Here is a 72089-nt window from a genome sequence, read left to right as displayed (position 1 = left end):
TGGTGCAAATCTTTTTCCAGCGTAAATCAATTCCAGATTAATCCATCAGCACATCTACTAAGTCCCTCTGCCATACAATAATTACAGTCCATACTCTACCTCCGTCAGTAACTGCACTTTAATTGTAACCACCCGATTTTACGAAAGGATACACTCAGGTCTCTGTGTGCGATCCCTAAAATTTGACAAGTTAATTTAGAACCACTACGCAAAGCAGTCAGTAATTGTTACGAGTTGTTACATATGCTGACGATTTGTTACTTTTAATGCACCCCGACAGCCGAGATATGCCCGAAAATTAATGTGCAAACTACTTGGAATGTTGCATGAGTGGTGCTCGTAGGTGTGCTTCAAGATGGTTGCAGAGTAGTCGACATATATTTTACTGAAAGGGATACCTTTCAGAGACCCTTCGATTAAAATAAATCTGGAGATAACTGAAAGACGTACCGTCAACCGATATTTGAGTGTACCCATGGATAAACACTGGACACCATGCCTACATAGAAATTGCATGGGGGCTAATTAAAATTAAATATGAATGCAAATATTTTTAGTAGCTGTATGTCCGATTACGCAAGTCTCGTAAACGGCTGGCCCTGACAACTAATTGTTACGCTATCTGACTGCATAGAATGACAACAAAGAACGTAAGAAAATTTCTGTTAACACAATTAACTAATTAAGTCCCCAGCAACTATAAAATCTACGAATCCAACAAAGCACAAGTGTAGCTGTTCTGTATGTGGTAGTATGACTCAACGCACATCTGGCACGGTTCTTCTTCAACAAGACAAGAATTTTTAAATATCATTTATACTGACGTGATAAAAGAAAATTAGAAATACTATAATTGTGCAAGAAACCCAGAATTACACTCTAATACAAGAACACAAGCCAGATGCTTTGTTGACTGAACCTGTAATGACACATTATTCAGGACACACAAATAAATAGACAACATAATATTTATTACCTTCATATATATTGACGAAAAGCACTCTGACCATTACAATATCTCCAGTGGAATAACATCTGCTATCTCTCCCATCACATAGCTGCATAAAACATCGAACAAACACTCACTACTACCCCATCTCATTCCAACTTCAGCTACAAGCAGTGTCCACCACAACTTCTCGGCAAGAACTGCCTGTCGCTGCGTCTCAATAATCACTGCCAGTGGAGGCGGCGGAACAATACTCTCTGGCACGATTTTTGGCGCTGTGGCTCAGTGTAGCCACCTTTCATATGCCCTTCCTCCACGGGCTAGAATTTGATGGTATTTTTGCCAGCATTGGTGGTGAAAATACCACCAAATTCGTCAAAAAAAATACAGACAAAAATAAAAGATAATATTAATACGTAAATATCATATAACTAGATAAAATTTTGGCTTTGCACTGACCTTTCAATAGCCTAATATACAAAATACACGAAGCAATACAAATTCTTTCATACATGTGACTTTACATAATAGTTTACACAAGTATTATGTGGTTAAACAGTTCAATCAATAGCGTCAGCAATGAAGAATATGTACAGGTAAGAGTCTCATAACTTTTCACAAACAGTAATACACAAAAAATCAGCTTATACAAATATTCACATAAAATGTTTACACAACAAGTGGTTGACAGTTCCAGCAGTAGCACCCAGCAATGTTGAGTAGGTGCAGACTCCAACAGGTGACATCATTTCAGTAGAAGCAGTCCATCAGTGGCACCCAGCAATGTTGAAGAGGTACAGACAGCAAGAAGTAACATCATTTCAGTAGAAGCAGTTCCATTTGTGGTACCCAGCAATGTTGAAGAGGTACACACAGCAACAAGTCACATTTCTCAGTAGAAGCAGTCCATCAGTGGCACCCAGCAATGTTGAACAGGTGCAGACACCAACAAGTGACATTATTTCAATAGATGCAGTCCATCAGTGGCACCCAGCAATGTTGAACAGGTGCAGACACCAACAAGTGACATCATCTCAGTAGAAACAGTCCATCAGTGGCACCCAACAATGTTGAACAGGTGCTACAGCAACAAGTGACATTATTTCAATAGATGCAGTCATCAGTGGCACCCAGCAATGTTGAGCAGGTGCAGACATCAGTCCATAATATTCACTATCACTAATCACACTGTTGATCAGAGTTTATCAGCAGAAATGAAACATGTCCTAGTGGCACCAATCACGTAGAAAAAGTGCAAATAACAGTAAATAATATTCACTATCAATAATTAGACAGTTCATCAGCAGTAATTAAACATTTCCAGGTAGCACCCATTATGTTGAACAAGTGCAGGTAACAGTCCATAATATTCACTATCACTAATCAGACAGTTCATCAGCAGAAATTAAACATTTCTAAGTGTCACACATCAATTTGAACAGGTGCAGGTGTCAACAACAGTTTGAATGTACACACAATTGCTTTTACAAAATTATTATCAATGCTCTTACACTAAACATACAAATCATAACAAACACACAAATGATGTCAGATAATTGTCATATTAACTACACTCCTGGAAATTGAGATAAGAACACCGTGAATTCATTGTCCCAGGAAGGGGAAACTTTATTGACACATTCCTGGGGTCAACATCACATGATCACACTGACAGAACCACAGGCACATAGACACAGGCAACAGAGCATGCACAATGTCGGCACTAGTACAGTGTATATCCACCTTTCGCAGCAATGCAGGCTGCTATTCTCCCATGGAGACGATCGTAGAGATGCTGGATGTAGTCCTGTGGAACGGCTTGCCATGCCATTTCCACCTGGCGCCTCAGTTGGACCAGCGTTCGTGCTGGACGTGCAGACCGTGTGAGACGACGCTTCATCCAGTCCCAAACATGCTCAATGGGGGACAGATCCGGAGATCCTGCTGGCCAGGGTAGTTGACTTACACCTTCTAGAGCACGTTGGGTGGCACGGAATACACGCGGACGTGCATTGTCCTGTTGGAACAGCAAGTACCCTTGCCGGTCTAGGAATGGTAGAACGATGGGTTCGATGACGGTTTGGATGTACCGTGCACTATTCAGTGTCCCCTCGACGATCACCAGTGGTGTACGGCCAGTGTAGGAGATCGCTCCCCACACCATGATGCCGGGTGTTGGCCCTGTGTGCCTCGGTCGTATGCAGTCCTGATTGTGGCGCTCACCTGCACGGCGCCGAACACGCATACGACCATCATTGGCACCAAGGCAGAAGCGACTCTCATCGCTGAAGACGACACGTCTCCATTCGTCCCTCCATTCACGCCTGTCGCGACACCACTGGAGGCGGGCTGCACGATGTTGGGGCGTGAGCGGAAGACGGCCTAACGGTGTGCGGGACCGTAGCCCAGCTTCATGGAGACGGTTGCGAATGGTCCTCGCCGATACCCCAGGAGCAACATTGTCCCTAATTTGCTGGGAAGTGGCGGTGCGGTCCCCTACGGCACTGCGTAGGATCCTACGGTCTTGGCGTGTATCCGTGCGTCGCTGCGGTCCGGTCCCAGGTCGACGGGCACGTGCACCTTCCGCCGACCAGTGGCGACAACATCGATGTACTGTGGAGACCTCACGCCCCACGTGTTGAGCAATTCGGCGGTACGTCCACCCGGCCTCCCGCATGCCCACTATACGCCCTCGCTCAAAGTCCGTCAACTGCACATACGGTACACGTCCACGCTGTCGCGGCATGGTACCAGTGTTGAAGACTGCGATGGAGCTCCGTATGCCACGGCAAACTGGCTGACACTGACGGCGGCGGTGCACAAATGCTGCGCAGCTAGTGCCATTCGACGGCCAACACCGCGGTTACTGGTGTGTCCGCTGTGCCGTGCGTGTGATCATTGCTTGTACAGCCCTCTCACAGTGTCCGGAGCAAGTATGGTGGGTCTGACACACCGGTGTCAATATGTTCTTTTTTCCATTTCCAGGAGTGTATTACAAGTACACAAACATCAGTAACCTATAATATTTATGGGTGTCAGTGCAAGCCACTACAAACAAATAAAATAATATTTAGGAGATAGGTGGGTAGGATTAGGAAAGGAAAACACACAAAACACACTCACTCATCTTTCATCCACATTAAGTACTACTGTGTAATTGAACAGTGTTAACTGTGTACATGCACTTCTGTCAAAATTTCATGTTCATCATGTGTATCAAGTAATAGTGGCAGCAATGTATAACAGTCAATAATAGTTAAGTCAACGTCATAGTCATCATGTCAAGACCAATGTTTGCCGAGCCAGATCAAAATGTACGGTTGCTGAACAACTGTCAGTGTGCCAAGATATGCAACTTCCTCTCTCCAAAAAAAAGGTACATACTGCTTATTGATTTAACGAAGTGTGTGTAGACAATCTTCCTTCCATTTTAGTGTTCTAGTCTGCTATCTTCATCCTCCTTGTTCCATATAGACCAACCAAAAAAAAAAAAAATATGCACCTCACTTACTTTACCTCTTATACATCAAAACTCCAATCAACTTCATATAATCTCAATACCTCAATAATACCTCTTCAATACGTCGATACATATAAACCTTATTGCCAGTATCATTTTACTTCCATAACAACTCTTTCCTCTAGTCAGTCTCCTCGAATAAGTACAGATAAAATCCTAATGCAAACCTCCTTATCCCATACAATCCGAAGACACACTGTCAACACACAACCTCTGTGTAATCCATCTGACCAAAATCTTCTACTCATTATGAATTATAAACAAAGAATGCATACATGACCTCTAACAGACTTAGTTCGAATAACTCTCAGTAATTAAGTACGATTACGGAGTGTGAATGATCCTAATTTTTCACAGTGTGGACACCACTTCAAGAATTATGGCAAACAGAAGCAAACATGTGGAGTATTTCTTGTGTCAAGTGTCACTTCCTATTTCAATTGCTCACGAAAAATGCAGTGTAATAACTGTGTTGGTATGTCATGTCGTTAGCTTCCTTCCTATTGGCATACATTTATACAGCTTTCATAAAACCTCCAGCTCATGTGACTTCTATGATGTTTCTTGTACTAAAGTCGCTCGTCGAATTACTGCAGTTCATTTTCTTATGTTAAAATATAAAGCACTGAGCGTAAGCAAAACAAGCAACAGCGAGTAAATATACCAGTAGTGAACAGAATGTCAACAAGTGGATGCAGCACAATTTCTATAACGAGGCTTCGCCAAGCGAACAATCCGTAACCCATACCACATCGTAACCCACACTCCATGTCCGTACACTGTACATCAGCATTGCTATATACCAAATTAAAGTATAGTTATGACAACAAGCAGAAATGTGTAAATGTGCAATCCATACGCATAGCAGTAAACATATATCTTACGTACTAAACAGGTCATTAGCATCGTATCTTAATAAGTAAACATGAAGGCGCAAGCAGATAAATCACGAAGTATAACTTACATACCTAACCACATCAGCACAATTAATCAGGTGACAATTATAATTTAAATAAATAGGCACAGCAGGCACATAATTAAAAATATGACATCAGTGAAAAAGCAGTGCAGCCAAGCGATGCATAATATACACAAGTAACAATCCAGTTCATTAATAATCATTGTCAAAATCAGTTAACGTACGCAAGCACGTCGCTTCACAAGTAATTTCATTGAACATGTAATTAGCACAAAGTATGAATCACGTAATCGCGAGCAGTAAATTACGTCTAAAGTACGTACCTAAGTGGAAATATGTTACCTGAAAAATAAACTCAATTAATAGTTACCTTTTTTTAGTTTATTAGTTTCTTCTTGGAAATTACATTCTTCCTGAAAATTTCTCGATAGCAAGTCGTCTTAACGTCGGAGACACACAGAATTTACCTGAAGTTCTTTAATATCTTTTAGAACCGTATCCTGAAAAATACTGAACGTTAGTAACATAATTTATCAAGTCATTATAGCTTTATACTGAATTTAGTCGGAGAAATTAGACTGTGTATTTATTTACGGCTGTCAGTGCATTCGCACTGAGCGCTCGATCAGCTGTAGGCGCGTGACGTAGGAAGTGATTGTTTGCGGTCAACGACTGCCCTGTGCGGCGCGCAGACTTGACTGTTGCTTTGAGTATATGCCGCCGCTAAAACACAGCGCGGTATCCTTGTACTCTCCGTGTGTTTACATACAACTGTTAGTTTCTCAAAAGTATGTCATTCTACAAAAATTTTTCAAAAGTATATCATTCCACAAAAATTTTAACGTTAGATGTATGATGTATTCCCTTAGAGCGTCGTGATTTAAGAGTTTCTACTTCGACAGTGTTATCATAAATAATTTTGCGAATTCTATATGGACCGTTATAAAGCAGAAAAAATTTCCGACACAAGCCTTTTCCTTTGTGAGACAAAAGATGAGCCTTAATTAACACCTTCTGACCAACTGACAAGATTTTTAAACGACCAGGACGCTTAGCTGATTTCTCTCTTCTAGCAGCCGCAGATGCAATATTTTGTAGAGCCAGATTGACAACTTCAGAATGCCGCAGTTTCCGTGTAGGCGGAAAAGGAACGATTTCAGAAATGCGATTTGTCGGTGCTTTGTTTTTTAATATCAGTATAGGTGGTAAAGAAGTTGAGTCGTTAGGAAGTTCATTCAGAATGTTTCGAAAAATATGAAGATACTGATCCCAAGTTCTGTGATTCTGATGACAATAAAGACGACACAATTTATTGATTTCCTTCATCCATCTCTCTGAAGCGTTAGATTGAGGGTGAAAAAGTGAAATGAAAATTGGTTTAATTTTACGACGCCGTAGAGTACGAAGCCAAATTTTAGAACGAAACTGTGATCCATTATCTGATATAACCTTATCAACATGACCCACTTCTTTAAGAAAATGTTTGATGAAAGCGTTAGATACTGAACGAGCTGTTGCTTTGCGTAACGGTGTAAAACACACATATTTTGATGTCAACTCCACTGCTACGAAAATGTACGCAAAACCATTAGTAGATCGAATCACTGGACCGAACAAATCAACTGCAACCATGTCCTTTAATTTTGCTGGAATGATAGGAAACAACGGTGCTCTGTGAGAAACTGTCGGCGGCTTAGCCTTTTGACATAATTTGCATTTGGCAAGAACAAATCGAATACGTTTTTCCATATTATTGAAGTAGCAATTTTCTCGTAATTTATGAAAGCATTTTCTGGGACCAAAGTGTGCATAACTGAAATGCGTATACCAAATCAGCTTATTAACCCACTCATCAGGAATACAAACTAACCAAACAGAGTTGTCGACCGATTTTCGTTTAAAAAGAATGTCATTGCGAACTAAATAATGCTGTCTAATCGCTACGCTTTCCTTTCTCCTCCACTTCTCCTTAATGTCCTTCCAGATTGGATCCTTATTTTGCTCCTTAGCGATGTCCTGGAGCGAAGACGAAATAAAGTTCTCAAATGCAACACCTTGAATATACATCAAGCTATAATTGTTTTCCTTGCAGTCCTCTTCAGAACTCCCATAGGTGCACGTGATAAAGCATCAGCAACAATATTTGAAGAACCCTGTATGTAAACAATACTAAAGTCAAATTCCTGTAGGTACAACGCCCATCGTGACAATCTGCCATGAGTTAATTTTGTCGACATAAGAAATTCCAGAGCTCGATGATCAGTGTAAACCTTAGTATGTCTGCCAAACAAAAATGTGTGAAATTTTGTAAAAGCCCAAACAACAGCCAATGCTTCAAGTTCCGTAATCGAATAATTCTTTTCTGATTTAGAGAGAACACGACTTCCAAATGCAATAGTCTTTTGTACTACAACGCCGTTTTCTTCTACCTCTTGAAATAAATGTGCACCTAGTCCTTTGTATGATGAGTCCGTCGCCAAACAAAAATCTTTAGATAAATGCGGGTGTGAAAGAAGTGGAGCACCAACTAAAGCATCACGGAGTTGTTCAAATTCTGACTGAGCTTCCTCATCCCAACACCAATTAGATTTCTTTCCAGATAGTTCACATAAACGAGGTGTGGCCAAATCGTCCAATCTAACAAAGCGTCTAAGAAAATTACAGACACCAAGAAAACTACGAACATCACGTTTTGTGGTAGGAACAGCATAGTTACGAATAGCGTCTAACTTCTCTGGATCAGGAAGAATACCTTCTGTAGAAATAATGTGACCGAGAAATTTCACCTGTGAACGACCAAATTCAGATTTCTCCAAGTTCACAGTAATGCCAACTCTTGCAAAGATACGTAACAATGAATCCAAAATTTTGTTGTGCTCACTCCAAGAATGTTTAGCAATAAGAATGTCGTCAACATATGAAGTAATATTGTCACGAAGATAAACAGGTAAAATTTCGTTTAAACTACGAATGAATGCTGCTGAAGATACCGTAAGTCCAAACGGTAATTTCCGAAACTGGTAACAGTTACCAAAGGCTAAAAAGGCAGTATATTTTCTACAGTCAGGGTGGAGTTCTATTTGCCAAAAACTTGCGCGCATATCAATCGTGGATAAGACTTTAATTCCATGGAAATGTTGAAGAAGTTCATCTAAATTTTGTGGACGGTCAGTTTCAGGAATGATGATATTATTTATCTGTCTGGAATCCAGAACCAAACGAATTGATCCATCCTTTTTAAGAACAACGTGTAATGGGCTAGTATAAGGACTGACTGCAGGCTCAATAATGCCCTGATCTAACATGTACTGAAGTTCATTCTTAACCTTGTCTCTGTAAGCCAAAGGAATAGCGTACGTTTTCCCGCGAAATGGTGTGTGTTCTTTTACTTTAAATAAATATTGTAAGCCTTGTATAGTTCCTGTGTGATGACTAAATACTGTAGCATGTGAAGTCAAAATGTGGTGCAGCTCTTCTCTTGCAACGTCATCTGGCACTTCAGCTTTCTTAACCTTTTCATTAATTAATTCTTCGCTATTAATTATATCATCCATCGCGTCTCTGTATCTATTGTCATTGTCATGAATAAACACATTGTCGTCATAATGCTCAACGAAAACATCAGAAGTAAGAAACCTTAAACATTTTGTATCTGACTCAGATCTTGTTAAACACTCGAAAAATTTCAAACTTTTCGGCATTCCGGCAATAGTCAAATTCACACTTCCTTCTTTAAAGTTCAAAATTGCCTTATGTGCGTTAAGAAACTCCATACCTAATATAATTTGTGTACTGAGTAATGGAACAATAATAAAATTAGCAGAAAATTCGTATCCTTGACAATTGAAATTTAGGTTGGTCTGTTGTTTAACTTCTACACCTTTTCCAGAAATCGCTCCTCGAATTGTAGTTTTAGAAATAGGTAACACAGGACAGGCAATAGTCCTTTCACATATACGAAAAACTGATTCACTAATGACGTTCAATGGGCTCCCAGAATCTAAAACTGCAGTGAACTTATTCTTACCCACACATACTTCAATAACAGGATGTAAAAATGCGTCTACATTATTTTCCTTTTCGTCTAACAAAATGTCTCTCATGTCTTCCAGGCGTACGTAGTGTAAAGCCGTAGTGTCATTACTTTCTGAACCGTCTATATTGCTGCCAGAAGCCGAAGCTGCTAGTCATTGTCGATTGTTTGCGTCACGTCTTTGATTATTCGCGTCATTTCGCGGATCCATTTCTACGATTTGCACTTGTCTCTCTGAAGTTCTGTCACGTGGAGGATGCCAATTAGGTCCCTCCTGTCTGTTAGATACAAATTCTTGGTTGTGTCTGTTACTAAAATTTCTGTTTTCCTGTCTGTCTGCATAACTACTTCTTGTGTAATTTCGACTGTCACTTCTGAAATTATTGTGGTATCTACTACCCTGATTATTTCTGTAGTAAGAATTTCTATTACTGTTTGAACAATTTCTGTCTTGATAATACCGATTACTGTTTCCGTATGATTGATCATTCCGGTACGAATTACCGTTATTATAATTGTCTGTGTAATTTCTGTTAGAACGTCTGTTATTGTCATAAGGCTGGTATCTATTGTCCTGTCTGTTACGTCTGTCATTGTCAAAATTACCCATATAACACCCGTTCCGATCACTATCCCTTTTCTCTGAAAATCTATTGTAATTACTGTTACTGAAAAAGTTACAAGAAGTCCCGTCGTCGTTGTCATACTCAAGTTCTAGCAACAAAGTCTTAAAAGTCTCGATGTCGTCTTTACATCTTCCAGCTAAAGCAATTTGTCTTATGGATTGTGGCAGCTTAGTTAAACAAATGCGAATTAATTCAGTCGGGCTATAAGGGTTGGAAAGGAACTGATTCTTTCGAATCATGTCTTCAAAATATTCTGCTGGCGTGCGGAACTCAGACTGTTTGAAATTACGCTGCATAATAAGACTGTGTTTGACTCTGTCTTGCGTGTTTTCGGACCAATATGCCGATAGAAATGCATGATAAAAATCATTTAGGCTATTACAATCTCTAATGAGTGCGCGCATCCGCGTCGCCGGTTCGTTTTCTAAATATCCACACATAAATTCCAGTTTGTGACTTAGTGGCCAATTTGGTGGGAGTGCGTACATAAATTGATCTAACCATGAACATGGATGTATGTCTTTCTTAGAATTGCGGAAGATCTTAAATTTCCGAACAGTCAAAAAGTGTTTATAGTCAAAGTTTTCGCCTCGTGGCGACAAAGACCTACCGCGTCCGTTCCAGTCCGAATGTCGATTATTGTCTAGTTCGCGCGCCTGGCGCTCTTGTTGCATCCCGTAAATGAAATAAATTACTTTCTTCAAAGCCCTCTGCTCCCTGTGATTCTAAATTTCTTCTGCTATATTTTCCTACGATTTCGCCTTCAATTTGCTTGACTTGCTTTCGTAATGCCTCAACTTCCCTTTTAACGCGTTCATTAAATTTTCCCTGATTTTCAACATGCTTATTTATGTTCTGGTACTCTTCGGTTTCTGAAAATGGCAATGGAGCTGTGTCATCTGAATCTCTGTCCCCATTTAAACTAAGATTTGTCAATTTATCTGAAATCTCCTCCACTCTTTCCGATAAGTCACCAATTTGTTCTTTCTGTTTATTTACGTCTTCCGTAAGTGTCGCGACTCGCGTTTCAGTATTAACGCATTTAGTAGTTAACTGTTCATACTGTTGTGTTAGGTTATTTAGTCTGTCATTTGGTACGGATTCCTCGATTCTCTCAAATATTTCTTCCTTATCTTTTGCACGTTGTAAATTTAACTCTGAAAATTTCTGTACTATCACGCGATCTCTTTCTTCCTGTTCTCTATCCTTTTCCCTTTGTCTAATCTCTACTGCAACTAATCTATTATTGCGAGCATTCAAAATCGGTTGTACTTCTTCTCGAATTTCTTTCTTTAATTCATCTTTCATGTTTTTGAAACATGTCCCTATTCGTGAGTCTAACCGTGTTTCCAGTTCCAATCTCTGTTTTAAATTCAGATCCTAACTGTGATCCCAATGAGTCTAACCGTGTTTCCATTGTTTCCCTATCTGTTTTTAATTCAGATCGTAACTGTGATCCCATTGTTCCCATTCCAGTTTTAATTGTTACTATTTGTGAGTCTAACCGTGTTGCCACTGTTTTTAATTCAGATCCCAAATTTAATATTGCACTCATCAACTGCTCCGTGTTAAGTTGTTCGAAATTCTTTTCGTCCCTAACATTTCCCACAAAACTAACTTCCTTCTGCATAGCCATAAAGCTATCTGTATTCGATACTATTCCAGAATCTTCTGTCGTTAATCTCGGGTTCTGTGAATTTTCTGATTGAGAAAAATTTTGAAATGGTTCTGGACTATTTTCCCGACTTATTACATTGTTTTCCACTTCATTATCCATCATACTGTTTTCCTCTGTTGGCGAGTTCGCCATGTTAACAATTTCGTCATTCTCACTATTCATCATTTTTGCCTTTTTCATCGATCGCGTAATCATTTACAAAACATACAAAACTCGTCACTATATGAAAATTACACACAATGACACTTTATCACCAACAATATCAATCACACGAAATGCTTCCTTCAAACACGATTAACGAACAATAGAAGAATGACAATTACCAATCTACACATGCAAAATAGACTACAATTACTAAACTACAAATTACTACTACAATACTACTGTCTACTATTTTTACAATCAGAAGATTCCAAGGGACGATCCGAAGCAGCGGTCGCCACGTGCATGGGGGCTAAATTAAAATTAAATATGAATGCAAATATTTTTAGTAGCTGTATGTCCGATTACGCAAGTCTCGTAAACGGCTGGCCCTGACAACTAATTGTTACGCTATCTGACTGCATAGAATGACAACAAAGAATGTAAGAAAATTTCTGTTAACACAATTAACTAATTAAGTCCCCAGCAACTATAAAATCTACGAATCCAACAAAGCACAAGTGTAGCTGTTCTGTATGTGGTAGTATGACTCAACGCACATCTGGCACGGTTCTTCTTCAACAAGACAAGAATTTTTAAATATCATTTATACTGACGTGATAAAAGAAAATTAGAAATACTATAATTGTGCAAGAAACCCAGAATTACACTCTAATACAAGAACACAAGCCAGATGCTTTGTTGACTGAACCTGTAATGACACATTATTCAGGACACACAAATAAATAGACAACATAATATTTATTACCTTCATATATATTGACGAAAAGCACTCTGACCATTACAATATCTCCAGTGGAATAACATCTGCTATCTCTCCCATCACATAGCTGCATAAAACATCGAACAAACACTCACTACTACCCCATCTCATTCCAACTTCAGCTACAAGCAGTGTCCACCACAACTTCTCGGCAAGAACTGCCTGTCGCTGCGTCTCAATAATCACTGCCAGTGGAGGCGGCGGAACAATACTCTCTGGCGCGATTTTTGGCGCTGTGGCTCAGTGTAGCCACCTTTCAAAATTACAGCAAGGAAACGGGAATTCTAAAATAAAAAAATTATTAATAGAGGACAAAGGAAGTTCCGTTTGCCCCTGAGTGTTAATAGACTGTATCATGAGTCTATATCAGCTGCAATTGTGGACTATGCTGCCAGTGTTTGGGAGTACAATGTACGACTAGTCAAACTTGTCGTCGCAGTGAGAAAAGTGGAGCGAGAAATTATGCTTTGATGCTGTGGAGCATTCAGCAGCATGTCTACAGAAGTCCTAACTACATCAATAGGGTTATATCCCCTGACGCACAATGCAAAAATAAGAAAAAAGGCTGTCCTCTAATGGCTTAAGAATAAACAATATGAAAAAATCCATGGAATTCTCGGAGAACCAGCAACAAACCCAATAGTAATAAAGAATTTAATGTTCGCAGAATGACAGCAGAGATGGAGCCTCATCAGACTCAGGAAGGAGGATGTCTCACTTTCTTCCTGGCCTAGTTGAATGGCTTCAGATGACAGATTTTGAACCAAATATGGGCTAGTCCACTACCTTACTGGACGTGGTCCGTATCCCTCATAGCTGAATAGAACTGGTAGAAGGGCAACGACATGCAGTGACTGTATCGAAATCGCCGCACCAGATCATTTTCTATGGGAAGGTTCCCTAGCTGAAGACATACCAAGGACAGCTAGGCATCCTTTAAGAGGTAAAACGGTTTATGACATAATTAGAGTAAAAGAAGGCTTTGATACCTAAAATGTTGTAGATGATGCTGTCGCAGGCAAAGCAGGGCATAACAGAAGCCAACAGACACCACAGCTGTGACGAATAAGGACTGTATGCGATCCGAGGGAATGCAGACGAAGTCAGATTTCTCTGTCCTCACTTGGCCTTGACGTTTCCATCGACACGACTTCACATGAAAGACTCGATGAGTAGTATTAGTCAGTGATGAATCCAGCTAAACATTGCAAAATACAAATTATAAATATCTGCCTAAACATCAGAGGAAATGCGCTAGACACTTGTAGGAGAGACTCTTGGTATACAGATACAGTGTGTAAACTTTTAGATGGCAGACCTCTCCGTAGTCCTGAATCGGTAGAAGTCGGTAATCGTCGGGAGGCTTCGGTAGGCACGCAGTTTCGACTGCTGCCAACGTTACGTAGCTGACTGTGTTGTACAAGGTAGCCATTGTCGTCTGCTTCGTTATTGTTTTGCGCTGTACTGTTCTGCGTGTTTTTATTGTGAAGTTGTGCTAAACATTATTAAAATGAGTGAAGAGGCAGTTGCTGGCCCATCTCGGGAGTTTTTTTAGGAATACGCCCGTGGTTTTATATACTTCTTTTAACACGTTTGCGAAACGTGTTGCGAATAGTGTTAGTAGTGAAGAAATAATAGAACAAAACGTCATGCCTGACACGGCACTTTTTCACGCATCTCGATGTTTACCACGTCATAACTCCTGAATTATATGTCGTAAAGAGACATAAATTTGCAGGCGCGTTTACTGATGTATGTGGATACTGTATGCGAAATTTGTTGCGATTAGAGTTAATAGTAACGAAATAATACATTAAAACGCCATGCCTACTGTGGCAGATTTACGGTATGTACTGAGAAAATGTAGTAAGCGACAACCTTTTTTCCTTTCATTATTTTGTGGGGGGTGTCAGCGAGAAAAATTTTCGTAAAGGTTTGAAATTGTATGTAACGTTTGTTGCTAGCTGCTAAGTGCTCTCAATCTCAAATAGTGGATGCATAAATCTGGGCATTTTCCCGCGGTGGCATCTCATTGTTTATGGCGTCATATCTCCTCAAGAATGTGTCTTATTTCTTTTTTCTCGGCTAGGAACCTTCGTGGGCGTACAAAAATTTCATCGCAGTCGGATGAATGGTTTGGGAACGCACAGAGGGCAGACATACATACATTCATTTTTATATATAGAGATTGATAGTTACTTTATACTATATGACCTGTTCAAGTATATTTAAATTTTGTAATTAATAGTTTAACATTGCGGGGAATGAAATAAAATCAAAAAGTAATTGCGAACAGTGGTAATCGAACCTGGGTCCTCTGCTTGACAAGCCTTTACCTAAGCAATTGCGCTACGCATGCTACAGTGACGTAATTGGAACATTGTCCATTACACTTTTAGGGGGTTCGGAGAACAACTCACCAACGTTTCATTGCAATCGGATGATTGGTTTGAGAGCGCATAGTATACAAACATACATACATTTATATATATATATATATATATATATATATATATATATATATATATATATATATATATATACACTCCTGGAAATTGAAATAAGAACACCGTGAATTCAGTGTCCCAGGAAGGGGAAACTTTATTGACACATTCCTGGGGTCAGATACATCACATGATCACACTGACAGAACCACAGGCACATAGACACAGGCAACAGAGCATGCACAATGTCGGCACTAGTACAGTGTATATCCACCTTTCGCAGCAATGCAGGCTGCTATTCTCCCATGGAGACAATCGTAGAGATGCTGGATGTAGTCCTGTGGAACGGCTTGCCATGCCATTTCCACCTGGCGCCTCAGTTGGACCAGCGTTCGTGCTGGACGTGCAGACCGTGTGAGACGACGCTTCATCCAGTCCCAAACATGCTCAATGGGGGACAGATCCGGAGATCTTGCTGGCCAGGGTAGTTGACTTACACCTTCTAGAGCACGTTGGGTGGCACGGGATACATGCGGACGTGCATTGTCCTGTTGGAACAGCAAGTTCCCTTGCCGGTCTAGGAATGGTAGAACGATGGGTTCGATGACGGTTTGGATGTACCGTGCACTATTCAGTGTCCCCTCGACGATCACCAGTGGTGTACGGCCAGTGTAGGAGATCGCTCCCCACACCATGATGCCGGGTGTTGGCCCTGTGTGCCTCGGTCGTATGCAGTCCTAATTGTGGCGCTCACCTGCACGGCGCCAAACACGCATACGACCATCATTGGCACCAAGGCAGAAGCGACTCTCATCGCTGAAGACGACACGTCTCCATTCGTCCCTCCATTCACGCCTGTCGCGACACCACTGGAGGCGGGCTGCACGATGTTGGGGCGTGAGCGGAAGACGGCCTAACGGTGTGCGGGACCGTAGCCCAGCTACATGGAGACGGTTGTGAATGGTCATCGCCGATACCCCAGGAGCAACAGTGTCCCTAATTTGCTGGGAAGTGGCGGTGCGGTCCCCTACGGTACTGCGTAGGATCCTACGGTCTTGGCGTGCATCCGTGCGTCGCTGCGGTCCGGTCCCAGGTCGACGGGCACGTGCACCTTCCGCCGACCACTGGCGACAACATCGATGTACTGTGGAGACCTCACGCCCCACGTGTTGAGCAATTCGGCGGTACGTCCACCCGGCCTCCCGCATGCCCACTATACGCCCTCGCTCAAAGTCCGTCAACTGCACATACGGTTCACGTCCACGCTGTCGCGGCATGCTACCAGTGTTAAAGACTGCGATGGAGCTCCGTATGCCACGGCAAACTGGCTGACACTGACGGCGGCGGTGCACAAATGCTGCGCAGCTAGCGCCATTCGACGGCCAACACCGCGGTTCCTGGTGTGTCCGCTGTGCCGTGCGTGTGATCATTGCTTGTACAGCCCTCTCGCAGTGTCCGGAGCAAGTATGGTGGGTCTGACACACCGGTGTCAATGTGTTCTTTTTTCCATTTCCAGGAATATATATATATATATATATATATATATATAGAGAGAGAGAGAGAGAGAGAGAGAGAGAGATGTTAATGTACATGACGATTTCAGTTTCGTTTATGAACAACATTTAAAGCGAGTTTTACTTCCAAGCCTTTCGTCTGCTTTCGTGGAAGCATGACGCGCAATTTGTAGTGCCAGCACTGCAACTGGTAGGCATGCCTCACCCCCCCCCCCCTCACATCGGCTCCTCACCCTTCGCCAGCCAATGCTTGCTTCCTCCTCTCCCCGCACTCCCCTCACAACTCTGCCGTCTTACAGTTAACACACTGTATAAACCGGTTTGTTGTAATTGTGTAATCAAATGCGGGTACTCACATAGGCCGAGTGGGGGCTGTAACTGTAGTGTGGCACTGAAATTGGTAGATATTCCAAAGCATTAATGAAGGACTATGTCCTCGTGTGATTCAGGTTCTCGATTTTCGTTTCCTTTGTGGAAATTACTCTTAAATTGCTAACATTTAATCAAAGTCCAAATCGCCTTTTATTCACAGCAAGAAAACAGGTTTTTTAGAGAATGATTTCTATTAGCTAAACCTGAAACGAGAGCGTTGCTTGACTACTCTTTTTGCTTGTACCCTTTTTAAAATGTGTTCTGAAGCAAAAGCGGTGTCTTAATCGAAACAGAACAGAAAGCTCGATTCCAACAAATAGTTCCACATAAAAGACGATTTTTTATTAAATTCAATTAATGAAAATACCAATAAGTATAGATTCATAATATTGAAAATACATTTTCTTGACAATATAAGATCCCATATCTCTACTCCTCAAATCAAATGTTATCATGTGATATACATAATACAAAATGCTAATCCATTTTTATTTTGGTATTTTATAGTGATTTTTGTTTCCATATGTTTCAGAACTTCTGTTGTATCTATGTACGTATAAAGCAGAGTAGCCGGCCAGTGTGGCTGTGCGGTTCTTGGCGCTTCAGTCTGGAACTGCGTGACCGCTACGGTCGCAGGTTCGAATCCTGCCTCGAGCATGGATGTGTGTGATGTCCTTAGGTTAGTTAGGTTTAAGTTGTTCTAAGTTCTAGGGGACTGATGACTACAGATGTTAAATCCCATAGTGCTCAGAGCCATTATAAACAGAGTACATGTGAACATATGTATATCTGCAGGATCTCCTCCCAAACTCCTGGACTGATTTGAACCAAATTTGGCACAGAAACAGCAGGGCTCACGAATATCAGCACTGTGGGATTTGTACACTCCTACTTCCAATAGGAGCGGGGGTATGGATAAATTTCTGTTTTCTCCAGTGCCTGGAATATAGGCATATACGCTGCCCCACACGACTGCCGTATTATGTGGGGATAGTATCAGCCCACTTATCCACCCTGCTCTGCGGTACAGACTACACATCAGGAACAGTCCTCAATGTGTAGGTTGCCCTGCATGACACCTGTGTTTGAGAGTATCATCAGCCTACTTTGTCGACATCTTTTGCAGAGGCCACCTGTGCAGATGGACACGTCTGACCAGGGATTGGAGAGAAGATGGATGGTCAAAGAGGGGATGGATGAGGTGCTTGGAGAAAAGGGGAAGGAAAGATGAACAGAGAGGAGAGGGAGGGGGTTGTGGTGCCAGAAAAGGGGGGGAGGATTAAATGGAGAGGAAAGAGATAGAAAGAAGGAAGGAGATGTTTTGTGCTGATAGCAGGAGCTTCACCTGTGGACAGACACGGCTGCATACAGAGAGAGAATAGGGAAGAAATGGACAGTGAGAGAGTAGATGTATGTGCTGGACATAGAAATGGGATAGCAGGAGATGGAAGGGGTGGATGAAAGAGATGGACAGAGAGTTGGGTGAGGACAGAATCGACAGTGGGAGTGGGAGGAGGAGATATACGATGAGAGTGGAGATATTCTTGAGGCAGGTGGAAGATAAAATGGGGCAGTGCAGAGATGGGAAAGGAAGGGAGCGGGGGGATATGGACAGAGGAAGGGGAAGAGGATGTGGAAAGAGGGAGAGGGAAGAAGATGTAGCAAGAGAAAGGGGCAGGGGAGATGGACAGAGAGAAAGCGAGGTGTAGAAGGAGAGAGAGAATGGGAAGGAGGGAAGGACAAATGGAGTTGGGAGGATGAGGTGGGCAGAGATATGGGAGAGAGAAAGAGGTGAACACAGAGATGGGGCAGGAAAAGATGCCTGCAATATAAAGGGTGAAGAAAAAATGCTGTAGACAGAGGTCAGCATGCAACTCCTCATCCAGATATAAGATAAAAGTTTATGTAACAAAATCAGATCAGGTGCATTTTGAAACCGCATTTGTGAAAACGAGGAGCTGTCAACAGGGTCACATAGGGCAGTGCTTCAGAATGTATAGAAGAATGTATATCACCCCACACTACTGTACCAGCTGTCATAGCTCTCTGGCTAGACTGCTGGGACCTCAAACTCACATCCACCGTGGAGATATGGTTCGAATCTTCTTCAGGTTCCATTTTTATTTTTTAGATCCCTATTTCCTACTTCTCGTCGTTTATAAGCAGGACATAATTTTTTCAAACGGTAATAGCCTATCACATGCCAGTGGGGTCCTTTAAACTGCATGTATGTTTGTACTTACATCACTGTGCACAACCATGACTGGTCGTGTCAAGTTCATACATGGCGACTTCCCAATGCAATACACAGATGATGTATAAAATGATACGTTTTGGTTCTGGGTGTATCTAACAACCAAGTTGCCACTGCTGCTCACGTGTATTCTGCACAGTACCCTCAAGGACGCCATCCTGATAAGAATGTTTTCGTTGCCCAGAACAATGCCTTCACGAAACTTGTAACTTTCGTCTAAAAGGAATTGACAGAAGTGGTCGAAGGACTAAATGTACTCCGCAGACAGAGAACGCGATTCTTGAGACAGTTCACAATTCACCTCAGAAAAGTACCCATGATATTGCAAGATAGTTCAGATATCTGAAAGACCGGTTTCTGAAGTGTTGCACGATGAAGAACGGCATCCATATCACTAAATGTTAACTCTGTACCAACGGCTAGAAGACAATAGTCGATAAGCACAGTTTTGTGAATGGCTTTTGCACCAAGTGGGAGATAACGAACATTTTGTAATAATGTGATATGGACTGACGAATCTAGCATCACTAGTGGAGGTATTTTTAAACTTCACAACTGCCATTATTGGTCATAACTATACCCACACGTCGCCCATGAACATAGTTTTCAAGCACGCTATGGCATAAATTGTGGGCTGGAATCGTGCGAGGAAAAGTTGAATGCTCTCCTGTATCGTACATTTATTTACATTACTTCGCCTGATGCATGTGAAAACGGTCTACTTGGTGTTCAGCGACAGTTGTAGTTTCAGCATGATGGTGCACCGTCACACTTTGGAATGAATGTATGTAATTATTTAAATGAAGCGTTTCCAGGAAAATGGATTGATTGCAGAGGTCAAATTTTCTGGCCTCCACTTTCCCCGGACCTTAATCTATTAGATTTTTATTTGTGGGGACACTTACAGGAATAAGTTTGTATCAGTCTGCCCACGGAAGGACACGACCAAACAGTATGGGTTCATGCCGCTTTGGCAGTGGTAGATGCAAGTGTAGAATGAAGGCTTTCACGACCGGTTGACAAGGCTGTTGATATACTTTCCGGGATGTGAGGTCGTGGTCCAAGAACTTTTCTGCTCCTTACGTTTCGTCCACGACTGCGCTGGACTTGCCGACTCAGCGGAGCAGCGCCTCTGAGGAAGTCCAGCGCAGTCGTGGACGAAACGTAAGGATCAGAAAAGTTCTTGGACCATACCTCACATCCCGGAAAGTATATCAACAGCCAGATGCAAGTGTGTTGCGTAGGGCCGAGCAAAGTATGATCCAGCAAGAGGTGAAGTGTTTGCAAGTACACGATGGTCACTTTGAATATCTTCCCTAAAGTGACTGCTGCTCTTACGTGTATGTAATAGTTGTGTGGAGGTAAGCTTGGACGTCAGACATACAGCACGGACTCATTGTGCGTAATATAAAGCGCAATCTAGTGTGGCCTACCTATTGTGTTTCCTGTACCTCACTGAATACAGACGATATTACTGTATCCACTGTTATTTTCTGTTGGCTTTATGTGTTGGCCTTATTTGTGTCTTACATCTGTAAGAAGTTCATGTTATGTCTTAAATGAAGATGACAATAACAGAAAGATATACACAGGATATCGTATTTGCAGGTGTAAATTCGAAAATTCGATGAAGTTCAAGCTACCCATTCGTGCCCACGTTGCACGCTGTTAGAGCGTTGCGATCCTCATTTTTTAAATCGCATTTCTATTAAACTTATTGGCAGAGATAGACTTTGCTACATACACTTCTATCTCGAACTGAGGTGAGGAGTCGCAGGCCAGCTGCAAAGTGCGGCATTTCTTCCTCACCCTGAAAAAGTTGAAACATTTGTAATATTTCTGGCTTATTCAGCCATCGTATTAGGCTCCAGGAAGCTATTCCCAGGGCAGTGGAGATGCAAGAAGCATAGAGATGACGCAATGTGGGATGGGGTACCGATGACAGATGTTATATTCGGTACCATTCCCGTGAGAAAGACCGCCTGCATGATGCTACTGCTCTGTGATTGGCTGCTGTGTTCGGCGGTAGGGCTCCAAAACGTTAAACTTTAGTTGCTATTACTAATTAAACCTGTCATCCAAATTACTTCATTTTTTAAATAAACATCTCACAACAGCCAGCTATCAAACAGTTATTTCAAAATTATTACTAAAACAAAAGACTGACGATATTACTGCCGATGCACTTCGGTGGCGTGGCGCGCGAAGTGTCTCGGGCAGTCCGGCTGTCCAGTTCTGACCGTTCCAGTAGACAGACATGTTGTCTGTATTTGTTTCATGCAATTTTATTTACTACCGTTCCGACCGTAACTAGGTACAGACATGTTGTCTGTAATAGTAGTATCTGATTCACGTAATTTTATTCTCCAGTTCTGACGGTTCCAGTAGACAGACATGTTGTCTGTGGCAGGATGTATTTCATGTTATTTTAGCCAGATATAATGACTGTAGAAAGATATGTTCAATACGTTGTGATCAAGAATAGTTTCTCGTGTCTATATCAATAGAAACGCGAGTGGCATCCCAAATGAGTTATAGTTTATTCGTAGCAGCAGTTCCTTGCGAAGTTAATTTCAGCCTCAAGAAAAAGAATCCACGACCTGACTGCTGTTTTCTGCGCTGGGGACACCATCATCATGCAGACAGCAGATTAGTGAAGTGTACAAGAACTTATGTATTCCACACAGGGCAGTGGAAACAACTAGGTACCTTACGTGTACTGCATGCACAGTACAAACGTGCTCAGTGACACGTCATCTGCAGTAATGCAGAAGAGGTAAAGAAGGATAAAAGTATTAACACTATCTCACTTTTATTCCTTTTTCTTGCCGTACATTGTTGGCAAAAATGTAGAAAAGTGTTTCACTGATTGTTAGAGTATCGTGTAAAAACCTGAAGACAAACATTTGTACAGTCCACCCTGTACAAGCTCTAAGGATTCATCAGTGAGAGGATACAAAACGAAAAAGGTCCAGAAATGCATGGTCTCCATGCTAATTTATTCAATCATACATTGTTACAGATACTGCCGTCTAATACGTGCTGTACCATGCAGGCACAGTTACGGTGTGTGTTGGAAATGATTTCCTTGTGCCTCAAGTCCGCAGCTCGTGGTCGTGCTGTAGCGTTCTCGCTTCCTACGCCCGGGTTCCCGGGTTCGATTCCCGGCGGGGTTAGGGATTTTCTCTGCCTCGTGATGACTGGGTGTTGTGTGATGTCCTTAGGTTAGTTAGGTTTAAGTAATTCTAAGTTATAGGGGACTGATGGTCATAGATGTTAAGTCCCATAGTGCTCAGAGCCATTTGAACCATTTTTGGACCTTGTGCCTCAACCCTTAGTTGTACGCGCCGTAGCATGTTCTGTCTCACTCGTTTACATCGGCCAGGCTGCATCCGAACACTGTCAAAGGCAACATGAATACGCTGCTCCAGTGTCTACACATCTGTAAGGGGCTCTGCATACACGGAACTTTTGAGACGGCCCCATAACCAGAAATCGCACGAGATCCGGTGAACGGGCAGGCCATACGACTGCACCCCTCGTCCGATTCATCGACCAGGGAAGACACGACTGAGATGCGTCAGGACGTTAACGACGAAATGGGCGAGAGCACCGTCATGTAGCAGCCACATAATGCTTCGAGTCATCGATGGCACATTTTCCAGCAGGGGAGACAAAGTCACCCAGAAGAAAAGCCGTTAGTTCCTGCCCGTTAAGCGACCTGAGAGGAAGATTGGCTTCGAAATACGGTCGCCATTTATCCAGGCCTACACATTCCGGATGCACCCATACTGAAGATTCTCTGTCACCGTACCATGAGGGTTCTGCATAGTGTCCCACATACGACTGTTATCAAAGTTGAAGATATGACTCCGCGTAAAAGTGGCCTCACCTATGAATTGAACGGATGACACAAACCCCGGAAACGTTGTTGCCTGTGAAGAAATCAGAGACAAAACTGCTTCCGATTTGGAAAGTCTGCCGCAGTACTTGATAAGGATAGCAACAATTGCCATGGGAAATGTTCCGATCGCTCGTCTAGTGTACCCTATACTGCAGGGCCAACTGCCTCGTACTGACATGGCTGTCGTCTTCCACAGTGTTATTCACATTTTCTACTAAGTCTGGGTGTCCAAACGTTTCAGGTACGTCCTCCATGATTTCCTGCTTTTTGAAACGACCCGCTCTCAGACAAACGGCCAAACCCTGTTGCAAACACTGAATGCTGTGGATGCTGTCGCCGGGGATAGGTCTCATGACACAACCTTGCTGCCCGCCACCCGTTGCAAAAAATGGTTCAAATGGCTCTGAGCACTATGGGACTTAACTGCTGAGGTCATCAGTCCCCCAGGACTTAGAACTACTTAAATCTAACTAATCTAAGGACATCACACACATCCATGCCCGAGGCAGGATTCGAACCTGCGACCGTAGCGGTCGCGCGGTGCCAAACTGTAGCGCCTAGAACCGCTCGGCCACTCCGGCCGGCCCGCCCGTTGCAATTCGCCTTTCCGTGAGTAATACCGTGTCGGCAAGCCCTCTATTCGAATACGGAACCGCTATGTACAACGCCTTATCACATCGACTAAAAGGTGAATCAGCAACAGAAGTGAATCGGACACAACATTACCAAATACTACGGCAGTAGAGGGCGCCAGGACGTGAGGTACGAGGCACAATACCACTCTGTACGACGAAAACATGCATACTGTAACTGTTGCTGCATGGTACAGCGCGCATTAGACCTCGGACCCTGTGACAAAATACACTGCTGGCCATTAAAATTGCTACACCAAGAAGAAATGCAGATGATAAACGGGTATTCATTGGACAAATATATTATACTAGAACTGACATGTGATTACATTTTCACGCAATTTGGGTGCATAGTTCCTGAGAAATCAGTACCCAGAACAACGACCACTGGCCGTAATAACGGCCTTAATAGGCCTGGGCATTGAGTCAAACGGAGCTTGGATGGCGCGTACAGGAACAGCTGCCCATGCAGCTTCAACACTATACCACAGTTCATCAAGAGTAGTGACTGGCGTTTTGTGACGAGCCAGTTGCTCGGCCACCATTGACAAGACATTTTCAGTTGTGAGACATCTGGAGAATATGCTGCCCAGGGCAGCAATCGAACATTTTCTGTATCCAGAAAGGCCCGTACAGGACCTCCAACATGCGGTCGTGCATTATCCTGCTGAAATGTAGGATTTCGCAGGGATCGAATGAAGGGTAGACCCACGGGTCGTAACACATCTGAAATGTAACGTCCACTGTTCAAAGCGCCGTCAATTCGAACAACAGGTGACCGAAACGTGTAACCAATGGCACCACGTACCATCACGCCGGGTGATACGCCAGTATGGCGATGACGAATACACGCTTCCAATGTGCGTTCACCGCGATGTCGCCAAGCACGGATGCGACCATCACGATGCTGTAAACAGAACCTGGATTCCTCCGAAAAAATGACGTTTTGCCAATCGTGCAACCAGGTTCGTCGTTGAGTACACCACAGCAGGCGCTCCTGTCTGTGATGCAGCGTCAAGGGTAACCGCAGCCATGGTCTCCGAGCTGATAGTCCATGCTGCTGCAGACGTCGTCGAACTTTTCGTAAACATGGTTGTTGTCTTGCAAACGTCCCCATCTGTTGACTCAGGGATCGAGACGTGGCTGCATGATCCGTCAGAGCCATGCGGATAAGATGCCTGTTATCTCGACTGCTAGTGATACGAGGGCGTTGGGATCCAGCACGCCGTTCTGTATTACCCTCCTGAACCCACCGATTACATATTCTGCTAACAGTCATTGGATCTCGACCAACGCGAGCAGCAAAGTCGCGATACGATAAACCGCAATCGCGATAGGCTACAATCCGACCTTTATCAAAGTCGGAAACGTGATGGTACTCATTTCTCCTCCTTACACGAGGCATCACAACAACGTTTCACCAGGCAACGCCGGTCAACTGCTGTTTGTGTATGAGAAATCGGTTGCAAACTTTCCTCATGTCAGCACGTTGCAGGTGTCTCCACGGGCGCCAACCTTGCGTGAATGCTCTGAAAAGCTAATCATTAGCATATAACAGCATCTTCTTCCTGTCGGTTAAATTTCGCGTCTGTAGCACGTTATCTTCGTGGTGTAGCAAATTTAATGGCCAGCAGTGTAGATGGGATACTAGTTGATTAAAAAAGTGGTCTCTTGCACGGAAAACAAGTATTTCCTGACATAAATTCATTAGACCTTTATCCTTTAATCGATGAGTCCCTAGAGTTTGTACATGGTGTAAAAAAATTACCCTGTATGTTTCAGGGAAACATCGTTAGCAAAAATCTTGAAATTTTCTTGACCGATTTGCTTCAGGTATAGACATGAGGTTGTAATACATGTTTGGACGGGTTCAAACTATATATATATATATATATATATATATATATATATATATATATATATATATATATATATATATTCCAATCCCGGGAGCGTAAAAACTTACCTTAGGGGGAAAAAAGGACAGGTATACACTCGCACGAGCGCACACACACACACACACACACACACACACACACACACACACACATCCATCCGCACATACACAGACACAAGCAGACATTTTGTGTCCACCAGGAAGGAGGTCCATGGCTCGTGTTGTCTTTAGTCCAACCATGACTAGACGGTCAACACCGCGTTTCGATCGCGTCCGCATTGTTACTTTCTGCCAGGAAGGGCTCTCAGCAAGGGAAGTGTCCAGGAGCCTTGGAGTGAACCAAAGCGATGTTGTTCGTACATGGAAGAGAAACAGAGAGACAGGAACTGTCGATGACATGCCTTACTCAGGCCGCCCAAGGGCTACTACTGCAGTGGATAAACGATACTTACGGATTACGCCTCGGAGGATCCCTGACAGCAACGCCACCATGTTGAATAACGCTTATCGTGCAGCCACAGGACGTCGTGTTAAGATTAAAACAGTGCGCAACAGGCTGCATGATGCGCAACTTCGCTCCCGACGTCCATGGCGAGGTTCGTCTTTGCAACCACGACACCAGGCAGCGCCGTACAGATGGGCCCATCAACATGACGAATGGACCGCTCAGGATTGGCATCAAGTTCTCTTCATCGATGAGTGTCGCATATGCCTTCAACCAGACAATGGTCGGAGACGTGTTTGGAGGCAACCCGGTCAGGCTGAACGCCTTAGACACACTGTCCAGCGAGTGCAGCCAGCTGGAGGTTTCTTACTGTTTTGGGATGGCATTATGTGGGGCCGACGTACGCAGCTGGTGGTCTTGGAAGGCGCCGTAACAGTTGTACGACACGTAAAAGCCATCCTACGACCGATAGTGCAATCATATCGGCAGCATGTTGGCGAGGCATTCGTCTTCATGGACGACAATACGCGCCCCCATCGTGCATATCTTGTTAACGACTTCATTCAGGAAAACGACATCGCTTGACTACAGTGGCCAGCTTGTTCTTCAGACTCGAAGCCTATCGAAGATGCCTGGGATAGATTGAAAAGGTCTGTTTATGGACGACTTGACTTACCAACCGCTCTGAGGGATCTACGCGGAATCGACGTGAGGAGTGGGATAATCTGGACCAATAGTGCCTTTATGAACTTTCGGATAGTATGCCACGGCGAATACAGGTATGCATCAATGAAAGAGGAAGTTCTACTGGTTATCAGAGGTACCGGTGTGTACAGAAATCTAGACCACCACCTGTGAAGGTCTCGGAGTATGATGGTAGGTTCCGGAACTCTCGGAACCGAGGTGATGCAAAACTTTTTTATGTGTGTATAATATGCACTAATAGTCATATCGCAAATACGACGAATGGGTTGGTTAATTCCGTAGCAGTGACATCACAATACATTCATAGGAAGTTACTGCAGTATCTGGCAGCTAATGTCGAATTGTAAGCAGGTTGACATGTGCTGTTTGTCACCGTCGAGCAGGGACAGTATTTGCGCGTCTCATGTTATTTGGATTGTCAATGAAAAAAAATCATTGCGTAACGTTCTTCTTTTCATTCGATATTAAAATTAAAACAACCATAGACATAATGAGAAGACGTTCAAAGGGAACTCATTAATTTGATAAAAGTAAACATTAAGCAGATCTCAGCGGTGAGGAGATAAGGAAGAAATAATTTGTTCTTTGAATCATAATTCTGTTGATTGAAGGGTTAGTCTTCACACGTACATTACAAGATTAGGAAATCAATTTACCTGAAATGTCCCAAGGGGCTGCTTCTTTGTCTTACGCAGTCAAAGTTATCCATAAACTGATATACACTATATTGATGTTAAAGCGTTTGTCTTACGACCACTCGACACGCAAATTACAAATTTATGAAATTAATTTACCTGAAAACTCCCAAGTGCCCGCTTGTTATTAGATAAACAAACTCCTCCACAAAGTGACGTACGTCAGCCGGCATACCTGTTTTCCAACGGTTCTGCCGCAAGTGACATCACAAGGCAGTTGTTTTCCGTAGGGAGCAAACGTATAAAAGCGTTACCAGATACGTATCTGCCAGAATCGATTTAACTATCAGGCAATTGAGAAAACGTGCCCGTGCGTTGTGTTACGGAAGTCGTATCCGTCATGTGCTGAGTGTTACTATTCAAATTCCTTCAATTAGCCGAGCTCTTTCGGACTGTTATGGTTAATACATCTTTGAAGAGGAAGCGTTCGAAAGTGCACTCTTAGTTTCCCGGGAGGATCAAACACAAGGCAGTACAGCCTCAGTCTATACTCGTCCATAGAGAGCTATGGCGCCACTCCTGCAGACCGGAAAACGTGCAGGTGTAGTTAAGAGCCTGCAGCCGCTACTTTTACTGACTGCGCTCTCTGGAGTACCTCTGTGTCGAGCACGTGGCGTGTTTCTAGCTTCCTGCTCCCGTGTCTACAGTATCACTGTGTTAACAATAGTGTTGTACTTAGGTTACAACGGGATACAAGAAGCATATTTTTTACTGGACGAGGGGATTTGGCACAAATGGGCCATACCAGGGTTAGTTATCTGCACATTAAGCACCACTATGTCAGCTTCTTCTATACTGCTCTTCTCGTGTAACCGCAAAAAAACGTTCTTGGAATTTACCGAGGACATCCACTTCACTGACATCCTTGTTGGATTCACTGCAGTGCAAAGAGACGACAGATTAACATTACCTCTGGTTTGTGTGTCATCTTTCATTCTCTCAGGTTCTGTTGCCACCATCTCTTATTACGTCGTAACACGACAACACTTTCTTGCAGCTGTCGTTGTTAACAATTTTGTGACATTTCTGATCGTAATCCAGTTTGCATCAGTTTCTTCATTCCTCTGTCTAAGATTCAGGACACTCAATGCTGCACTCAAGGAATGCTTTCAGTGCGAATTCCACGACTGTCATTCACGTGATACGTCATCTGTGTTTAAGAGAACCGCAGTCTGCTGTGTTCCCTATGTGCACCAGTTGTACGTTACTCAGAGGCGCCTGCCACAAGCGAGAAAGCGCGTATTGGAGATTCAGGTTTGCCATATGAAACTAAGGAAACTGGTTTCCTCTGTGACTGACACATACGCTGCGGTCATCGCTATACATCTAGTACAGAATCTAATGACAAGCATCCAGTATGTATTCTTCGCCATTGCATGTTTATTATATTGGCCTACAGAGAGACCGGCAGAGATCGTAATCTCCACATGTTATAGTGTTATATTGTTTCTACAAATAGCAACGTTAGTTGTTATCTGCCAAACGACATCTGCGGAAGCGAACAGCACAATCACAATCTCAGAAGAATTACTGACGTTGACTATCGCAGGTTTGTACTCGTACGATTTACTTTTCTGGCTTAGATAAGACTCATTGTTTTGTCGAGGTGTAGTGGGAGTGGTTTTGGTCGTGGGAGGGGGGGGGGGGGGGAGGCGGGATGGTTGACGGCGAGACGGGTTGTGGGAGATGGAGCAAGAATTCAAATATTTTCAGTCATAATCTGTTCTCTAGATGGGGTGAAATAAAATTGTTGAATACAAAATGTTTCGGAGGTACTATTCCATTGTCGAAGAATACAGCGGACGTTTCTGGGTGTTATATCCGCCTCAGTTTATTTCAGAACAGTAAAAGCACGACAGAGTTGATAGTTCTATGAGGGAAGAGTCTCAGACAAGACCAAGAAACAAACAAAATATTTTTTGTGATTTCTTTCATTTCATTTCTTTGTTTCTTGGTCTTGTCTGAGACTCTTCCCTCATAGAACTATCAAACAAAATATTTTTTGTGCTTTCTTTCATTTCACAATAAAATACCATATTTAATCACTTCACTTCACTTCACCTCTTTCTATAACTTATTTAGTATGCTAACATCGCTTGATTCATATTCTAATGTTGCACTACATACTTCTCAAAGAAAGTAGCAAACTAATGCGAGTAACTTAAATCACTTAGTATATAAATATGTCAAACCTCGTGTTATGCAAGAAAGAACATAAAAAAATTAAGTATCACACCTACAAAAATCATTTTATAACGACATCGTCCGTTGATTTCTCAGAATGTGTCCTCTCAACCGATCCCTTCTTTTAGTCAAATTGCACCACAAATTTCTTTTCTCTCCATTTGTGTTCAATATCTCCACAGCAGTTACATTATCTACCCATCTAATCTTCATCGTTCTTCTATAGCACCACATTTCAAAAGTTTCTGTCACCTTTTTCTACATCTACATCCATACTCCGCAAGCCACCTGACGGTGTGTGGCGGAGGGTACGTGAGTACCTCTATCGGTTCTCCCTTCTATTCCAGTCTCGTATTGTTCGTAGAAATAAAGATACTCGGTTTGCCTCTGTGTGGGCTCTAATCTCTGATTTTGTCCTCAGGATCTCTTCGCGAGATATACGTAGGAGGGAGCAATATACTGCTTGACTCCTCGGTGAAGGTATGTTCTCGAAACTTCAACAAAAGCCCGTACCGAGCTACTGAGCGTCTCTCTTGCAGAGTCTCCCACTGGAGTTTATCCATCATCTCCGTAACGCTTTCGCGATTACTAAATGATCCTGTAACGAAGCGCGCTGCTCTTGGATCTTCTCTATCTCTTCTATCAACCCCATCTGGTATGGATCCCACACCGATGAGCAATATTCAAGCAGTGGGCGAACAAGTGTACTGTAACTTACTTCCTTTGTTTTCGGACTGTATTTCCTTAGGATTCTTCCGATGAATCTCAGTCTAACATCTGCTTTACCGACTATTAATTTTATATAGTCATTCCACTTTAAATCACTCCTAATGCCTACTCCCAGATAATTTATGGAATTAACTGCTTCCAATTGCTGACCTGCTATACTGTAGCCAAATGATAAAAGATCTTCCTTTCTATGTATTCGCAGCACATTACACTTGTCTACATTCAGATTCAATTGCCATTCCCTGCACCAAGTGTCAGTTCGTTGCAGATCCTCCTCCATTTCAGTACAATTTTCCATTGTTACAACTTCTCGATATACTACAGCATCATCCGCAAAAAGCCTCAGTGAACTTCTAATGTTATCCACAAGGTCATTTATATATATATCGTGAACAGCAACGGTCCTACGACACTCACCTGCGGCACACCTGAAATCACTCTTACTTCGGAAGATTTCTCTCCACTGAGAATGACATGCTGCGTTCAAACTGTTTGTCGTCCACGTTTCGCTTGCATACAAGGCTCCAGACCAATGCTTCTACATCTACATCTACATAGATACTTCTCAGGCCACCGTGAGGTGCGTGGTGCAGGGTACCCTGTACCACTAATTGTCGTTTCCTCTCCTGTTTACTCTCAAATAGAGCGACGGAAGAAGACAGTTTGGATGCCTCCATATACGCCCTAATTTCTCGTATCTTGTCTTGCTGGTCCTGACGTGTGATGTATGTTGGCGGCAGCAGAATCGTGACGGTCAGCTACAGATGTCTGTTCTCTAAATTTTCTCAATAGTGTTCCTTGGAAAGAACGTCGCGTTCCCTCCAGAAATTCTCAGTTGAGTTCCCGAATCTTCTCCATAACACTTACGTGTTGTTCGAATCTACCGGTAATAAATCTAGCTGCCCGCCTCTGGATTGCCTCGATGTCTTCCTTCAGTCCGACCTGTTACAGATCACAAACACTGGAGCAGTGCTCAAGACTAGGTCGCACTAACGTCCTACATGCGGTCTCCTTTACAGATGAACAACTTTTCCCTAACATTCTCCCAATAAACAGAAGTCGACTATTTGCCTTATTTGCCACAATTCTCACATGCCATTTCATATCGCTTTGCAACGTTACGCCCAGATATTTAAAAGACACTAGTAATACTGTATCCGAACATTACAGTTTATTGAATGAGATTTTCACTCTGCAGCTGAGCGTGTGCTGAAATGAAACTTCCTGGCAGATCAAGACCGTGTGCCGGACCGAGACTCGAACTCGGGACCTTTACCTTCGCAGGCAAGTGTTCTACCATCTGAGCTACCCTAGCACGACTCACGCCCCGTCCTCACAGCTGTACTTCCGCCAGTACCTAGTCTCCTGCCTTCCAAACTTCACAGAAGCTCTCCTGCGTGTGGCTAAGCCATATCTCCGCAATATCCTTTCTTCCAGGTGTGCTAGTTCTACAAGGTTCGCAGGAGAGCTTCTGTGAAGTTTGGAAGGTAGGAGACGAGGTACCGGCAGAAGTAAAGCTGTGAGGACGGGGCGTGAGTCGTGCTTGGGTAGCTCATATGAGAGCACTCACGCGCGAAAGGCAGAGGTCCCGAGTTCGAGACTCGGTCCGGTACGCGGTTTGGATCTGCCAGGAAGTTTCATTACAAGTTTATTCTTCCTACTCAACCGCATTAACTTACATTTTCCCACAATTAGGGCTAGCTGCCATTCATCATACCAACTAGAAATTTTGTCCAAGTCGTCTTGTATCTTCCTACAGTCACTCAACTTCGACACCTTACTCAGGCAAGCATCATGACCAAACAGCCGAAGATTGGTACCCACTCTATCCTCCAAACCATTAACGTATATAGAGAACAATAGCGGTTCCCTGGGGCCCTCCTGACAATACCCTTGTCTCTGATGAACACTCGCCGTCGAATTATTTAACAAGTCTTCGAGCCACTCACGTATCTGTGAACTTATTCCATATGCTGGTACCTTCGTTAATACTCAACAACGGGGCACAATGACAAACGCTGTCCGTAAAACTAGAAATATGGAATCTGCCTGTTGTCCTTCATCTATGGTTCTCTGTGTACCATGTGAGAAATGGACAAGCTGAGTTTCGCATGAGCGGTGCTTTCTAAAAACCATGCTGATTCGTGGACATAAGATTCTAAGCATCAATAAAGTTTATTGTACTCGAACTGACAATATCTTCAAGGATTCTACAGCAAACATAAGTTGGGGATATTTGTCTGTAATTTTGCGGGTCCGTTCTTTTACATTTCTTATATGCTGGAGTCAACTGAGTTTTTTTCCAGTCGCTTGGGACTTTGTGCTGGGCGAGAAATTCAAGATAAATGCAAGCCTGGTAAGGGGCTAATCCCGTACAGCACGCTTCGTAAAAACCAATTTGGATTCCATCCAGAAGTGGTGATTTATTTGCTTTCAAATCTTTCAGTTGTTTCTCTACGCCAGGGATGCTTATTATTACGTCGTCCATACAGGAGTCTGTCCAATGGTCAAATGATGGCATATTCGTACAGTTCTCCTGTGTGAACGATTTCTTGAACATGAAATTTTAAATTTCAACTTTCGTTTTGCTATCCTCAGCTGCTTCAGCAGACTGGTCAACAAGGGGCTGAATGGATGCCTTAGACCCGCTTAGCGCATTTACGTACGACGAGACTTTCTCGGATTCTCTGCCAAATTTTTTTGCTACGGTGTGACGGTGGTAGTTGTTGTACTCATCGCGCATAGATGTTTTCACAGATGCACGAATCTTTATTAACCTACGCTTGACGTCATTTGTGTGTCCCCTTTTAAACCTAGAATGCAACAGCCTCTGCTTCCTCAGCATCTTACGAATTTAGTTATTAAACCATAGTGGGTCTTTTCTATCCTTTATCCACTTACTAGGCACATAACTCTCCAGACCACGATTTACAATCTGCTTAAACTTTGCCCATCATTCCTCTACATCTATCTTAGTGGAACTAAGCGATGCTAAATTTAGAAATTTTTGGTAAGATCTTATGGGACCAAACCGCTGAGGTCATCGGCCCCTAAGCTTACACACTACTTAATGTAACTTGAACTAACTTATGCTAGGGACACCACACATACCCAAGTCCGAGGGAAGACTCGAACCTCCAACGGGGGGGCAGCTGCGTGAACCGTGACAACACGCCCTAGACCACGCAGCTACCGAGCGTGGCTAAGTGATGCAAATCACTGTCTAAGTGAGATATTAATAGCTGCTTATCTGCTCTATCTACCAGAAATACTCTCCTAGTCTTCTTGACTGATTTGTTAACTTTTGTAATCATAGTTGTTAAATGATGTCATGATCGCTAATCCCCGTTTCTATACTGAGATTTTCGATACGGTAGCTACAAGGTCTTGCAGATGCTTCAATATGTATTCGATGTTAACAAATTTATCTTCTTCAGAGACGCTTTTCTTGTCATTGTCAGTCTATATTTTATACCTTCTCTACTTCGGCTGTCATAATTTATTTTACTGCAAAAATAGCAAAACTCATATAGACTTTTAGTGTTTCCTCTAATTTCCTCAGCATCATCTAATTCGACTACATTCCATTACATTTATTCTGCTTTTGTCCGCGTTATCTTATGTCGTCCTTTCAGGACACTGTTCATTCCGTTCCATTGCTCTTCCAAGGTCTTTGCTGTCTCTGGCAGAATTACAATGTCACTGACAAACTTCAAACTTTTTATTTGTTCTAACTGAACTTTGATTACATCTCGTAACATTGCTTTGGCTTCCTTTACTGTTTGCTCAATGTGCAGGTTAACTAACATAGCTTACAATGCTGCCGCACTCCCTTTCCAAACACGACGTCCCTTTCAGGACTATCGACTCTTGTAACTGCCTATGGTTTCTGTGCAAATTGTAAATAGTCTTTCGCTCCCTGTATTTTACCCCTGTACCATCGGAATTTCAGAGTCCAAGTCTACAAATGCAATAAACGTATGTTTGTCTTTCCCTAATACATCTTCTAAGAGAAATCGTAGGGTCAATATTACCTCTCCTGTCTCTACATATCTCCAGAATCCGAACTGATATTCTCTGCTGAGGTCAGGTTCTGTCAGTTTTTCCATTCATCTGCAAAGGATTAGCGTTAGTGTTTCTCAATCATGATTTATTAAAACTGATAGATCGGTAATATTCACTCTTGTGAGCACCTCCTTTCTTTGGAATTGAAATTATTACATTCATCTTGAGGTGTGAGGTATTTTACCCGTCTGATATATCTAGCGCACCAGATGAAATAGTTTTGTCATGATTGGCTCTCCCAACGCTGTCAGTAGTGCTGACTGTTTGTCGTCTACTCTAGGCGCCTTGTTTCAAGTCTTTCTGTAGTCTGTCAAATTCTACTCGCAGTGTCATATTTTCCATCTCATCTTCATCCACGTCCTCTTCTCTTTCTATAATATTGCATTCAAGTTCATTTCCCCTGTGCAGGCCCTCTATATACTCTTTCCACCTATCAGCTTCCCTTCTCTACTTGGTACTGGTGTTCCATCTAAGCTCTTTACATTCGTACAGCTGCTCGTCCATTATCCAAAGGCCTCTTTAATTTTCATGCAGGCTGAGTCTCTCTTTCCCGTAGTTATATAGGTTTCTGCATATTCTTACATTTGTCATCTAGTGTTTCCTGCTACGTTTTTTTCTTTTCTTTTACTTCCCGTCACATTCATTATTAAGGCTTTTTTATTCCTTTTCGCCTCCTTCATTTCCTGGCTGCATTTTTACATCCAAAGATTTCTATTAGGCCTTGTCTTTTTACCTATTTGGCCCCCTGCTGTCTTTACTATTCCATCTCTCAAATCTACCAACATTCGTCTTCCATGTAAACCTTTCCCTGGTGTAATCAATCGTTGCTTAATGCTCACTCTGAAACTTTCAACAACTTTGATTCTTTTAAATTACCTAGGTCCCATGTCCATAATTTCTTAGTTTTTTTGCAGTTTCTGCAGTTTTAATCGACAGTTAATACCCAACATATTACGGTAAGAGGCCAAAAGTGTCCCTGGCAACGACTTACAGTTTAAAATACGTTTCCAAAATCTCTCTTACAATTATATAATCAGTCTGAAACCCACTGGCGTCTCGAGGTCCCTCTCAAGTATACGACCTACTTTCATGGTTCTTAAATCATAACTATATGAGTAATTTCTTGACTCATTACATATTTCTTCTGTCCCCTCACCATCTGCGCAGCTAGTTGGCACATAAAGTTATACTATTGTGGCGGATGTGGACTTTGTGTCTATCTTGGTTACGATAATGCGTTCACTACGTTGTTCATGGTAGCGTACCCGCATTCCCATTTTCTTATTCATTATTAAACCTACTCCTGCATTACCACTATGTGCTTTCGTATTTATAACTATGAACTCACCAGACCAAAAGTCCAGTTCCTCCAACAACCGAACTTCGCTATTTCCCACTGTATCTTACTTTAAACTGCCCACTTCCCTTTTTAAATTTTCTAACCTACCTCCCCATTTAAGGGATATAACATTCCATGCTGCGTCAAGTACAATGCCAGTTTTATTTCTACCGATGGCGACCTTCTCCTGAGTAGTCTTCGCTCGGAGATCAGAAAGGGGGAACTACATTACCTTCGGACTATTTTACCCAAGAGGATGGCTCTGAGCATTATAGGATTTAACTGCTGAGGTCATAAGTCCCCTAGAACTTAGAACTACTTAAACCTAACCAACCTAAGGACACTAAAATGTAGACTTTCACGGCCGGAAATATCATGTCCATTATAATTATCCGGGCTGTTATGCCGTGGTCGGTTGATGAATTCTGTGTCGATGCCCAACGTTTCGTCTCCGACTGCGGGAAACATCTTCAAGGGGGTCCCTAGCTCGATGGAAGGTCCAACACACCCACTGGCTCGCTACTGACTAGCTGACTAGCTACGGACCCCCTTGAAGATGTCACCCGCAGTCGGAGACGAAACGTTGGTCATCGACACAGAATTCATCAACCGACCACGGCATAACAGCCCGGATAATTATAATGGACACAACCTAAGGACATCACACACATCCATGCCCCTGGCAGAATTCGAACCTGCGACCGTAGCTGTCTCGCGGTTTCAGACTGTAGCGCCTAGAACCACTCGGCCACACCAGCCGGCCCCAAGAGGATGACACCATCATTTAACCGGCAGTAGAGTTGCATGTCCTCGGGAAGAAGCAGATAATAATTCCTATAACCGTCAATGTAGGTCTTGAAAACAAAGCTGTAGCCGTGAAACACATTGAATTTAAACAAAAAGAGAAAAGTGTTGTTACTGAAGGCGGTATGTTGCTAGTTAAAGTAGTCCTAATTTATAACCTACAGAAATTAAAAGCCTATGGCAGTATGTTGTTCATAAGTAATGATTTCACTTATTTTGCAAAAATGCGTAGCTGTAATTGTAGCAATAAATAAATCACTTTTTTTTGCTCACAAACGAACATTCACTTTATGACGTCCGCCGCTCGTGGTCTCGCCGTAGCGTTCTCGCTTCCCGAGCACGGGATCCCGGGTTCGATTCCCGGCGGGGTCAGGGATTTTCACCTGCCTCGAGATGACTGGGTGTTTGTGTTGTCCTCATCATTTCATCATCATCCAGGAAAGTGGCGAAATTGGACTGAGCAAAAGATTGGGTAATTGTACGGGCGCTGATAACCACGCAGTTGAGCGCCCCACAAACCAAACATCATCATCCTCATTCACTTTATGACGCGTTTCCTAATATATACGTCATCAAATCTATGGTGCAAAAGTAAAAACAATTACACATCGGACAAGAAATATGACTGTCAAACGAAAAGGAAAACTTTATGTACATACTATTAACACTAATACAGAGTATCTCGTTAAACTATGCTTAGCATGTACATAACCGTACAATTTACGGAGACGATAAAAACTTGTAACACTAGATGCTGATGGGCAACTATGCTGTTACTTGAAGAAAAAAACAGGGCCTTAAGGACGATCTAGTTCTGCACAAAAGAAAAAAATCTCAGTACTTTAATATTCAGAAACTACTTTTTTAAAAAAATTCGTGATTCATTTCTGTCACCAGCTGACGTTACTACCAATTAACGCTCAACAGCGTGTAGAAAAACACAAATATTCACAAAAGCTACAAAGTTAAATACACGAGTTAATTAGGAAGACATATAATTTTATTACAAAAATGGGAAAGATACACTCCTGGAAATTGAAATAAGAACACCGTGAATTCATTGTCCCAGGAAGGGGAAACTTTATTGACACATTCCTGGGGTCAGATACATCACATGATCACACTGACAGAACCACAGGCACATAGACACAGGCAACAGAGCATGCACAATGTCGGCACTTGTACAGTGTATATCCACCTTTCGCAGCAATGCAGGCTGCTATTCTCCCATGGAGACGATCATAGAGATGCTGGATGTAGTCCTGTGGAACGGCTTGCCATGCCATTTCCACCTGGCGCCTCAGTTGGACCAGCGTTCGTGCTGGACGTGCAGACCGCGTGAGACGACGCTTCATCCAGTCCCAAACATGCTCAATGGGGGACAGATCCGGAGAGCTTGCTGGCTAGGGTAGTTGACTTACACCTTCTAGAGCACGTTGGGTGGCACGGGATACATGCGGACGTGCATTGTCCTGTTGGAACAGCAAGTTCCCTTGCCGGTCTAGGAATGGTAGAACAATGGGTTCGATGACGGTTTGGATGTACCGTGCACTATTCAGTGTCCCCTCGACGATCACCAGTGGTGTACGGCCAGTGTAGGAGATCGCTCCCCACACCATGATGGCGGGTGTTGGCCCTGTGTGCCTCGGTCGTATGCAGTCCTGATTGTGGCGCTCACCTGCACGGCGCCAAACACGCATACGACCATCATTGGCACCAAGGCAGAAGCGACTCTCATCGCTGAAGACGACACGTCTCCATTCGTCCCTCCATTCACGCCTGTCGCGACACCACTGGAGGCGGGCTGCACGATGTTGGGGCGTGAGCGGAAGACGGCCTAACGGTGTGCGGGACCGAAGCCCAGCCTCATGGAGACGGTTGCGAATGGTCCACGCCGATACCCCAGGAGCAACAGTGTCCCTAATTTGCTGGGAAGTGGCGGTGCGGTCCCCTACGGCACTGCGTAGGATCCTACGGTCTTGGCGTGCATCCGTGCGTCGCTGCGGTCCGGTCCCAGGTCGACGGGCACGTGCACCTTCCGCCGACCACTGGCGACAACATCGATGTACTGTGGAGACCTCACGCCCCTCGTGTTGAGCAATTCGGCGGTACGTCCACCCGGCCTCCCGCATGCCCACTATACGCCCTCGCTCAAAGTCCGTCAACTGCACATACGGTTCACGTCCACGCTGTCGCGGCATGCTACCAGTGTTAAAGACTGCGATGAAGCTCCGTATGCCACGGCAAACTGGCTGACACTGACGGCGGCGGTGTACAAATGCTGCGCAGCTAGCGCCATTCGACGGCCAACACCGCGGTTCCTGGTGTGTCCGCTGTACCGTGCGTGTGATCATTGCTTGTACAGCCCTCTCGCAGTGTCCGGAGCAAGTATGGTGGGTCTGACACACCGGTGTCAATGTGTTCTTTTTTCCATTTCCAGTAGTGTATATGTACGATGCGCACAATTCAGTACTCAAATTAGTGCTAAGTTCAGGAAATGGTCTATCTAGCCTCATATACACAATTCAGTCACATTAACGTAACACCGTCTACGTTTCAATTCAGTGTGCAATAACCACCAACAGATGGTAGATGGCAGCACTAGAAGTGGAGCATATACACTACTGGTCGTTAAAATTGCTACACCAAGAAGAAATGCGGATGATAAACGGGTATTCATTGGACAATGATATTATACTAGAACTGACATGTGATTACATTTCCAGGCAATTTGGGTGCATAGATCCTGAGAAATTAGTACCCAGAACAACCACCTCTGGCCATAATAACGGCCTTGATACGCCAGGGCATTGAGTCAAACAGAGCTTGGCTGGCGTGTACAGATACAGCTGCCCATGCAGCTTCAACACGATACCACAGTACGTGAAGAGTAGTGACTGGCGTATTGTGACGAGCCAGTTGCTCGGCCACCATTGACCATTGACCAGACGTTTTCAGTTGGTGAGAGATCTGGAGAATGTGCTGGCCAGGGCAGCAGTCGAACATTTTCTGTATCCAGAAAGGCCTGTACAGGACCTGCAACATGCGGTCGTGCATTATCCTGCTGAAACGCAGGGTTTCGTAGGGATCGAATGAAGGGTAGACCCACGGGTCGTAGCACATCTGAAATGTAATATCCACTGTTCAAAGTGCCGTCAGTGCAAACAAGAGGTGATCGATACGTGTAACCAATGGCACCCCATACCATCACGCCGGGTGATACGCCAGTATGCCGATGACGAATACACGCTTCCAATGTGCGTTCACCGCGATGTCGCCAAACACGGATGCGACCATCACGATGCTGTAAACAGAACCTGGATTCATCCGAAAAAATGACGTTTTGCCAATCGTGCAACCAGGTTCGTCCTTGAGTACACCATCGCAAGCGCTCCTGTCTGTGATGCAGCGTCAAGGGTAACCGCAGCCATGGTCTCAGAGATGATAGTCAACGCTGCTACAAACGTCGAACTGTTCGTGCAGATGGTTGTTGTCTTGCAAACGTCCCCATCTGTTGACTCAGGGATCGAGACGTGGCTGCACGATCTGTTACAACCATGTGGAAAAGATGCCTGTCATCTCGACTGCTAGTGATCCGAGGCTGTTGGGATCCAGCACGGCGTTCCGTATTACCCTCCTGAACCCACCGATTCCATATTCTGCTAACAGTCATTGGATCTCGACCAACACGAGCAGCAACGTCGCGATACGATAAACCGCGACAGGCAACAATCCGACCTTTGTCAAAGTCGGAAACGTGATGGTAAGCATTTCTCCTCCTTACACGAGGCATCACAACAACGTTTCGCCAGGGAACGCCAGTCAACTGCTGTTTGTGTATGAGAAATCGGTTCGAAACTTTCCTCATGTTAGCACGTTGTAGGTGTCGCCACCGGCGCTAGCCTTGTGTGAATGCTCTGAAAAGCTCATCATTTGCATATCACAGCATCTTCTTCCTATCGGTTAAATTTCGCGTTTGTAGCACGTCATCTTCGTGGTGTAGCAATTTTAATGGCCAGTAGTGTATAAAGCGAGTCAGAGAAAGAGAGAGAGAGAGAGAGAGAGAGAGAGAGAGAGACGGAAAACAGTGCAGTCGTTGTCGTTATACGGAAACGGAGTGATTTATCTGAAATCCGAAACAGCAGCACCGCTGGGTTTCGGGCTATGGGTGGAAGCATTTAGGCAACTGCTACGTATGTAAGCTGTTCTCGTGCTGCCGTGGTTAAAGTGCGCCGTGCATGGCGAAATGGCGCTAGCAAAAAATTAAGCCGAGGCAACAGTGGTCCACCACGGGCCACAGAAGTCAGGGGTGAACAACGGCTGCGACTTGCAAGTGACTAATGAGGTGAACCAAAGGCCTGCCTACAGTGTCTGCTAACCACCGTCCAGCCAACGTTGCTCCATACATGCCTCCACAGAAGACATCTTGTCCATGCGCCCCTGCTGACAGCTGTTCATATGCTGCACCCTAGCAGCCTAACTGTACGTCCACTGAGGTGTGACAGATGGCCTCTTCACACGAATCACGTTTTTTGCTCCACTGGATACATGGCCGTTGACGTGCACAGCGGAGAACGTCTGAAAGCAAACGTCTTGAGACCAGGAGGGAGCATTATAGTCTGGAGAATGTTTTCGTGGCATTCCCTGGGTCGTCTCGTCTTTCTGGAAGGCACAATAAAACAACACACGTGTGCATCTATTCTTGGGGACAGTGTCTACCCTCACATGGAGTTTGCTTTTCCTCAGCACGATGGCATCTACCAGCTGGACAATGCAAGGGTCACACAACTTGCAGCGTATGTGAGTGGTCCGGGAAGCACCAGAATGAGTTTTCTGTACTCTCCTGGCCAACAAACGCCTCGGATTAAAAACCTACTCGCCAATCTGTGTGACCACCTCCATCAGGCTATTCACGCCGTGGGTCCTCAACCGAGAAGCCTAGCGCAACTGGTCGCAGTACTTCCAGAAACTCATTGACTCTCTTGCTGGACATCTCTCAGCAGTTGGCGCTGCAAAAAGGTGGTTATTCAGGCTTTTGACAGGTTGGGACAAAATGTGAATGGAACGTGTACCTAAATCGCTCTATCTATGTGAAAATGTTTTTTGCTCTTGCACCATAGATGTGATGATGGAGGTATTCCTAAATAAAGACTGTAGCCGTTACGACAGTTAATTTATTTTATTATCTAAATGAAATCGTCAGGAGGTTATTCAGGCTTTTGACAGATGGTCACATTAATGTGAATGGAAAGTATACCTAAGTCGCTCTTATGTATGTCAAAATGTGTCTGCTCTTGCACCATATATGTGATGACGGAGGTATTCCTAAATAAAGATTGTAGCCGTTAAGACAGTAATTTATTTTATTACCTAAATGAAATCACCAGAGACCTCTTAACACACTTCAAGTCACTAGTGAACAACAAGCTTTATTTACCGTTCTAATCATATGTCTGTTGTAGGTAGAAATGAATCAAGTGTCGCTGTTTAACTATTTCTCAATGTCTTGTATTGTGACGCCTCTAAGAAAAGGGTTGAAGAGTACAGTTTGATGTCAAATTGACAACGAGTTCATTAGAGATAAAGCACAAGCCCAAATTGGGCAACAATGGGCAAGGCATCAGCCGTATCCTTTTCATAGTAACCATCGAGACATTCGTCTGAAGAGGAATTGAAGAAAACCTAAACCTGTATTACTGGACGGGTATTTGGACCGTACTCTTGCTGAGTACGATCCCACTCTTGGCATTGCGCCACATCGCTCCTTAGCATAACTGGAGACGATTACTGCTGCTCTTAACTCTTATCTTTTCACAAATGGCTCTTCTGTTAACCGTCATAACTACACAGGGCCTCGAGATAAAATCTCTTCTTCTTATAAATGCAGCGCATTCCCAATTTGTTGGCTCAGTCTGGAGTGCTTATTGAAACGGTTTACTTACTAACAGTAAGTAAATTAGTACAGTAGCTACCGAAAAAAGCAGTACTTTAGACTTGTTCATAATCTGTTGTCACAATGAAGCAACCGGCAATGTCCAGTGCGACGTTTTTGGAATAACTATGTAAATATGCTACCTACCTCTTGTGAATGTGGTACTAAAAAGACCCGAAACATGTAATGAAATCAAACTAATATTTCATTAACGTACTGGTTGCAGCTATTTCCAGCTATAGCTGATTTTACGTATTGTCATGATGTCCAGATACATCCACTGTAAATAAGTCTAAATTATTTAACAGATATTGACCATATGTTTGTTTAAACGCTGTTGACTAAACTTTACAGACCTTTCTAGAAATATCTATATCAGCAACAGTCATCATTAGAACTGCGTAGTGTCAGAAAGAATAATGTACTGTCACATGCTGTAACGCGACTTATTTCCCGTTTTAATAATCTGGTATAGCAAACATAGGATGTTCAAAAGCTTTAACCATGTCTCTGTCTCGCATGTCTCAACACGGTGCTGCTTTTTAACTATCTAGAGGCATTCCGATAACTTTACATTCTGTGAGATCTGGTAGTTAATACTAGTGTACCCTTGTCCCCTAATTTCACTCTGAAATATTTGTCTTTTAGTTGTGCTTAAGTAAATGTAAGTCTTTGACACACACAATATTTCCGTTATCGAGTAAAATTTTGTACTGTTGTGGGTATTGTGTCGGCCATCCAATTCACCGACAGTCCCGTTATTAATGCTGACTGAATAATGTAATAACTCAAGGCATGATTCTTTCCTGTAAAGAAAAATCACGATGGTAGCTATTGTTCCGTGCATCTGGAACGCTTCGAATGAATTTTACTGCAGAACCATCTTAAATATACTGCACTCGTTCTCTTATGTGCAACGAATGTTTTGTGTGCGAAATTTCCACACCAGAAGTTTGTAAAATTATTTCTGATACTCCATATATAAGTTTTTAAGAGAAAGAGGATGTTAAACTCCTGATATTGTTTTGTAGTTAACCTCAGCAGCAAAGAGATTTGCACGTACAAACATACATTCGTCTGTGTATTGCATTTTTGTTTTGTTTTCCCTTTGACAGTTCCCACGAAATCATCACTGAATTTTTCGTTGTCGAACAAGCGAAGGCGTATGTTCAAGAACGGAGCAACAAGTTCGCAAGAGGTGTAAATAACATTAAACTAATGCAAGGTTTCCTATAACTAATTCTCAGTGCCCTCAGTTACACCCACATAATTCATGTCTCACTGACCTCCGAACAGAATGATAACCGCAGACCTCTCGACGATCACCTGTTATTTCAATACCATTATTCCTGCATCTTTCATCAACTCCGTCTGAAATCTGCATAATAACAGACAATTAGATGAATGTCAGCTGAGCGTAGCGCTTCACACATTAAAAATACCCTAAATGTAAGTATACATTGGAACAATAGGTTTAATGACCAACTTTCCTGATAATAATGTAACATGGAGCAGAATGAGGCACTAATGCACAGTTAGTAAACAATAATTTTTTTTAACTATGAAAGGAATAAGTCCAAACACGTTTATCACTGGTCATGAGAAATGATAATCGAGTTGATGTGTCTCATCCATTTTCTTAAGGACATTTAATTTTGCTTGCCGTTCTTCACTCTTGCGTACACTACACTCGTCTTTGTGATATACAGGGTTATTACAAATGATTGAAGCGATTTCACAGCTCTACAAAAACTTTATTATTTGATATATTTTCAAAATGCTTTGCACACACATACAAAAACTCAAAAAGTTTTTTTAGGCATTCACAAATGTTCGTTATGTGCCCCTTTAGTGATTCGGCAGACATCAAGCCGATAATCAAGTTCCTCCAACACTCGGCGCAGCATGTCCCCATCAATGAGTTCGAAAGCATCGTTGATGCGATCTCGCAGTTCTGGCACGTTTCTTGGTAGAGGAGGTTTAAACACTGAATCTTTCACATAACCCCACAGAAAGAAATCGCATGGGGTTAAGTCGGGAGAGCGTGGAGGCCATGACATGAATTGCTGATCATGATCTCCACCACGACCGATCCATCGGTTTTCCAATCTCCTGTTTAAGAAATGCCGAACAGCATGACTGAAGTGCGGTGGAGCACCATCCTGTTGAAAGATGAAGTCGGCGCTGTAGTTGACAGCATGTAAGCTCTGTACTCCCAATGAAAACGCTACTTGAATCAACAAGACACAGAAGTCAAATGAAATCACGATGTAACTGCAAGACTGAGTCTGCATTAGTAATGTGAGAAACTTGTGTACGTCACATTCTAACATAACCATCGTGTCATGTACAAGTACAAAATATTCTCAAAAGAATCCTATGCTTGCTACTTTTAATGACAAAGCACTACCTTATCGAATATTTTGTTGCGCAATTATTACAGTGGAAACAAAATATCTGTTTTGGCAGCACTGAGAACTATTATTCTAATTATTCTAGTATTTTCTGTCAATATCTCTGTACGACGCAATATTTTAATAATAATGTTTCAAAGATAACGAATTTTAATGGCTCCCACAAGACCTGCACTTTGTGTGTACATTCCTACTAAAGAGAAGCTGTACTTGCTACATAACAAAGTTAGCGGAAATTGCTGTCGAAGAAATAACCTCAAAGTAACAGTTCCTCTATTAACATCTTCAAATCGATGAATGTAGAGACTTTAAATAAAGGACTCCGTTAGGACCAGTGGACTGAGTCGGTTTAGTACTACTGGGAATAATACAGGTGAAACTTCATAAATAATATTGGTATATTCTGAAAACACTTGCTCTGTGTAGAGCGACAAACATTTTACACAATAGACTGTCTTCAGCGAATAGCACAATGTTTCCCAGCTAATACCCGTTCACATTCAATAGGCATGAAAAGCGGCGGTCGTTACTGTTCATTTTACTCGGCATAAGTACGATCGAATCGTCAACACCTCACTCACCACACGGTACCTTTATATATCAGCCAGCAACACACAAAAATGAGAACTGAATACCAAGTCAAAGTTCTCGGAAACAGTCTTCCGAAACTTTCACAAAGCGGGTAAAAACCTAACCTCACTTTACTTCAGTGCTGAATAATTGGTTTACATACCGCGCTGTATACAATCTGAAGTGCTCGCACATCAGAAGCCAATCAGAGCGGAATAAGCTCGGCACAAAATTCCAAGTGTGATCGCTCAAAATAGACATCCAAGGGGCGCTCCATAGTTATCGGCTCAGTTGACCACCGCAGGCTGACAGCTGCACTGCGTCCAAGATTAAACAATTTCGCTGTTGCTCGCTCGATTGTAGTTTTTTATTAATGCGCCAATCAGCGAAAAATATTCGCAGCAGACAGTCTTACGGTGCAACAGGTATAAGTTATGTGCCCATATGGATACTGTAAAATAACCTTACGATATCGTGTGGAGTCTTTCTAGTATGTATAAGCTAAAACTACTAACACGCCAAATTCGAAAATTAATCCCTCCACTATTCTCCACATCTGCAAAACCCAGATCCGACCCATCCTCTGTTACATGGATCACCACCCCACCAAAGTTCTGTTAGTCCCACCAAATCCTCTAACGCAATGCAGGCAAATAGTCAATAGACCATAGCGGTCGCGCGGTTCCAGACTGAAGCGCCTTGCAGTTCGTCTCGCTTTCCGCATCCGTTTATCTTCCCCCACCTGGATCCTACTGTACACCATGTCATCAAATTCCAGTCCTCCTCATCGAACACCTCTGCGTCTCCTATACTATCTAGATTTCAGTCACCCCATTGTAGGGACCGATGACGGTAGCAGTCTGGTCCGTTCAATCCCACAAACCAACCAACCATCCCATTGTCTCCTCTGATCACCAACAATGGTATGATGCCTCACCATCACAAACACATCCCTTCATCAGTAGACCTACACACATTCCATATTGTACGGCAATGCAACTTCAACCGAGTCCCTCTCCAAGACAATGACACCTGCCCTCATAACAATTGTGACTCTTCCCAACGTATCCAACTCCACATCAGCGATCCTCTCTCCTTTTCCCTCTCCATCCATCCCCATCCCTTTCCTCCCATAACCACTGCCCTGCTCACATAACACACTACTCTTCACCCTCTGTCTATCTCACCACTGTATTTCCCACTGTTCACCTTTACTCCAACCTCTCATCTCCATAGTTTTCCTGTCTAAGGAACCCCTATCTTTCTACGCACATCCCTCAATCCTACGGAATGTACACTTTCCTCCGGCAATACTTCTCGCCCTAGTGCAAGTCCTTCAGATTTTAAGTGATGCGCTTTTAAAATGTATATATTTTCGTTTTATTCTGTCCGCCCTTGATTTTTAATTTAACATAAAAACAGCCTCAAATTTAATTTCTATTTTAATTATAAATCTTTTTTAATTTCCTTGGATGAAGAGCGGAGAATTGTACCACTGAGAGCCCACTGCAGTCCACATGGGGCGAGGGGGATGAAATAACAATAAAGAAAAATAGTTCTACTATGATATTCCAATGTTAATCATTTTTATTATTTGTACCACGTTTCTGGCAATATGGCTTCAAATTGTTTTGGCAGTATGCTTCATAAACCAAGGGAGAAAAATAACCTTAAGTTTGATCGGCTGCAACTCTTCATTCTGGTCGTTACCCTCGTTTCAGTTTAACAGCTGAGTCCTATAGAAGCACTCCATTTACGACATACACACATATTTATGCCTGGGCAAACATTTTTTTTTCTTCTACTAGCACTTCCGAGAAAAAGTTGGAAGCACTGACTCATGCATGTGTCCAACACTGTAGACAATTAATGAATGTCCGATCATGTGGAATATTTTCTCAGATGCGAGATTGACTCTCTAGGTTTTGGTAACACAAACCATTGTTTCGTCCTGGGCTCTGAGTGCTTATCAGTGGCAAATATAACATCAGAATTATCACTGGGAAGTGCAGTAAGACCATTACCGTTCTGCATGTTCATAAGCGATCTGTGAGAGAGGATGAGCACCAAAGTGAGACAGCTTGCTCATGTCTCTGACGAGTACCGATAAATGTCATCGTTGAGTTTATGTAGAGGAATTTGGAGTGACTAGGGCTGAATTTCTATTTGATCTGAAGTATGTGGTATGTTTTAAATGTGAATCAACCAAGGTCAGTGTGGATGGATAGGACGAACTATCCTGTCATTTTCGAATACTGTCTAAATTTTTTCCTGCTAAACTGAGTAACTTAGTCACACCGAGAAAGAGTTCATAGTGGTAGACCAGCTGACTCGCATGTTGTAGGATGGTTGTCAAGTCCTCATCTGCCCATCCAGATTTAGATTTTCTGTAGTTTCCCTAATGGCTTAAGACAATTCCTTTGAAAAAGACGCTGCCAAACTCCTCTCCTTTCTATACATGTGGCGTTTATAGTTTTAGACATGTCAGAAAGAACATAAACCATTCTCGATCCCACAGCCACACATATACATGATGAAATGAAATGGAAATTCTAACATCACCGCAATTGGGCACTGAAATGAACTCAACGGCGGCAAGTGAAAATTTATTACAGAAGAGTACTCAAAACATGGATATCCCCTTCACGAAAGTCGTCGCCTTAATCTCTTCCACTGTCCGTGCACGCTACCTGTCTAGCTCAAATTTACAACTTGTTGCACATTGCTTATGTAGTTGCACTTGTCCACTACACGTCTTATTACCTGCATCCTCGAGCTGATTACCGTAAGAGTTTGGAAGAGAGAGTACATTGGCAAAGAAATGATATTAATAGCCCTCAAGTTTGTTTTAGAATATGGGTTGGATGGGAACTGTGCTGATACCACTTAAGGTCCTAAGTAGACTTCTGACTTAAAGCGGAAAATCTGGGTTTGAATCCCAGGCTAGTACAAATTTTCTCTGGACGCCATTGAATGACTACAGAGCCCCATTGTGGCGGGTGTCAAAATTTCTGTTTCAGTTCATCTAGTGTATTTATGGCTACTTAATTAATAATAGTGTCTGTTCTTTAGGACATTATATCATTCCAGGTGGATGGACTCCTTCTCCCGAACTCTTGAGGGAAACAACGTGAGGCTGCGAACAATGAGAATAGTGGAGAGAGGGTGCTACGTAAATACTGTGCAACAAGTTGGGAGTTTAGGCTGTATAGGATGTGTGTTGGATAGCTGAATGGTTAGGGCGACCAGTTACATAAAGTGGCTTATCTGGGTTCGAATCCCAGTTTAGTTCAAATTTTCACTTGTCGCCACAGAATCCATTTCATGCTTTATTGTGACCAGTGCCAGAATTTTTGTTTCATTTCATCTCCTCGTTTCGTTTGCTACTCTGAAATTGCGGTCTTTCTCTACTAATCTAGTCGTTGATGAAATTTTAAATCTTAGTCTAATATCTGGATTTATCAATGCAAAATTACATGTGACAGAACGAAAACATTAATTAAGTTGGGTATACCGGACGCTAATGACCAGTTACTCAACACTGGAAGAATTCTGGAAAACCATAATGTACATATGAAAGAGACTTCGAGCAGAACGCTTTTCAGTCACTTTTTTTAGATCTGGACGACTGCTTGCAATCTGCACCAGGTAGGATTAAAGGAAGTCGTCGAAACAACTGAGAGGCGTACGTCAAGACTTATTGCTAATCTTTATGATCAGTATGACAGCATCACGGAAATGGTCAGTGAATTTAATTGGGAATCCTGAGAGGGAGGACGATGTTTTCGCAAAATATGGTTGAACATTTGTGACCAAATGCAGAACTATTATACTGTCTCTAGTATTCAACTTTTTTTAAGGGCCATAAGGGCGAAAGGCATACTAGCAGTCATTTTCCCTCACTCTGTTTGGGAGTGAAACAGTTGCATAGTCACCAAGCAACGTAGTATACAGCGACCTGCAGGGCATGTACGTAGATTCAGATCTAGATCCTGATTGTCAATGATTCTCACATGTTTCCTTTCGCTTCGTCTAATGAGGGCATAACTAGTAATTCTACAAGAGAAGTAAAGAATAAGTCATATTTTTAATTAGTACTTTTATTGTGACCCGGTGACTGCAGTCAGTGACAGGTTACCATCTCGACAGGTGGCGGCAATGAAGAGCTGTCCCAGCAGCTGCGCCAGCTGTCTCACCAGCTGCGCTGCTGCCCAGTCACGTTCAGCGCGTGTTCCCTGTTCAGCGTGGACGGCAGGCTGCTGACGGGCTACGTGGCTGCCGTTGTCACGTACGCCATCATACTGCTGCAGTTCAGCATTCAGCCGGCAGCAGACGATGCGCTGACCCCATCTGCTTGCACTTGTGCTGCCGGGACATGAAGCAGTAACGTCACAGCTCTCAATGCAGTGTTCCAACTGCCTTTCGCATACTCAGGATCTCTATCCCACAATGTGTTGTAGTAACAAACTTCTACTTGTTAAAGCATTAATAAAGAAATTTTTCAGATGTGGCACTGTATACAAAAATTGTTCTCTAAATTGATCAAAGATTCTTTTCTGTTCTGTCATAAGTCGTCTGACGGTTGGATGCGGCATACACAAATTTCTCTAGTGTGCACATCCTCCTTATCTCACAAGGAGACCACACTGCATCTGATTTTTGTATTTTTGTATCTTTATGGCATCCAAAGTTGACAAATCACGTATCAGTCAGCAGAAGAGCTTCGAAGTAACTCTCAAAAATTCTCAGTGCAATCAATGTTGAAGTTTCCTTAGCATTGTATAAAACATTCTCAGACTTATACTAAGATGGTATCTGTTTTTTCGGACGTGTCCGAAAGAACAGATACCATCGGTGATCAAGCAGCTCGGTAGAATGAAATTACAATGAAATGAACACCCTTAGCGCTATCCCCTGTGTCCTCGGTGGCTCAGATATATAGAGCTTCTGCCATGTCAGCAGGAGATCCTGGGTTCGAGTCCCGGTCGGGGCACACATTTTCATCTGTCCCCGTTGACGTACGTCAACGCCTGGAAGCAGTTAAGGGTGTTCATTTCATTGCAATTTCATTCTCAGACTTCTTGTCGCGCCAGTTCGAGGTAAAAAACCCAGAGCTTCCGACGATTACCTCCATCGTCTTCGTCTGGAGCAACTGACAGTGAAAATTGCTGCTGTGATGTCATTACACAGCCAGTGGACGTCTTCTGAATGGTCGGTAACTCCACAGAGCTGTCGCAGATGGTGTCTAAGTCTGCGCTGGATGCGCCATCACTGCCGCCTTAGCGTAAAGATTGCGACGAATATCTCTGGCTCTTCCATTCTTCAAGAACTCGCTTCCATGCACTGCTAAGATTACATCCGCTTTCATAACTGAAAGTTTTGTGATACGTTATGATCTCTACAACCTCTTTAATTATAGAGCCCAAGTGTGTAGGAACCTGGAACAAAAAGAATAAAAAGAAGAATGTGTGAGAAAATCTTCAACCGTGACAGCGGCTATAATCTTAGCGGCGCATGGAAGCGAGCTATCGTTGAATTAGAAGACCCAGAGTTATTCGTTGCGATATTCGCGCTAAGGCTGCAGCGGTGGTGGGCTAGCGGCAGAAGTTGACACCATCTGCGACAGGTTTATGCAAATCTCTCTTAAGCCGTCTACGTGCTATACTGTATAAGGCCACCATAGCAGCTGTTTTGACAGTCAGTTACTCCCGACAGAAACGATAGAGGTAACCGGTGAAAGCCAGAGATTTTATCCCGAACTGACGCCGCAAGAAGTCCTACAATATTTTGTGAGACAGTACGGTCGCGAAAGAGTTCGTTCTCTTTCCTGAGCATATTTCATTCTCTAAATTTAGGGCGATTTTAAGAGGTATCGGTTTTCTGTGGAAGAATGCTCGTTAACTATGTTTGCAACTTAAATATTTAAACCATAGTGCTTGCTCTACAAGCATTTCTATGAAGCGTAATATACATAAAAAGCACTCCGTCGTCAGGCCACGAGTGGCCTACCGATACCATCCGACCGCCGTGTCACCCTCCGTGGAAGATGCGGATAGGAGTGGCGTGGGGTCAGCACACCGCTCTCCCGGTCGTTACGATGGTATTCTTGACCGAAGCCGCTACTGTTCGGTCGAGTAGCTGCTCAATTGGCATCACGAGGCTGAGTGCACCCCGCAAAATGGCAACAGCGCTTGGCAGCCTGGATGGTCACCCATCTGTGTGCCGACCACGTCCGACAGTGCTTAACTTCGGTGATCTCACAGGAACCGGTGTAACCACTGCGGCAAGGCCGTTGCCCGTCATATACATGAGGGTGAAAAAAATTAATTGCAGGGTTCTTGAATTTAAACAGTATTCAATCCTTTTATAAAAGATCAGAAATTAAAAATTTGTATTTGCAATAAAATCTGAAAGTTTTTATGCAATATGTAATTAGAAATAAGATGGTGTGCATTTTTAATAAAAATTATAGTTAGAAATATGTATGTACCATGCTTCCGTGAATTTTGTATTCGAATGATGTAGCTAGCAAAATGAACACTAAAAACAACAAAACAAAAAATCTCAAGGAACAGACATTGTTGACAGTCCACAACTGTGTTAAAGATTACGAAACTTATTCGCTGATTACGACTTCTTTAATGTCAACTATAGCAGAAAAAAATATATTAACTATTCGTGACTCGAGAAAAGTTGTGCTGGGGAGGACTAGAACCCAGAGTACCCGCTTTTAACGAGCAGTCACCTTAGTCATCTCTTTTTTTTTGTTTTTTATTTTATTTTGTGCAGTGATTTTATTCCTAAATTGAATGTATGTCTGTTCATGATACTTGCAAAGTCTTTGAACATGGGTGCGCTTCAGCAAGTATGCTTGCTAGAGCTTCAGTGCATTGCGAATAGCAACAAGCCTGTTGCAAAATACAGGCTTATTAAACCTTGACCATGGCTTCAATAGTTTTAAAACTGTCTTCTTCAGAAGGTACTGCACCTATTAACAATATTAGAACACATAATATATCACTAAAACGAAAACAAAAATTACAGGAAATGCTTACAAATAATTTTAGTAAAGCATAATCATGTAGAATCACATTATCTATTTCCAGTGTGGGAGTCTTACACTGTGCCTAGTATGTGTGCATGTTATCCACTTAACCACCATTTAAAATAGATCATTTGAATGTAGTAGCTCTGTGTAGCTTTGTGTTAAAACTTTTTAAAATATCATATTTGACACGGGATCAAAAAAAGTGTAGTGTGCCACTTGACAGATCGGTATGTATATTGCATTAAAAATAAAACATGGTATCAGATCCTACAGAGTTACCATCTGTAGGATCCGATTCCACGGTTTATACTTAGTATATATACATATATATATATATATATATATATATATATATACTGTGATGGTGTTCACAGGAAATGAACTTTGGCTGCAGACCCGGACATGAGTGATGACATTGAGTTTTGTTTCAACTTGTTTTCATAATAAATCTTCTAAGTTGCAATTCATTCCAACTTTCTATTTGGTAGGTTGTACCTGGGACACAACAAACACCACACTTGTTTGTAGCAGTTTAAAATAACCTTGCATTGGTCAATCTCTGTAAACATGCATGGCAAAAGGGTTATTGAGCGGCAACAGTGCAGTGAATTTTGGAAGTCTTCAATGAACTTAGACATCTCTCTTTGGTAACAGCCACAGAATAAGAATAACTATGGAGTTAGCATTGAATAACGAACATATCGCCAACGTTAAACTGAAACAGTCAGGAGACGTTGGTATGACGCTGCTATTTACTTTTTTCTTTAATATTAGAAAACAGTACACTTGGTTTTCACATTTATTTATTAGCAACAGCAGTGGTGATGTATTGCTGGTGCTGCAAAGCAATTCTAAAAGTGTCAAAACGGAGAAGTTACTTTTTATAGGTAAGCAGGCCTAATTGCACTGAGGTGACAAAAGTCATGGTGCAGCGATTTGCAAATATACAGATGGCGGTAGCATCGCGTCAACCTAAGGTCAGTGCACTGTCGAAGCTGTCATTTGTACTCAGATGGTCCATGTGAAAATGTTTCCGACGCGCTTATGGCCGGATGACGAGAAGTAACAGACTTTGAACGCGAAACGTTATTTGGAGGTAGACACATGGAACATTCTGTTTCAGAGATCGTTAGGAAATTCAATATAACGAGATTCACAGTGTGAAGTACGTCCCGAGAGTACCACGTTTCCGACATTAACTCTCACCATTGACAACGCATTAGCCGACGGCCTTCACTTAACGATCGAGAGCAGTGGCATTTGTGTAGAGTTGTCAATGCTAACAGACAACTAACACTGCGTGAAATAACTCCAAAAATCATCTCCCACGAACAGTTAGTATATCTATGTCCAATACAGCTGACGTCAAAAAATTCACAATCAGTGAATAAATTCTATAAGTTCTTTTTTAAACTTCACATATTTTATCATTTATGGAAATGTTTCAGCTGCTGTCAAAGAATTCATAATCAGCGAATAAATTCCGTAAGTGTTTTTTTTACGTCTTTTCTTCTGATTTTCTCAAGATTTTGTAAAGCTGCGCCGAAATGCTTTGGTTGACTGGTATTTGAATTTTGAACTTCACATACCACGAATATAAAACAACATTTGCACCTAGCGTCTCAATTATTTGTGGGATGTTTTACAATCTACTCCCTCCCCTGCAGTATTTACTCTCAACAGCCCTCTCCAGTACCATGGAAGGTATTCGATGTTGTATTACCTCATATGCAACCGGCCAATCCCTTCTTGTTGTCAATGTTTACCACATCTTTCTACTCCTCGCCATCTGTGGTGTTAAAGGGATGATAGGTGACACGATTTTTTGTTGTGAGCTAGTATCCTCTCATCTCATATACATACACATTTTGAAACACTTAGACTATAGTACCAAAGGTGACATGGATAAAATAGTAGCAGTAACATCACACATTCCTGTGCGGTCTGTGTAAGTTTTGCAGCTCCATGATCAATCCTGTGCTAAAACAGTTGGCACCCGGGTGAGCAGAGAGCTCAGTGGCCTCCTATTCATTGAAGTAAATTCTCTTATACATGCGGTACCTGTTGCTGAAATTCGGAGACTGTGATACACAAAATATAACTTGCATCTGAATAGCAGGGGAAAAATCAATACTTACAACTATATCTATTATTAGTATTTGCATAAATAAGTTTCATTTCGACAAACATAAAACATCCTAATAATTATTTCTTCAGCAACATGGATATTGTTCTGAATATCTTTTCTTTTTTTATGCTATTTCTATCATCATTGGAAACAAATAGACATGTGAAAGTAGAACTACTAACTAATATGAATGTCTATTCTGGAATAGTTCATAAAATGTAGCGAATAATTCACAAATAATGTGGTAATTGACACACACACACACACACACACACACACACACACCTATGACCAAAACCGTTTTAAATCTTGATGGCAAAACATTCCTTTGGTCACTCCTTTTGTATTCGACAGAATATAATTTCCAGGATGAGGTATTTATGTTATCCTGAAAGGACCCTCGTATTTTAATTCCCACTTCTTATTCAGTCGTTTTATAGCCGATGACTTTTGGTGAGATCTTAGAACAATGTTATCTCCTACTCGGTATTTAATAGATTTTGTTACGTACTTATCATATATACTTTTCTTAAATAAGCGTGGCGCTGGATAGCAACACGTACTTGATTATGAAGTGTCGTTTTATTTACTGGTATGGTTTCATTTAATTTAGGTAAATCTTCATTCCATTGGTTAGACTGACAACACCCAAAGAAAACATCATAAGGAGGAAACCCTGTGGATGAGTGTGTTAAATGATTATATATAGTTTTCAAATTTTTGTAAATACCCAACCCAACGATAGTGTTGGTGAGAAATATATGTCCTCATAAATCGATTTAATTCACGAAACACCCGTTCAATAGGGCTACTCTTTGGATTAAACCTGGTAATCTGGATGTGCCCAATACCTTCCCCGCCTTGACACTCCTTCCAAGCCCTACACGAGAAATAGGAGGCATTGTCCGTTAGTAAGTTTTTTGGTTTTCCAACTTGGACAACGTACTTTTCTTTCAAAGTTTCTCACCATGGGTTTCACTCTCACAGATCTCACTGGGTATACCTTCACTAGCTTAGCAAATAGATCATAAAATGCTATCACGTGTTTAAAGTTACCTTTGGAAGTTGGTAAAGGACCCATTACATCACATGACACCAGGTAAAGAACATCCTGGACTACTATGGGTAGAAGCTCGGTTTTAATAGAATAATTGATAGTTTTCCCATGATAAATGTGTATGCCAAAGAAACTTTATCACATATGCAGAAGGAATACAAAATTTCCATTGGCGAAATAAATCCTTATTTTTATAAAATAGAACCTCATTATGTAGGTAAAATTTGTTATTTTTAAGACTCTCCTGATCGTCATAGAGTGATCGTCTAATTAATTTCCATTTAGAATCTTGTCCTTGTAGATCAACAATATTTTTACACATGAATTTTGTATCCTTTTCATACAAATTATGTTAAATCAACATGACACGAAAGTTATCGGTTCTATTCGCTACTGCAACCGTTCCTGCGACGCTACGCGTTAGTTTAGACAGTGCGTCTGCTATTACCTTGTCTCTGCCACGCATGTGCCTTATCTTTAACAGATATTCCTGCAACAGCAAGGCCCACCGAGTTAATCGGGCGTGCAGTAATCTACAAGTCATTAAAAAAGTTACTGCTTGGTGGTCACAATATGCAATAATTGGCTTACCATAAATAAAATACCTAAACTTTTTTAATGACCACACTAAGGCTAAAACTTCCAGTTCTGTAGTGGTATACATTCTTTAAAAACTGGTGAACATGCGACTTGCAAAGCTTATAATTTTAAAGGTATTAATATCTTCAGGAATATCCATTTGAAACAATGTTGTCCCTAGACCCGTGTCTGAAGTGTCAGTAACTATATAAAATTGCTTATCCATCTGAGTATTTGGGCATTTAATAACGCGTGTCGTAATTTTTCAAATGCTTCGCAACACTCAGGTGTCCAATGGCACGAAGTGTTTTTCCTTAACAAATTTAACAAATAATCCTGGTTCAATACCTGATGTGGCAAAAATTTTCTAAACAAGGATACTAGTCCAAGATATGATTTTAACTGCTTATGATTACCAGGGTATGGGCATTCACTTATGGCTTTAAATTTCTTAGGATTTGGAGTTATGCCTAAAGGTGAGATAATATGACCAAGAAATTTGACTCAGATTTGGAAAGGTTTACCGTTACTCCATAATTCTGACACCTCAAAACACTCGTCGCAGCAACTCCAAGTGACGCTCCCATGTATCAGTAGCCACTACGAGATCATCAACATACAATGTCACTTCATTAACTAAATCCGGGCTCAACACGGTATCAAGTGCGGAAATGAAAACTCCACCACTGATATTCAAACCAAAAGGCATAACTTAAAAGTGATAACTCTTACCCATAAAATAAAAGCTGTATACTTCCTAGATTCTTCATCTAAAGGCACCTGCCAAAACGAACTACGGAAGTCTATGGAGGATAGATACTTAACACCATAGAAACGCTGTAACAATTCATCGGGATTTTCTGGCCTTGTTTGGACAGGTATGGAGATTTTATTAATATTCCTAGCGTCAAGTACCAATCTTACGTCTCCATTAGCTTTTATTACTGCTAAGAGTGGACTACTGCATTCCGAGTTGGATGGTTCAATGATACCCCATTCTAACATCCGTTGAATTTCTATCCTAAACGCTTCACGTTTTTACCAGGGTATAGAATATGTCGTCTTACAATAGCTGTCATGAGGTCTCACACGGATTCTACATTTAAATCCTCTAATCATGCCAGGGTGACTACCAAAAACTGGAGCATATTCATGTAACAACTCTGATGGTTCCTGTCGTTGTACGGTAGACAAAGATTCTGATTCACTTATTTTATCTCATATAATCTGTTCAAGATCCGGATTGGGATTTGCTACTGACAAGTTCTCGGTGTCACACGATACTACATTACTATAATTACATACTACTGATAGATTCTGACAATATTTATCAGGAATCCTTTATTTCAATAGAGACAGTTCAACAATTCCGTTGACTGTGTGTAAAGTACATACTCCTTTTTTATGTCGATGACTGCCTGGTTGTCGGCCAAATAATCCCACCCCCAAATGCATGGTACCGATAAATTCTTAATGATCAGGTAGGTGCTTTTAAGTCTTTCCTCCTGAGTACATAGTTCCGCCATCACTTGAGCTTTAATTGCTTTAACAGAAGCTCCAAAAGCACAAGAAACAGTACAACCCGTAACTGGAAAATTAGGTACTTTCTCAACTCTATTAACACAATTAAATAAATCGAATGACATCACATTTGTCGTAGCCCCTGTGTCTATCAGTTGGTAAGATAAATGGAATACCTGAAAATGTACTATCACAGCTTGAACATGTTCTTTCGGTTCTTCACTCATCAATTCCTCTGTGATATCTATCCCTGCATTATATCTTAGCAAACCTACACAATGATTGTCATGACCACCACTGCTCGTACCAGCCACCCGCGGAAGTCCAGGACTGGCTGGCCCTAGTTCGTTGAATTCACATATTCACCACGCGGTTCTTCAACAATCTCTCCATCATGCACATTATGGTTTTGGGAATTATACACAGAATTTAGGACCTTTGCTGCACCATTTCCTAAAGGCATGGCCGCAGAAGCGTTCTGACACGAATAATTTGGTATATTACCTGAGTACATTTGGTTAACCCAACGAGAATGAATCTGAACCCATTGGAACGACTGATTCTGATTTCCAGTATTATTCGGTTCTTGACTTACATATGGTCTACTACCATTAAATTTTCTTTTTCGATTCTGTGTATTAGATTCATTAAAACGTGTAACATTCACCTCCGGTGAAGCCGGGCCTTGATTATACTTATTTCTGTTGTTTTGGTTATTATAATTTTGATCATGGAAATTTTGGTTGTTAAAGTTAGGTCTACGCTGTATATCTCTGTTATCAGTTTTCTACCGATTGTTGGTATTATTCTGAGGATGATTACCATTATTGTAATTATTACTGTTACCATTCTTATAGTACATTTCTCTGTTATTTAACGGACGGATATCCTTCTGTATAATGTCAATAGAGTCTATTGTAGCTAGAAATTGTTCAAAGTCATCATCCGGGGCGTGAACTAACATCTCACGGATATTAATTGGAAGTCTTGTCTTTAAAATACGAATAATCTCGCGATGTGATATCGGCTCCGTCCAATACAGAGTTTTATTCATATATTTCTCAAAATATGAACGTAATGTTCCCCTTTTTGGATTGTAAAACTCGGGATTATATACTTCTTTACGCAAACGTTCCTGTTTACTAGTGGACCAATACTTGGCTAAAAACAGTTTTTCAAACTCATGACAGGTTTCACTAATCTCGCTGGCCCAGAGTGAAGCCTCTCCGACCATTTTAGAGACTATGAACTGGATCTTATCATATTCCATCCACCCCTTGGGGAATATTCTCTTGAAACTATTGATAAAGATTTTAGGATGAATAGTATTCTTTTCACATGAGAATATTGGGAATTGTCTGCTTTTAAAGATACTCTTTTCAATTTTAATCGAAGACAATGCAGTTCGTTGAGTAAACGATTCTGTATTGGGCAAAGATCGTTCCTCGCTATCGATTCCCGCTGCTTTAGATAGTAACGTAATCTTTTTTCAGGGCAAACGTTACAGTTTTGACTTTTACTGGCTATTTCCCCACCTGCTTTGGCCACGCTCCTCTACACTTTCGTTCAAAACGGCGCCAAAATGACCGGTACTCTCCACTTATATTGGAAATTCGTTGACTACTCTGTTCCTAATAATACTAAACTCCTCTTCGAGCTGTTCTAAGTCTTCACAATTGGAGACATTTAATTCATAATTACAGATAGAAGTCAATCTACGTTCTATCGTATCATCTACCCATTTTTTAATCTATTCAGATTGCTCGTCTATCCAGTTGGACATCTCCTTTTCCCACTGGCTAGATGTTTTAACTAAGAACGAATCAACATTCTGCTTAGTAGTTAGTTCTAATTGGTTCATCTTTTCTGATAGGTCCGCAAGTTGAAGTACTGCTGAATCTTGTGTAGACTTTACTATTGTTAAACTCTCTTCTAGCGTTTGAACAGAACTAGCTATGTTATTAACCACATTCTGTACCTTTTCAATCTTTTGGTTGTACTTAAGATCCCAATTCCTTTGTAATTCTAACACTTCTTGCCTAAACTTTCTATTTTCCTCGCTTTATAATTCTCTCCGTTATATATCTTCCTCCATCTTCGACATGAAACTAAATAATATATTCATATCGAAGTGCTGCGCGGGAGAAGCAACGGCCACCCCAGAAGCTTCTCTTGGTTCGTTTATTACTGTTACCTGCGCTTCAACAACGTCCGGAATTTTCTCAATTTCATCATCGGAAGTTGTGGGCATTTTCAGTTCATTCATTCGTTCTATTGACTCAATTTCAGGGTCAACAGAAGGAATGTTTTGTACATTTTGATTTATCTCTTCCACTGGGGTTTCTCTAATATCGAATTCCTCTTTGTCAGATTCTGATCTATTTTTCTTGGTCCTCTTGTACATCTTGAATAATACTTGACAAATACCAGTTTACAAAACTTATTTATCTAGTAATAATTATTCAGCTGTCTATGTAGGTGCACACAATATCCTAACTAATATTCATTGGTACAAAGATTCCAATGCTACACCACACACAGAACAAGAGTTCATCTACTACTAACTAACCTGAGTTGTACTGTACTTTACTGTTTGTTGCTGGGTTGAGTCGAAACAACGGACGCGCAGTCAGCTTTATGCAGCCTCAGCGCCCCCCTATCTTCATGGCGTCACACGTCGTCGCTCTCATAGTCGGCGCGTCGCTGTAGGTTGGTGCGGGCTGCGTCCTGCGCTCGTGGACTCAAGTTCTGCGTCGGTGGAGAATGTGGCGCAAAATAAGCGCCTACGCCTGTCTTGCGTTGTAGTTTAATCTGCTTCAGACGTCTGGTTTTTGTAACCGGACGTTTGTAGGTGTCTTATTGATCTAGCCTCGGGTTTAGTGCGCCAAGTGTAACGGTTTCTTCGTGATCGAGCCCCACGTTATGGGCGGCATTTTTTGTAACGTTCTTCTTCGGATCTTCGGTCTTGACTAACACCCAGCGGTAGAACAATGAGATTGTTATTTTTTATGTATCGGTATCGACGTTACAAACAGAACATTGATGAACTGAACTCGCGACTTGTGCAAGTTGCTATTTAAACTGTGGTGTCACCGCCAGACACCACGCTTGCTAGGTGGTAGCCTTTAAATCGCCAGCGGTCCGGTAGTATACGTCGGACCCGCGTGTCGCCACTGTCAGTGATTGCAGACCGAGCGCCGCCACACGGCAGGTCTAGAGACACGTCCTAGCACTCGCCCCAGTTGTACAGCCGACTTTGCTAGCGATGGTTCACTGACAAATTACGCTTTCATTTGCCGAGACGATAGTTAGCATAGCCTTCAGCTACGTCATTTGCTACGACCTAGCAAGGCGCCATTATCATTTGCTATTTATCTTGTGTTGTATGTACCGTCAGACCGATGTTCACCAATTATGAATTAAAGTTAAGTATTCCAGTAGTTACTTACGTTCTTTACTACTATAAATTCCCTTAACTGTTCCAGACCTCACGCCAGCCTGCGTGAGCTTAAACGCGTGCCTTTCGGCTTCCTGTCATAGTGGCTTGGCTGTCTTTCCAAGTCACAACATAAATATTAATGATAAGTTCAAATTACTTCCAGCGACACCAAATTCTGGTTGTAATCTGAAACCTATAACCAGTCGTAATAGTGTTATTAATTCCTAACGTAAAGGAGTTTCTATATAAACGCCGAGCGCTTCAGTCAGATAATATCGCAGCACGTTATCTCTACAAATAATATTGTAAAACTTGAATGATAAATGTGTCAATTGACACGATATGCTGGTTTATTACACAATATTAGTCACTTCCTAACAGAACCGTGAGGAAGAATATTTCCCAGGTGTTGGGGGGAATTATAAATTACATGCTTCATAACTATTGCCAAATACCATAAATTATATGCTTCCAACTATCGCCAAGTATCAAAAATTATAAGCTTCCAACTATCGCCAAGTTTCATAGTCCATTAGTTATTACGAATGAAATTGTCTGTGTTCAATTCCTAATTAGTGTTAACTTCAGGTTATCCAATTAAAAGTCACTTCTGTCTAATATATGCAAGTCCTCTATCTGAATTCTAAATAACATAATATTTGAAGTCAAAGTATCGTTTCACTTCGTCATAGTAGATCGCAATAACCAATTCTGATAAAACAATATAATTGCGCCTACATATACGAGCATTCAATAGTATGACCTGCTTTGGCTAACTCGCGTAACGTAGTGACAATGGATTGAATTAACCTTAGCCATTACTCACGAATCTCAAAGAGTACTCACACGGAGTATTCTTTGCCAACGTTGGTTCTACTTTGCGAATTTTAATTATAATGATTTTGCGATTTACTATGATTTTGAATTATGAGTTTGATTTTACTGGAATCCGATCTTTCTTTCGTATGTTAATGACTTACTAAGTGTTAGATTCCTGATTCAATTACTGGTTAATATACAAATGATAGTGTTAACTGGAAATTTGTTTGCTTGTTCATTTTTCATGGAATTTGGTACTTGTTTTGGGGAAATATCTGGGAATTTTGGAGCTAATTTTTGATTTTCATTTCTCGTCCGAGGAAGTGGCATTACAATACACAGCTGTACTCCCTTGAATACGCTACTTCTTAACCTGTCACCTGAATAGCTTAGGAAAGACTCTCACTATATGAAGATATTTTTGCTCTGAATGATGGAAATGAAAACCCAGAATCCAAATGAGTCTCTGAATTCACTCGTATGGAAACGATGGCCGTAAAATAAGATTTTCATCTGCTGCAGCTGTTAGAATTGCAGCTGACGATGCAGTTCTTCTATTTAATGTTGGGAACGTAGGGAGGATGAAAGTATTACAGGGAATACGTTTTAAGATACGAAACTTCACATCTTGAGAGAAATAGATTTACACCGTCTCTCTGCAGTTGAAAAGTCGATTGACGACCTGGTAAAAGAAAGAAGGCAAACAACAAGAAAATAGAAGTGGGGCCTTGAAGTGAAAGAGTACCCTGAGTAGAAATCTGAGGCCTTCTGAAGAGGTGACACAACAAAAAACGTCAGGTTGAACTTCCAGTTGACGTATTTAAAATGTGTGTACGTTTTTCTCAGAGTCTGTGAAGGCTAGAATTACGAAATTTTGTGCACTTGTTTCTATAAATACAAGAAATATTGTCTTAAGAGTAAATTTGGAAATTCTAAGTGTAAGCTGGAATATGAGGCTTGGAAATTTTATGAAGTTTGTATTCTACTTACAAAACTATAATTAAAAATTATTAAAATCCTCCTATTCGATATATTCAAGAAATCTGAGAGAAGCTTGTTATATGCAAAGAGATTAAACAGAGAAAATGTTGTAGAAATCTAATGAACAATTTATAAGATATATATCTCGGATTATATATATTTACCTTATTTATGGAATTTAAAATTTTAAGATGCACCAAGTCACTAGTTTTTGAAGACACGGCAATGAAATTTTCTACAGTGCTTTACATGAAATTAACTCATTTACTGTTACATTCCTTGTATTATATACATTTACCTTATTTACGTATAATCCAAGGAGTTTAATAGTAAATGTGTTAATTTCATGTAAAGCACGGTAGGAAATTTCATTGTCTTGTCTTCAAAACTAGTGACATGGTGCATCTTTTAAGTAATGTGTGTTTTTCATGAACGTCCCCCTTAACTGCATAGACGTATTAAGGATGTAATTTGAAAATCGCCGATACAGGATCGCAAACTTTCACACAATACAGTGACTGTTAGATATGTACTTTTCAAAGTGAAATCTGGTAAAAAATTAAATAGATACTTGTGCAGGTATGCTAGATGCACACTTGAAGTGGAGTAGTTAGCGGAAGCAGGTGGGGCCATTTATCACGTTTCTAGTGTTCGTCTGGCTCACCTGTGCCAACAATTACGTTATTTTTACTGGGTTTTACTTTAAGAACGCTTTCTCTTACAGTCAGTTTTATATTATGAGTATATGTATCGTATATTTGCGATTTAAGAGTAGCCAACATTAAAGCGTTTGATAAGTAACTGGAGCCATTGAGGGCAAGAACATCTTCACATAATGGGAGTCTCTCCTAGCCATTTCAGCTGGCAAGTTAGTATGTAGCGTATTCAAGGACGTACATTTGTGTACACAAACTAATTTGATTTGTAATTTACACTGCTTGACAAATACCGAGGAACAACTGACACTTGCTAAGAAACAACTGCCAATTGCTACTGCACAACTGACAAATGCTACAGAACAACCGACCAGTGATAGTAAAGAGAATATAGAAGAAGGGACGTGTTAATTGCAGCGAATACTGTGCATAAACACTCTGTAAGAGTTTGGCAGTTCAAACAGTATGGTGTTTGACGAAGACTGTAGTGAACCGATTAATGTGACATTCCGTGCTTACGATCGTGACAGACCAGTTGGACAGCTCGACGCACGACAGTAGTGGGTATGTCCAAGATTGTCATCTCGCTATTAATAAAGGCCGTTCGAGGTGGAAATGCAATGCAGAAACGTTCCGGTGGTAGTAGAGGGACCGCCACAGCACGAGACGATAGAAACGTAGCGCTAGAGGACAAAAGGAACAGACATCCCATTCCTAGACAGATCGCTGCAGACCCTGCGACTGCTACCGGTACAGAACAATTTCGCGCCGATAAAACCAGGCTGGTTTGCATGCTCGGAAGCCTGTTAAATGCACCCCACTTCAACCACACCATAGTCAAGAAAGCGCATGCCTTGGATGCTCTTGCAGAAGCGGTTTTCAACGAACACAGCTTCCCTCAACTATTCAAGAACTTAAAACCGCCTTGAGAGTGAGTGGAAAAGTATCCCCCAAGGACTCATCAACAATTTGGTAGCCAGCATAATGTGCAAAATATGCATTAGCGCCCGAGGACGACATATTCCTTACAGAGTGCAATATCAGCATTTATATTTGGATCCTGACCTTTTTGAAACTGGAACTTTATCAATGTCTCTTATGCTACTTTCCCACGTGGTGAAATCTGTACCATTTTTCGCTATATCACTCTACATCTATTATAAATGTACTGTGTTCAATGTCGCCCATCACCGCCTGTGATTATTCCTCTCCAACAATGTCTCTCTTCCTAAGCAAATGTCAAGCAGTATAGTTTCGCAGATAAGGGGCGATTAAAACGTTTCCATCTGAGGCCATTGCTGCAGCCTACATCACTACGATGCGAATATACAGGGTGATCCATTGATAGTGACCGGGCCAAATATCTCACGAAATAAGCATCAAACGAAAAAAACAACAAAGAACAAACCTCGTCTAGCTTGAAGGGGGAAACCAGATGGCGCTATGGTTGACCCGCTAGATGGCGCTGCCATAGGTCAAGCGGATATCAACTGCGTTTTTTTAAATAGGAACCCACATCTTTTATTACATATTCGTGTAGTACGTAGAGAAATATGAATGTTTTAGTTGGACCACTTTTTTCGCTTTGTGATACATGGCGCCGTAATAGTCACAAACGTATAAGTACGTGGTATCACGTAACATTCCGCCAGTGCGGACGGTATTTGCTTCGTGATACATTACCCGTGTTAAAATGGACCGTTTACCAATTGCGGAAAAGATCGATATCGTGTTGATGTATGGCTATTGTGATCAAAATGCCCAACGGGCGTGTGCTGTGTATGCTGCTCAGTATCGTGAATGACATCATCCAAGTGTCCGGACCGTTTGCCGGATAGTTGCGTTTTTTATGGAAACAGGAAGTGTTCGGCCACATGTGAAACGTCAACCACGACCTGCAACAAATGATTATGCCCAAGTAGATATAGCGGCTAATCCGCACATCAGTAGTACACAAATTGCGCGAGAATCGAGAATCTCAAAAACGTCGGTGTGAGAATGCTACATCAACATCGATTGCACCCGTATCATATTCCTATTGCATGGCGACGACTTTGAACGTCGTGTACTGTTCTGCCAATGGGGACAAGAGAAATTACGGGACGATGACAGTTTTTTTGCACGCGTTCTGTTTAGCGACGAAGCGTCATTCACCAACAGCGGTAACGAAACCCGGCATAATATGCACTATTGGGCAACGGGAAAACCACGATGGCTGCGGTAAGTGAAACATCAGCGACCTTGGCGGGATAATGTATGGTGCGGCATTATGGGAGGAAGGATAATTGGCCCCCATTTTATCGATGGCAGTCTAAATGGTTCAATGTACGCCGATTTCCTACGTAATGTTCTACCGATGTTACTAGAAGATATTTCACTGCATGACAGAATGGCGATGTACTTCCAACATGATGGATGTCCGGCACATAGCTCGCGTGCGGTTGAAGCGGTATTGAATAGCATATTTCATGACAGGTGGATTAGACGTCGAAGCACCGTACCATGGCCCGCAAGTTCACCGGATCTGACGTCCCCGGATTTCTTTCTGTGGGGAAAGTTAAGGACATTTGCTATCGTGATCTACCGACAACACTTGACAACATGCGTCAGCGCATTCACAGTGCATGTGGGAACATTACGGAAGGCGAACTACTCGCTGTTGAGAGGAATGTCGTTACACGTGTTGCCAAATGTATTGAGGTTGAGGACATCATTTTGAGCATTTATTGCATTAATGTAGCACCTACAGGTAATCACGCTGTAACAGCATGCGTTCTGAGAAATGATACGTTCACAAAGGTACATGTTTCACATTGGAACAACCGAAATAAAATGTTCAAACGTACCTTCCTTCTGTATTTTAATTTAAGAAATCTACCTGTTACCAACTGTTCGTCTAAAATTGTGAGCTATATGTTTGTGACTATTACAGCGCCATCTACCACAAAGCGAAAAAAGTGGTCCAGCTAAAACACTCATATTTCTTTACGTACTACACGAATACGTAATCAAAATGGGGTTTCCAATTTAAAAAATCCGTTTGACCAATGGAAGCGCCACCTAGCGGCCGACCATAGCGCCATCTGGTTTCCCCCTTCAAGCTAGACAAGTTTCGTTCTTTGTAGTTTTTTCGTTTGACGCTTATTTCGTGAGATATTTGGCCCGGTCACGATCAATGGACCACCCTATATAGGGACTAGTGTGCTGTTTTTGACTTTCTGATGTGCGTGTGGGAAATGTGGAAACGTGAACTATGGCGGCTTTATTACCATATGCGTCCAACAGCACCAACGTCTTGGCTGCCAAAGGACAAACACCAGTAGACCTCCATCGGAGAATGTAGAATGCGTATGGGGCATCACGTTTGAACATTTTATTTCGGTTGTTCCAATGTGATACATGTACCTTTGTGAACTTATGCATGTTGTCAGGCGTTGTCTGTGGATCACGATAGCAAATATCCTTCAACTTTCCCCACAGAAAGAAATCCGGGGAAGCCAGATCCGGTGAACATGCGGACCATGGTATGGTGCTTCGACGACCAATCCACCTGTCATGAAATATGCTATTCAATACCGCTTCAACCGCACGCAAGCTAGGTGCCGGACATCCATCATGTTGGAAGTACATCGCCATTCTGTCATGCAGTGAAACATCTTGTAGTAACATCGGTAGAACATTACGTAAGAAATCAGCATACATTGCACCATTTAGAGTGCCATCGATAAAATGGGTGCCAATTATCCTTCTTCCCATAATACCGCACCGTACTTTAAGCCGCCAACGTCGCTGATGCTCCACTTGTTGCAGCCATCGTGGATTTTCCGTTGCTCAGTAGTGCATATTATGGCGGTTTACGTTACCGCTGTTGGTGAATGACGCTTCGTCGCTAAAGAGAACGCGTGCAAAAAAATCTGTCATCGTCCCGTAATTTCTCTCGTGCACAGTGGCAGAACTGTACACAACGTTCAAAGTCGTCGCTATGCAATTCCTGTTGCATAGAAATATGGTACGGGTGCAATCGATGTTGATGTTGATGTTGCATTCTCGACATCGACTTTTTTGAGATTCCCGATTCTCGCGCAGTTTGTCTGCTACTGATGTGTGGATTAGCCGCAGACAGCAGGTAAAACACCTACTTGAGAATCATCATTTGTTGCACGTCGTGGTTGACACTTTACATGTGGCTGAACACTTCCTGTTTCCTTAAATAACGTAACTATCCGGCGAACGGTCCGGACACTAGGATGATGTCGTCCACGATACCGAGCAGCATACATAGCAAACGCCCGTTGGGCATTTTGATCACAACAGCCATACATCAACACGATATCGACCTTTTCCGCAATTGGTAAACGGTCCATTTTAACACGGGTACTGTATCACGAAGCAAATACTGTACGCACTGGCGGAATGTTACGTGATACCACGTACTTATACGTTTGTGACTATTACAGCGCCATCTACAACAACGCGAAAAAAGTGGTCCAGCTAAAACACTCATATTTCTTTACGTACTACACGAATATGTAATAAAAACGGGGGTTCCTATTTTAAAAAAGCAGTTGATATCCGTTTGATCTGTGGCAGCGCCATCTAGCGGGCCAACCATAGCGCCATCTGGTTTCCCCCTTCAAGCTAGACGAGTTTCGTTCTATGTAGTTTTTCGTTTGACGCTTATTTCGTGAGATATTTGGTCCGGTCGCTATCAATGGACCACCCTGTATATATAGTTCGTTCTGGTGTAACATGCCAGACACTGTCGACTACAATACGAAATTCTTCGAAATTACCTTTTCTTTTACTTACAACTCACTTTACTTGTACTTACACTGTAAGTTGTCCTTATGTGATTCAAGTTCTTGGTTTTGGTTTCCTTTTTGGAAATTACTGTCAAAATTACTAGCATTTGCTCAAAGTCCAAATCGTCTTAATTACAGTGAGAAAATAGGTTTTGTAGGGAATTATGTTACAGGAGCATTGCTCGACTCTGCTCTTTACTTGTGCCCTTTTAAAAAGTGTTCTGAGGCAAATACGCTAACTCAGTTGAAACGGAACAGAATATCTCGATTCAGACAAATAGTTTCACATAAGAGATGTTTTAATTCAGTTCACTTAATCAAACTACCAATGAGAATAGATTGATAATACTGAAAATATACTGCCTTGAGAATATCAGATTCCATATCTGAACTTCTCAAATGAAATGCCTTCATGTGAGATACATAATGACAATATGCTATTCTATTTTTATTCTGGCATTTTATAGTCATTTTGATTTCTAATTGTTTCAGCTGTTCTGTTCTCAGGTAAACTTAGTTGAGTCAGTCTGTTCTGCTATATTAAGACAAGTCTTGAGTCTTTAACTACTGCTGTTACCAAAAAGCTCTAAATGTTTTTAACTGATTTTCTTATTTTTGCTTGAAACTGTAGTCTATGTCTGTCCAAACCATTATTAATGTTATTACTTAATTTTATGCAATACTGAGATAAAGGTTTGGGCCAACATAGGCTACATATTTGTAATACTGTATACATTATATATAAATATATTTGTAATCTCTATAGGTATATGAAGTACCAGTGGATATGTGCAACTCTTCAGGATCTCCTGCCAAACTGCTGTACTGATTTAAACCAAATTTGGTATAGAAAGAACAGAGGTCACGAGTATCAGCACTGTGAGGTTTGTATGCTCCTACTTCCATAGGAGTGGGGTATGGGTAAAACTGTGCGTTTTCTCCAGCGTCTGCAATATAGGCATATAGGTTGCCGGACATGATAGGCGTGGTGTGTGGGAACAGTATCAGCCTGCCTTTCCTACCTGCACTACAATGCAGACCACACATCAGGGCACTTGTACTTGAGTGTAGTATCAACCTGCTTTATCACAATCTTTTGCAGGGGCTACACATGCAGATGGACACAGCTGACAAGAGAGAAGGTGGAGAAGATGTGTAGTGAGACGGAGGAAGGACGAGATGGATGGAGAAAAGGGGAAGAAGAAGATCGACAGAGAGGTGGATGATATGGATAAACGGTGTTGGGAGCAGGAGATAGAGAGAAGGAAGTAGGAGCTTTGTACTGATAGCAGGTGCTACACCTGTGGATAGGCATGGGGGAAGAGGTAGGGGGAAAGAAATGGATAGAGAGAGGGAGAGAGAGAGAGAGAGAGAGAGAGAGAGAGAGAGAGAAGGAGGGAGAGAGAGAGAGCAGGAGTAGGCACTGGACACAGAAGTCGGAGAGCAAAAGATGGACAGAGGGGGTGAGGGAGATTGGGTTGGGTGAGGAGGGGATCGACAGAGGGGTGCAAAGAGGAGATATATGCTGAGAGTGCGAAGGTATAGTGGAGTAGTGGGCAAGTGAAAAAGGAAGGAGAGAAGGAGGATAGAGGGAGGGGAGGAGGATGTGGACAGAGGGAGGAGGAGGAGGAGGAAGAAGAAGGTAAGAGAGAGGGCCAGAGGAAATGGACAGAGAGAGAGTGAGGAGTAGGAGGACAGACAGTGTGTGAAGGTGGAGAAGTACGTATAGAATGTTGGGAGGATAAGGTGAGCGGAGATATAGGAGGGACAAATAGGGGAACACAGAGAAAGAGGAGGAAGAAATGCAGGCAGTATAAAGGATGAAAAATCTGATACACTGGGAGGTCAGCATGCGATTCCTCATCCAGATTCAAGGTAAAAGTTTGTCTAGCAAAAAGAAATCGGGTGCATTTTGAAAACACGGGTATGAAAACGAGGAGATGGCAACACTGTCACATTGTGCAGCGCTTCGGAATGTGTATCACCCTACGCTAGTGCACCAGTCATCATAGCTCACTAAGTACACCGCTGGGATATCAAATCCACATTCACCAGAGAGCTGTGGTTCGAATCCTCGTCACCTTTCTATTTTATTTTTTAGGCCTCTGTTTCCTAGTTTTCGTAATTTGTGAAGAGGACATCGTTTTGTCACGTGATAATAGCCTACCAGACGACAGTGGTATGCCTCAAACTGCATGCCTATGTCTACTAACCTCACTGTGAACAATCATAACTGGTCCTGTCAAGTTTATGTAGGACGGCTTTCCAATGAAACACACACAAATGATGTATCCATCGATACGATTTTGGTTCTGGGTTCATCTGATAACCGAACTGCTGCTGCCGCTCATGCGTATCGTGCACAGTACCCTCAAAGACGCCATCCCGATGAGAATGTTTTCGTCGCCTGGACCAACGCCTTCGTGAAACCGGTAATTTTCCTCCAAAAAGAATTGACAGAAGCCGTCCAAAAACTGGACGCAATTCTTAAAACAGTTCACCACTGACCTCAGCGAAGTACCCGTGATATTGGAAGGCATTTCAGATAACTCAAAGACTGGATGTTGTAGTGTTCCACGATGAAGAACTGTATCCATATCAGTAAACGTTAACTCAACACCGACAGCCAGAAGACCGCAGTCGATGAGAACAGTTTTGTGAATGGCTTTTGCAATAACTGGGAGATAACGAACGTTTTATGAATAACGTGATATGGAGTGACGAACTTAGCTTCACTCGTGGAGGTATTTTCAAACTCAACAACTGCCATTCGTTCGCGTTCGTGACGCGTTGGCAGTATGATCCAGCGAAGATTTTGCAATTGCAAGGTGGTGGCTTTGAACATTTTCTCTAAAGTGAACGTTGCTCTTACGTGCATGTAATGGCTGTGTGAAAGTGAGACTGGAGATCAAACATACAGAATGTATTTATTGAGTTTAATATAATGTGCAATCTAGTGTGGGCTACCTACTGTGTTTTTTGTACATCATCGGATACAGACCATATTACTTCACTCCTGGAAATTGAAATAAGAACACCGTGAATTCATTGTCCCAGGAAGTGGAAACTTTATTGACACATTGACACATTATTGATCCATATAAACGTAACATACAAACCTATTTAACAATATGTGAAACATAAGTATTGAGTCTCAATTAATTAAATTAATAACATTTTGAAATTTTGTACCCTATATCTCAATAACACGTGATGTCTGACATTTTATACATTTTATCAATTTCCTTTCCGGTACATTTATAGCATTAAAGTTACATCACTCACATGGAATCTACATTACTTGTTCCAAATTGTAGTACACTCCTGGAAATTGAAATAAGAACACCGTGAATTCATTGTCCCAGGAAGGGGAAACTTTATTGACACATTCCTGGGGTCAGATACATCACATGATCACACTGACAGAACCACAGGCACATAGACACAGGCAACAGAGCATGCACAATGTCGGCACTAGTACAGTGTATATCCACCTTTCGCAGCAATGCA

This window comes from Schistocerca cancellata, chromosome 2 (assembly GCF_023864275.1).
Source record: "Schistocerca cancellata isolate TAMUIC-IGC-003103 chromosome 2, iqSchCanc2.1, whole genome shotgun sequence".
In the NCBI taxonomy this organism is placed as follows: Eukaryota; Metazoa; Arthropoda; class Insecta; order Orthoptera; family Acrididae; genus Schistocerca; species Schistocerca cancellata.
This window is presented reverse-complemented; position numbering follows the sequence as displayed.